Below are 72,089 nucleotides of genomic sequence, written 5' to 3'. Positions count from 1 at the left end.
GGGGTGAAGGTGGGGGGGCACACCGTTGGAACGGGTATCGGGGTATATATCGGGTATACGGGAATACACTGACAGTGTATTCCATTCAGGATCCTGGGAAAGCTGGGTTGCGGCGATTGAGCCCGTCAGTGCCACGTTACACTGACAAGCTTCTCCCTGGAATTTAGCTCTTACAAGAGCTGTTGTGGTTGTCTTCTCCTTCCTATCCTAGCCTGTCCCTGCCTACCCAGAATCTAAGCCCTAGCTAGCTGGACGGAAACCTCCGTCCTCGGTGAATTGCAAGCTCAGAATGACGCGAAGCTGGGCGTCGCTGTTCTTTTAAATTAGAGGTCACATGTTTTCGGCAGCCAATGGGTTTTGCCTACTTTTTTCAACGTCACCGGTGTCGTAGTTCCTGTCCCACCTACCCTGCGCTGTTATTGGAGCAAAAAAGGCGCCAGGGAAGGTGGGAGGGGAATCGAGTAATGGCGCACTTTACCACGCGGTGTTCGATTCGATTCGAACATGCCGAACAGCCTAATATCCGATCGAACATGAGTTCGATAGAACACTGTTCGCTCATCTCTAATTAAGAATAGAGATGAGCGAACACTGTTCGGATCAGCCGATCCGAACAGCACGCTCCCATAGAAATGAATGGAAGCACCTGTGACGCCGGACGCCGGCAAAGTCAGCGTCACAGGTGCTTCCATTCATTTCTATGGGAGCGTGCTGTTCGGATCGGATGATCCGAACAGTGTTCGCTCATCTCTAATTAAGAAGTTTTCCTGCCTAGCAGAAGCTAAACTCTCTCTCACCCTCAGCACAATGTCTCTCCCTATCTCACCAAACCGCATGTGACACGAATATGGCTGACACTATTCTTATAAATCCAAGGTCACCTGATTTCGCCAGCCAATGACTTTTTTCTATTTTTTTTCAATGCCTACGTTTTCCTCTTTCCTGTCCCACCCTCCCTGCACAGTTATTGCTGCAAAAAAAGCACCAGGGAAGGTGGGAGGGTGATGCAAATTTTTACTGCATTTACAGCGTGGTATTCTTTTGAAATCGAATATGCCGAATAGCCTGATATTCGATTGAAAACCTACTCGATCGAACGGTATTCGCTCATCTCTACTAAGATTATAAACTGTATGTATGTATGTATGGGTCAGTGAGGTCAGGGCCGCCATCAGGAATTTTGGGGCCCCATACAGCCTAAGTGTGTGAACCCCCCGCCTTTTTAAAACTACCTTATTTTGCGACATACCCATTATGTATTACATTTCCCTTTATTTAGCAGCATTACAAGGCTTAAACAGATTCTATTTGCAGGTAAAATCTGCTCCGTGTGACCGCGCCTATAGAGAGCCAACACCATCTATAAGAGCCCTCCTAATAAATCCTCAGGGCTTATTCACATTGCGTTTTTGGCCTCCCTTGCCGGGATACGTTGGTAACCAGTCAGAATCAGCTGTAAACTTATCCCTGCACGAAGAACTGGCCATTAAAAAAAAAGGGGGGCCTGCAGTTCTCTGTGCAGGGATAAGTGGGGAGCTGATTGTGACTGGTTACCAACGTATCCCGGCAAGGGAGGCCAAAAACGCAATGTGAACCCCCCTTTTAAAGTGAAAGTCCCACCCCCAAACAGGCTGCTATGCTAGTAGCATAGCCTACATCATTATTAATACAAAGCACACATACCTTTGGAGGCATTATGTGCTTTGTAGCTCTCCAGCTAAAAACTTATATATTATTGCCCCAGTTCCCTCTCCGCAGTGCCGCACACCCGATGCCCCAACAATCCCCCCCCCAGTCCACCTTCTAACATCTTTCCATTGCCCCCTGTACCCATACCTCCCAACTTTTGAAGAACCGAAAGGGGGACAAATTTAGCGGATATTTCAGCCCTGCCCACTTTTGTGTTGACTCCACCCATTTTCATTCATTTTTCATGTGCCCGCACACAGTATAATCCTCCAACAGTCACCCGTAAATTATATGTCCCCCCTCTATCTCTTTCCCAGCTTCATATACACCCTTCATCTGCCCCCAGTTTCATGTCTCCACATCTCTGCCCCCAGATTCATATCCCCTCCATCTCTGCCCCCAGATTCATGCCCCCCCATCTCTGCCCCCCGATTCATGTCTCCACATCTCTGCCCCTGGATTCATGTCCCCCCATCTCTGCCCCCAGATTCATGTCTCCCTTCCATCTCTGCCCCCAGATTCATGCCCCCCCATCTCTGCCCCCAGATTCATGTCCCTCCATCTCTGCCCCCGGATTCATGTCCCCTCCATCTCTGCCCCCAGTTTCATGTCCCCCTTCCATCTCTGCCCCCAGATTCATGTCCCCCCATCTCTGCCCCCAGATTCATGTCCCCCTTCCATCTCTGCCCCCAGATTCATGCCCCCCCCATCTCTGCCCCCAGATTCATGTCTCCACATCTCTGCCCCCGGATTCATGTCCCCCCATCTCTGCCCCCGGATTCATGTCCTCTCCATCTCTGCCCCCATAATTTATGTCCTCTCCATCTCTGCCCCTAGATTCATGTCCCTCCATCTCTGCCCCCAGTGTCATGCCGTCCTCTCCATCTCTGCCCCCAGATTCATGTCTCCACATCTCTGCCCCCAGATCCATGTCCTCTCCCTCTCTGCCCCCAGATTCATGTCTCCACATCTCTGCCCCTAGATTCATGTCCCTCCATCTCTGCCCCCAGTGTCATACCGTCCTCTCTTTCATCTGCCCCCAGTTTCACATTCCACCTCAGTGTACACATTAAACTTACCTTCTCCTTTTTCCCTTGCCGCTCTCTGCGCGCCTCTCTCTCTCACTGGCACACAGTTGTAGACACGATGTGACATCATCACATCGCGTCTACACAGCCAGTAGCGGTGGTGAAGCAAGGAGCTTAGTTGAAATAGGACATACAATGACTGCTGTGGGTGCCAGGGGGCCGGCACACGGTGGCGGGCCAAAACCGAGCCCCCCCCATTTTTCAATTTGGCCGGGCCCCTGACGCTAGTAGCAGTAATACTGGCCTATGAGTGAGGTAACTGTACATGCCACATATGGATGGTATCTGTGTGATGTCTCTGTCCTCCATCAACCCATATCTTTCGAAGTCTGCATATCTGACAGGAATAAGACCTGCCCTGAGTGTTGCCTCTGGGCTCACCGCCCCACTGCCAACTTGTAAAAAGTTATTGTGCAAAAAAAAAAATTGGAATCAATGAAATATTGTAGATGTCAGGATGCGGAGTCGCCGCGGTCTCCTTGCTGCGCGGCGTCTCCCTGGGAGACGTGTTAGGAGTTCTATTGGGTGTGCTTAGGTCATTAAGGGTTAATCTTTTCCTTGCCTTCAGTCTCCATGCCGTTAGCCATCAGGTGTGTTTTTCTGCTGCTATTTAATCCCCACCCAGGCATGGATCCTTGCCAGCCATTCACTTTGTGTTTCCTGGTTCCCCTGCTCAGTCTGATTCCCTGTCTGTTTCTTGGTTTGTATACCTTTTTATATCTCCTGGCTCGACCTCTTGCTCGTCTGACCTCGCCTTCTCTTCTGTGTCTTGCTGGGACTTGTGGTCCTCCCTGGTTCCATGCTGTTTAGCCTTTTGTTTTGTATTGCATTTACACTGTGCTTTCTGTTTAGGTGTGACCCCCGTGACTCTAGTCCCTAGGACTTTCAGGGCCTCCTCTCCCCTTATCCTAGCCGCCGGATAGAAGGTTAGGAGCCGTGGTAGGCGCACTTCAATTAGGAAGTGCATTGGTCTGCCTCATCTCAGATATTACAGCATTTCCCAGCTGTGTCACTTTGCCTGCCTGACCCTGACTCCAATCCTTACAGTAGACTAATGGAGAAAAAAAAAAAAAACATGAAACAATGCCAGAATTCCATCTAACAAATATACACCCCAAAATGCTACGACGGAAAAACCTCAACAACAAAAAACCTTTCTAAAAAAAATATAATAAAATAAAAAAATGCAGTTCAGAATGTAGAAATGAACAAAAAATTGAGGCTTTTTTAAAGCACAAGCTAGGCGGTATCCTTAAGGGGTTAATAGCACAGCAGTGAAAAAGTAAGCCATGATACCGGGTATCACAAATAGTGTAAGGTAATGCCGCCATCTAGTGCAGTAATGTGGTAGTACAGCGTAATGATAAGTATGAGGCTCCTTTCCCACGGAGTAACGCACCGCTCATTCTGACACATAAACACATGTCAGAGTGCGGCGCTTCAAAAAACAGATCCCATTGACTTCAATGGGTGTCGGCTTACGCGCGCTACACATTGAACTCAATGGGAGGCTTTTTTACCTATTGCTTTCAATGTGATAAGCTGGCACGCATTGAAGTCAATGGTATTTGTTTTGAAGCACCTCACTCTGACACGTGTAAATACATGATACAGTATTTACAGCCTTAGGCCATTTGCAGATTACAGTGGCCATGTTCAGTGTCGTATCTGTGTACTATGAAGCGACCTGAAGCGAGCGCTTCAGGCGGCGCTATGCCAGGACCCCAGGGAGGGCGGCATTTTTGATTATCTAAGCGAGTCCAGGACAAGCTGTCCTGGACTGGCTTAGCACCGAGCGGTGGTTTGGGGAGGCCACTGGAGCAGCGCCCCTCACGCTCAGGCAGAGAGCAGGTCTTCTCCGTGCCTGCTCTCTGCCTGCGAACGGCGATAAGCCCCGCCCCCTTCGCTTCGCCACACCCCCTGCCCTCCGCCACACCCAATGTCCAATTTTGCAGATCTTACTCCTCTCTTATTCATTTAATGAAAGGGGCTGCGGAACCATGGCCACTGCAAGGGCGGCACATGTGGGACATCCTCTTGTCCAGAGTTTGCTACACTGTTGTCTGCAACCACCCTAGGCGCGATGTGATGTGTTGTGTGCAACTTACTGCCGTCTTGAGGATTCCAATGAACTAAGGTTGGGGAAGTCCAGAATGACGGGGCAGTTCCACCTAATAGATTATATACAGTCCTATGAAAAAGTTTGGGCACCCCTATTAATCTTAATCATTTTTAGTTCTAAATATTTTGGTATTTGCAACAGCCATTTCAGTTTGATATATCTAATAACTGATGGACACAGTAATATTTCAGGATTGAAATGAGGTTTATTGTACTAACAGAAAATGCGCAATATTCATTAAACCAAAATTTGACCGGTGCAAAAGTATGGGCACCTCAACAGAAAAGGGACATTAATATTTAGTAGATCCTCCTTTTGCAAAGATAACAGCCTCTAGTCGCTTCCTGTAGCTTTTAATCAGTTCCTGGATCCTGGATAAAGGTATTTTGGACAAACAATTCAAGTTCAGTTAAGTTAGATGGTGGCCGAGCATGGACAGCCCGCTTCCAATCATCCCACAGATGTTCAATGATATTCAGGTCTGGGGACTGGGATGGCCATTCCAGAACATTGTAATTGTTCCTCTGCATGAATGCCTGAGGATTTGGAGCGGTGTTTTGGATCATTGTCTTGCTGAAATATCCATCCCCGGCGTAACTTCAACTTCGTCACTGATTCTTGAACACTATTCTCAAGAATCTGCTGATACTGAGTGGAATCCATGCGACCCTCAACTTTAACAAGATTCCCGATGCCGGCATTGGCCACACAGCCCCAAAGCATGATGGAACCTCCACCAAATTTTACAGTGGGTAGCATGTGTTTTTCTTGGAATGCTGTTTCTTTTTGGACGCCATGCATAACGCCTTTTTTTATAACCAAACAACTCAATTTTTGTTTCCAAAATGAAGCTGCCTTGTCCAAATGTGCTTTTTCATACCTCAGGCAACTCTATTTGTGGCGTACGTGCAGAAACGGCTTCTTTCTCATCACTCTCCCATACAGCTTCTATTTGTGCAAAGTGCGCTGTATAGTTGACCGATGCACAGTGACACCATCTGCAGCAAGATGATGCTGCAGCTCTTTGGAGGTGGTCTGTGGATTGTCCTTGACTGTTCTCACCATTCTTCTTCTCTGCCTTTCTGATATTTTTCTTGGCCTGCCACTTCTGGGCTTAACAAGAACTGTCCCTGTGGTCTTCCATTTCCTTACTATGTTCCTCACAGTGGAAACTGACAGGTTAAATCTCTGAGACAACTTCTTGTATCCTTCCCCTGAACAACTATGTTGAACAATCTTTGTTTTCAGATCATTTGAGAGTTGTTTTGAGTAGCCCATGATGCCACTCTTCAGAGGAGATTCAAATAGGAGATCAACTTGCAATTGGCCACCTTAAATACCTTTTCTTATGATTGGATACATCTGGCTATGAAGTTCAAAGCTCACTGAGGTTACAAAACCAATTTTGTGCTTCAGTAAGTCAGTAAAAAGTAGTTAGGGGAATTCAAATCAATAAAATGATAAGGGTGCCCATACTTTTGCACCGGTCAAATTTTGGTTTAATGCATATTGCACATTTTCTGTTAGTACAATAAACCTCATTTCAATCCTGAAATATTACTGTGTCCATCAGTTATTAGATATATCAAACTGAAATGGCTGTTGCAAACACCAAAATATTTAGAACAAAAAATGATTAAGATTAATAGGGGTGCCCAAACTTTTTCATAGGACTGTACATCCCAAAATGATACCATGGAAAAACCTCAACCACTATCCCAAGGGGGTCCACGGTTTAACCAGAGGAGTGATTACAGGGCAATATGGAAAAGGTTCTCACTCCCATACACCATGGTAGATGGTACACACTCCCTATCTGAAGAGCATAACCAAAACAGCGCCCCGGATAATAATGGGGATCCTTAAAACATAGATAGGTTAGGGTCACCTACATGAAATGGTGTTTTTCCTACAAAAGCGTAACCTGAAGCCCCTGGGTCTCGATGTGAACTCTGTACCAGGCCCCCTAACTATAATTTATAAGACTGGTCTCCTTATATTGGAATGGACACCTTATGGGGCCCTCTACGGTTCCAGGGCCTGAGTGCAACTGTACCATCTGCATACTCCACAAGCTACACCCCAGGTTTTCCCCTTGCGTATCTGCTGTTGAGATATCGGTGTTTTTGTCAATATACAAATGAGATCTTTGGAGCAATGAGGGCATGGCCGCTTACCTTTTTTGGAACACTCCATAATGCTGATTTGCTTATTGAAAAAAGGCAAAACCACAAGTGAAAACACTGTTTTATTCAGGTGATCCTAACCTATTTATCTGGGTTGATATAATGGGTTCTGGTGACAGACTCACTTTAAAGGGAGTCTATCATTAGAAAAATCACTTTTTGAAGTAACAGCACATTGGAATAGCCTTTAAAAAGGTTGTTCTACTCCTACCATTCTCATACCTACCTTCCATTCTCTTCTTCTCCCAGCCATTTTTGTAAAAATCTGTTTATTGCGATATACAGATTACTACTGAAATTACTAGCAGCTGCCTGAAAGAAGGAGCAAGAAGGTAAATGCTTCTTGTCTTACTATTGTACTCCACTTTATCTGAGTCCTGAGGAAACAGATAGACTTGTATCAATATGTGTCCATCTTTGTAGTGGCTTGTTTCTCTGGTGACCTTGGTAGGGTACTGCTGGTATATACAGTATTACTACAGCATCATCATCACATCATCATACAGTATTTCTACAGCATCTCTTTCATACCTCCCAACTTTCAAAGGCTAGAAATAGGGACAGTATATGCAGCATGGCAAATTTAGCTCCACCCAATTCTAGGTTGATTCCACTCTTTCTCATACATTTTTCCATGTGCCCCCACAAAGTATAATGTTCCTACAGTTACCCTAACATGATATGCCCTCACATCATAATGTCCCCCTCCAACTGCCCCACAGTATGAAGTTCCTCTCCTGGAGAAACTGGGGGAAACTAGAAGGTAACATTAAACTGGGGCAACTGGAGGGGGACATTAAACTGTGGGAGTAGTTGGATGGGAATATTAAACTGGGAGCTGCTGAAGTAAGGCATTAAATTGTGGCGGTAGCTGGAGGGGAACATTAAACCGGGGATAACTAGAGGCAGTCATGTCTCCCACCAGCTACAAGTACAGTATAATGTTCTCACTTGCCCCAAGTTTAATGCCCCCTTCCAACTTGCCCTCAGTATAATGTTCCCCTTCAGCTGTCCCCAGTTTAATGTCACCCTCCATCTCCCCCCAGTTTAATGTCCCCTTTATCTCCCCCCAGTTTAATGCCCTCTTCCATCTGTCCCCAGTTTAATGTCCCCCTTCATCTATCCCAAGTTTAATTTCCCATTTCATCTGCCTTCATTTTAATGTCCCCCTTCATCTGCCCTAGTTTAATATCCCCCTACATCTGCCCCCAGTTTAAAGTTCCCCTTCATCTACCACCAGTTTAATGTCCCCCCTCCATCTTTCCACAGTTTATTATTACCCCTCCATTTGCCCCAAAGGTTAACATAATAAAAACACTTATACTCACCTCTCCTTTCCTGCTGCTCTGTAAAAGTCTGTTCTATCAGAGTGTTCAGGGAGCTGCAGGAGCAATGTGACCAGAACCAGAGCAAACAAGGATGTGCTTCACACACAATGGTGAAGCAGGAGATACTGCTTCATCATTGTATTTAACTCATCTGCGTCTGTAGAGGACGCAGATGAGTTGATACTAGGACATACCTCCCGCCGACTGGGACAGTGGAACAGAACCCTGAATCTGGAACTACCCTGCTGAATTCGAGATGGTTGGGAGGTATGCTCTATATCATGTCTTTCGGGGTATATACAGTATTACTATAGCATCTTATCATGTCTGGCAGTGTATATATATATATATATATATATATATATATATATATATATATATACAGTCCTATGAAAAAGTTTGGGCACCCCTATTAATCTTAATCATTTTTTGTTCTAAATATTTTGGTGTTTGCAACAGCCATTTCAGTTTGATATATCTAATAACTGATGGACACAGTAATATTTCAGGATTGAAATGAGGTTTATTGTACTAACAGAAAATGTGCAATATGCATTAAACCAAAATTTGACCGGTGCAAAAGTATGGGCACCCTTATCATTTTATTGATTTGAATTCCCCTAACTACTTTTTACTGACTTACTGAAGCACAAAATTGGTTTTGTAACCTCAGTGAGCTTTGAACTTCATAGCCAGATGTATCCAATCATAAGAAAAGGTATTTAAGGTGGCCAATTGCAAGTTGATCTCCTATTTGAATCTCCTCTGAAGAGTGGCATCATGGGCTACTCAAAACAATTCTCAAATGATCTGAAAACAAAGATTGTTCAACATAGTTGTTCAGGGGAAGGATACAAAAAGTTGTCTCAGAGATTTAACCTGTCAGTTTCCACTGTGAGGAACATAGTAAGGAAATGGAAGACCACAGGGACAGTTCTTGTTAAGCCCAGAAGTGGCAGGCCAAGAAAAATATCAGAAAGGCAGAGAAGAAGAATGGTGAGAACAGTCAAGGACAATCCACAGACCACCTCCAAAGAGCTGCAGCATCATCTTGCTGCAGATGGTGTCACTGTGCATCGGTCAACTATACAGCGCACTTTGCACAAATAGAAGCTGTATGGGAGAGTGATGAGAAAGAAGCCGTTTCTGCACGTACGCCACAAATAGAGTTGCCTGAGGTATGAAAAAGCACATTTGGACAAGGCAGCTTCATTTTGGAAACAAAAATTGAGTTGTTTGGTTATAAAAAAAGGCGTTATGCATGGCGTCCAAAAAGAAACAGCATTCCAAGAAAAACACATGCTATCCACTGTAAAATTTGGTGGAGGTTCCATCATGCTTTGGGGCTGTGTGGCCAATGCTGGCATCGGGAATCTTGTTAAAGTTGAGAGTCGCATGGATTCCACTCAGTATCAGCAGATTCTTGAGAATAATGTTCAAGAATCAGTGACGAAGTTGAAGTTACGCCGGGGATGGATATTTCAGCAAGACAATGATCCAAAACACTGCTCCAAATCCTCAGGCATTCATGCAGAGGAACAATTACAATGTTCTGGAATGGCCATCCCAGTCCCCAGACCTGAATATCATTGAACATCTGTGGGATGATTTGAAGCGGGCTGTCCATGCTCGGCGACCATCTAACTTAACTGAACTTGAATTGTTTGTCCAAAATACCTTTATCCAGGATCCAGGAACTGATTAAAAGCTACAGGAAGCGACTAGAGGCTGTTATCTTTGCAAAAGGAGGATCTACTAAATATTAATGTCACTTTTCTGTTGAGGTGCCCATACTTTTGCACCGGTCAAATTTTGGTTTAATGCATATTGCGCATTTTCTGTTAGTACAATAAACCTCATTTCAATCCTGAAATATTACTGTGTCCATCAGTTATTAGATATATCAAACTGAAATGGCTGTTATAAACACCAAAATATTTAGAACTAAAAATGATTAAGATTAATAGGGGTGCCCAAACGTTTTCATAGGACTGTATATATAGTATTACTGCAGCATCTCATCATGTCTGTCTTCATATTGTCAGGGTCTGGGGTTGCTAGGTGGGGTGGCATAGACACACAAGTCCAGTTTCTTTTAGTCCAAAACAAAGGTAGAGTTTATTTTCACTCAAAAAGGTAGTGCAGCAACAAAAGGAAACAATACAAAAATAAATCCCTGCCTCCACGTCATCATCTGGGGTCATCTTTTGTAAATCTCTTGGCACAGCCCACTTCTCATCTCTGTGGTCCACAAGTCTTTGCAGGCCAGCGACACCAGTCTCTTTAAGGAGCGTAATCTGCTCCAACAGCAAACCGTTGTTCTCCTGTTGCTGCACATTGGACTGCACGAGATGCTTCAGTATCTCCTCCATAGTCTGGGTTTGTATAGCGGCAGCAGCCTTTACCCAGGACATAAAAAAAAAAATTTCTCCACCAAGGAGTGGACGTGTCATTGCCCCTAGCAACCGCTGTATGCCCGCATCCGCCACCAATTGTCAGAGTCTGGGGTTGATAGGTGGGGCGGCATAGACACACAAGTCCAGTTTCTTTTAGTCCAAAACAAAAGGTAGAGTTTATTCTCACTCAAAAAGGTAGTGCAGCAACAATAGGAAACAATACAAAAATAAATCCCTGCCCGGCTAGGCTCTAATTAAACATAGAATAGGTTACCTCACCTAGAATAACAGAAACCCAAAAACCAGTTGAATCACTCAGGACACAGCTCCAAAAATATGACCTCTCAGTTGGCCAAGCTCTGCCACAGTGTTTCTGCTGGAGCTGACTTCTTAAGCCTCCTTGATGATCAGACTCTCAACAGCTGAGTAAAATCCCCAAAGTGTGGACTGGAGGGGGGTGGAATGACAGGTCCCACTACCAACCTACCTGCCATCCTAAAAATCCAGCCCAGTACTGAGAATTTACCAAAATGCTCAGCAGACGAAAGTTGTCACCTGAGAACAAACATTCCTGGAGTTTTCTCATCTCACCCACCTTAGTAGTCTGGGCAAGATGTACACCCCCTCCATTACCTGACCAGCCATCGGCTTACAAAATATAATGCTTGCCAATTTTTCTGAAATGTACAAAAGACTCCCACAAAATGGGATGAACTCCTGGCTTCCTAGTCCAGTGGGCAAATCTCCTGGATCCAGCTATCACATCTGCTGAGCTCTTGATCATATTATGTGTGATGTGGACACTGTATAAATGTATCCAGAACATTTCATGCCCATGTGATAAAAAGGGGGCATAACACACATCAAAAGGGACGTGTCTTATGGAAAGGAGTGTGGCCGTATGACTAGTTTCTTATCCGGCTCTGCGTCCAAGGACTCCCAGCAACAGTGTGGTGTATATACTGTATTACTACAGCAGCAACTCATCATCAAGTTTGTGTCCGTGTAGAAGCAGTTCTCACAATCTTCTCCGTCTCCTATCTCTGTTTGATTTTTTCCCAGTTAAAGTTGTTCCAATAAATAAAATCAGTGTGACCTTTGTCCTGCTCCAAATTCAACCTGAGTGGGGCTACGCCGAATGTAAGACCCGCGTGTCAGGCCCCTGTGTATCTTTGATTAGGATGACCTATCCTAATGTTGTATCATATATTATTTACCTTGTTCATTGTGTACCTAGTTCATGAATGCTTTACACAAGACTGACTGGACCATGGGCTATACTCATGATGGCGAACCTATGGCACGCGTGCCAGAGAGGACACACAGAACCCCCTTTGCTGGCACGCGTGTGGTCATCCGGATCGCTCACTAACGGGGAATCCAGCACAGAATTCCCTGTTAGTGAGTGATTGCTGCTTTCAACCTGTTTTGCAAATGCAAATCCAGCTGAAAGCTGTCAGTGCAAGCCATGTGGTCTGAGTGGCCTACACCACTGCAGAGTGTGACCTCTGCCCCAGCGCAGGCGTGATGCCCGGGGCCACTGTGGGACATAATGCTATGTGCATGGGCCATTATGGGGTATAATATTTTGTGCAGGGACCACTATGAGGCATAATACTGTGTGCAGGGGCCATTATGGGGGATAATACTGTGTGCAGGGGCCACTGTGGGGCATAATACTATGTGCAGGGGCCATTATGGGGTATAATATTTTGTGCAGGGACCACTATGGGGCATAATACTGTGTGCAAAGACCATGGATAGATAGAGTATAATACCATGTGCAGGGGCCATTATGGGGTATAATATTTTGTACAGCGGCCACTATGGGGCATAATAGTGTGTGCAGGGGGAACTATGGGGCATAATACTGTGTGCAGGGGCCACTATGGGGTATAATACTGTGTGCAGGGGGAACTATGGGGCATAATACTGTGTGCAGGGGGAACTATGGGGCATAATACTGTGTGCAGGGGCCACTATGGGGTATAATACTGTGTGCAGGGGCCACTATGGGGCATAATACTGTGTGCAGGGGCCACTATGGGACATAATACTGTGTGCAGGGCCACTATGGAGTATAATACTGTGTGCAGGGGGAACTATGGGGTATAATACTGTGTGCAGGGGCCACTATGGGGCATAATACTGTGTGCAGGGGCCACTATGGGACATAATACTGTGTGCAGGGGGAACTATGGGGGATAATACCATGTGCAGGGGCCACTATGGGGCATAATACTGTGTGCAGGGGCCACTATGGGACATAATACTGTGTGCAGGGGGAACTATGGGGCATAATACTGTGTGCAGGGGCCACTATGGGGCATAACACTGTGTTTAGGAATGGGGGAAGTGTTGTTGCCCTGAGGATATGTACAGTAGTGCTTAGTGCCCATCGGTTGAGATATCCTCGGTAAATGATGCAGACAGGGATCTCTTGTTAGTTGCATCTTAAAAGGTGTTATCCAGTTTCTAGTATTGATGGCCTAGCTTGAGGACAGGCCATCCATATTAGATGTGTGGTGGTCTGGGATCTCTGTACTGAGATCTGGAGTTAGGCTATCAGAGTACAGCTGATCTGCAAGAGTCCCAGGTGTTGGTGTCTAAGGATAGGCCATCATTACTGGAAATGGATATCACCTTTAAGAAGATCTTCTCGCCCCCTTGTGTTATGTATACGTTCCTTATTGTGCACAAGGGTTTCTCACTAAATCATCAAACTTGTCTGATCATGTTGATGTGTTGAGGCAAAATTACACATGGCGTCCTTTATTTCATCCGCACAGGCTATATCATTCAGCCTGTAAATGTGAGTTTGATCCTTAGATAATAACTAGGGAGACGTATGTTATATGGGCGCTCAGTATTAGCTCCCCATATTCCAGACATGTGCATGAGGCTGGTCACACCAGGGAAATCTCCAATAGACTCTGGATTGAGTCCACAGCCATGAAGAAGGTGTCCATAATAGCCCCAGACTATGTCTGTGACTGCTATGGAAGAGACAAATCTTTAAACAGATACAAACTCCTTGCAGATGTTGTCCTGGGATCGAACCTAAGAACCTAATGCTGCGAGGACGACCAGAAGAGGTGGATGAAGGTGAGTGTAAGGGCTATTTGGGAACAGGTCCTGACCTGGCAGGGTCCTTTCAATTTGGCTTTTTTTTCAATTGCTTTTAATGGCTTTATTGTGTTGTTTTTGCAATGTGATATCAGATTCAAGTTAAAAATGGCTACATTTGTATGAAATAGATAGATATGATATAGATAGATAGATAGATAGATAGATAGATAGGAGATAGCTAGATAGATAGATAGATAAGGAATAGATAACTCAATGGATGGATAGATAGAGTAGACGATGAATAGATAGAGTAGATAGATAAATATATGGAATAGGTAGATGGATAGATACTGTAGATATGAGATGGATGGATAGATAGAAAGATATGAGATAGACAGAGATAGATATGGACTAGATAGATATATAGAGAGTGAGATAGGTAGGTAGGTAGATATTGTAGATAGATAAATATATAGAATAGATAGATAGATTGAATGGATAGATAGATAGATAGATAGATAGATAGATAGATAGATAGATAGATAGATAATTATATGGAATAGATACAGTATATGAATGGACAGAGAGAATAGATAGATAGATAGATAGATAGATAGATAGATAGATAGATAGATAGATAGATAAAAGGGAAAATAAAAAACAACAAAAGTTTGACCATTGTTTTTATTAGAAATGACCAACATGGATGAAACTAAGCAATTTAAGGCTTGTATAAAAAGAAAACTCAAATGAATGAATATTGTGACCTCGGATGCAATCCCAATGCCATGGGACAAGTATAAGTTATTCACATCTACAGGCTTTATACATTTGTTCCAAAATCAAAAACATGTAGAGAAAATAATTGTTAAGGCTCCAGCATCTGTAGGACATGGGACAAGGACACAAAGCGAATCTCAGTGCACATTTCCCAACACGATGAACATGTTTTTCAGTTAAATATTACATGAATTAAAAAAAAAAAATGCAATGAAAATCAACTTTGCAGAGTATAAAAGTATAGAGCAAGGTAGAGAAGCTATAGACAGAGAGAGCGAGGAGTAAGAAACCTGCAATAATATCACAACCAGATCCAGCTGATTATTATACGGTACTGAAGGCTTAAGAGAAGCACTAAGGGGCTGCGGGAAGAAGGCAGATGGCTATGGGATCTATGGCAATACTGGAGGCTGAGACACTGAGCAAGGAGACTTGTACATGTAGGGATTGTCTAATGTGCCGCTCAGCTTTGGTTACATAAAGTGCTCATTTCGGATATGCACAATAGACATTCATTTGTACAGGATATATACAATTTCTGTTCTATTCACAATACACATTTTGCATTAAAGCTCCGAGATGCCGATTCTTAACATTCAGCCCTTGCTAAAAATAACAATTTCACTACTTACTATTATCTATTTTCTAGGTATATACATTATAAGGCTCTTCCAGTAAAATGTACAATGAAGATCCAATTTAGACCCACTTACATTTAAGGTGCAAAAAAGTGGGGCAGAGCACCCATTTATTAGAGAGGGTTGTGCACTATGGAAATATTTTTTATTTTCGAAGTCCCATTGCTAAATGGTGATCAACTGTAATCTGGGCAGGAACTTAGCAAGCAACAAGTGGTCAATATGCTTTCGGTGCCACCACAGGGGGATCAGGGCATTACACTGTTTCCAGTGAAATCAATTGGCTGGAAGGATCCAGCCTTTATAGCTGACTTCCACTTTGGCTAATGCTGATGTGGCCTTCCTTACCTTACCTCTTGGTTGACGTGTCTAGATAGGTGTCACAAGATGATCAGCTTTTCAAAACAACATACTCTGCTACAAGATATCTGTCCTTTATGTACGGTACCTATGCACAGCCACCCAGTGGATGAGTTGTGAGTTACAACCTTTTAAGGGGTTTGTATAATGTTATGTTAAGGTAAGGGTGGAGACATCTATACACAACAGTCCAAAGTAGAAGACCTCTACAATATTCCCAACTAGGGTATGTGAAAATAGGTTTTCTAAGTTAGACAACCCATTTTATTTCTTCATATCCTACATTCCTGTGTGTCTGTGGGTAAGGACAATCGTTAAAAAATGAAGGCTCTACTCAGATGACCGTGATGCAAAATGGAGGTCTAAATTGTCCATTTTCTTGCATCCATTTTAATGGAACCTTCATAGACTTGAGTCTATTGAGGGATCCCTGAAAATGGGTAAAAATAGAACACGTCCTATTTTTTTGACAGTCCATTAAAATGGTCAATCAAACTGATGTTAATGCATCGGTGTGACAGAAAAGAAAGCCATTCGTGTCAAGAAAGCTTAAATTTTTTATAAGAGCACTTTTCAGGAAGGTGACGTGTCAATGTTGACTTGGGGTATGTTAGCGTAGGTTTAAGATGTGGAGAATAGACCCAAGGAAGACTTAGCCTAAAGCTGGTCATACCCATAAGATAAGTGTTTTTATTTCAATGGGGAGAGTAACTTTAATCCCAGAATAATAAAGGATCAGACATGCTGAAGTCCAACATGCCCAATCCCTCTTTTTTCCACCATCAGGAGATTCTAAAGGTCCCTCCATACACAGAGGATCAGGAGATGATCCTGTTGAAATGAGTAGGCTTAGACACCCATTATCCTATGTATGACCAGCTCTAGATACATAAAACTAGACCCAACTACAGCACAGACTAGTGGTGTGCTCAGAAAGCAGATCAACGTCAAAAGCCCATACATCCAATAAAACTATACAATTTTCAGATTTCATTAACTACAATGCCTCCTCCGAGGTTTCCATATGTAATGATAAATTCCTAGCTTAATAAGCAGCAACACCCCTGCAAAAAATGTAATTTTAGTTATAATGAACTTTCCACTAATTTTCATTTTTTTCCACAAGTCATATAAAAGGCCTTCCGAGTGAACGTCCTTCCTGTGACTGCATTCACGGAAAGGAGCTCCTGTACTGTGCAGCTTTAGAATGACAATAAATCTACTTGCATATGTAAAAGAACAAGTTCTTAAGTTTAAATTATCTTATTTTGTATAAAATTTTCAAGTTTTATAATTATACAAGCAGTGCATTCCATCACCCTCATGGCAACATCCGATGTGAAGCGGTCATTTGGGATTTGTGGGAAAGGAAGCATATCAGGATAGCGAGTCTTTAGGCTGTCCACCCCATAAGCCTCCAAGGTCTGGACATCTTTAGTGAGTCCTTCTAGCTGTTGACCATATTCTTCAATTTTTTGGGCAAGGGCCGTCGGTTTGACATCTTTGTCAGATTTCCCTCTGACCGCGTAATCTGCAGCAATCAATGCTAATTTGGTAGACAGATAGCATTTAAAACACACCCATTCATTTGCATTCTTATGGAGGTCATTTCTTGCAGCTGAAAAGTTAGCCCTAGCTTGCCTAAGCCACCTCCGAGCTTCCACTGGGTTACCAACGGACTTGAATGTTGGCGGTACGAAGAAGCGTTTTGAGTCATAGGATCCTGTGGTGGCGGCAAACTTCTCTCGGTACTGTTGTCTCTCAGATTTATGATTTGTGGCCTCTTGGTTCCAAGAAGAATAAAATCTTTGAAAGGAAGACTTTTCAGATTGATACCTAGAAGATGAGGTGGTGTAGGTTCTTCTCGCTGTTCTTTCAACATTGATGTCTACAATTGCTTGTTTCTCAAGTCGGTTGATTTCATTTTGAAGATGTTTAAAAACCTCAGTTGCTATATCAAGATTTTCAGCATTTTTATCTGGGTGCCACTTCAAGTAAAGTCTTCTTATTATCTTCTTCCTTTCCGACTCGGGCAACTTCCAGGCTTGCTCTACCACAGCAGAAACTTCCTTTAGTATCTCTGGTAAAGAATTTAGTTTGATCTTTTTGGGAGATTGATGCTTAGAGGAGCTTGTTTTGTTACTTTCTCTGTTAGTATATGAAGGTGCTGTCCTTGGACCAGGAGGAGGAAATTCTGTTGGACTTGTTGGTGTTGACGGGGCACTGTCTTTGTTCGGAACACCATCCTCGGGTCTAGAAAACTTGTACAGATCAAGTGAGCTAACTATTTTATATTCACTATAACCAATGTCTATCTGGTAAAACCTTCCAAGAGAACCTGAGTTGTCATCTTCTTTTTCTACTTCTTGCACAATGATTGCATAGGTGTACGTTGGTTGGTATGAGCCGAATGAGTCTCCACCTTCAGCATCCACCAAATAGCCAACATATTCACCTGGGTAAAAAACATTGGTGGGATCCATGAGCAGTGTATAGTGGATTTCAGCAGGTATTGGTGTACCGGGCATAGGAAGTTCAAGTTTGGATTGCTCAGTTGAGGAGTCATATTTCACACCTAGACTATCAAGTTTCTCATTGATCCTGTAGATGTCATTGCAACCCAACATAGCTATCAAATATGATGTGTCGGATATGAGATTGTCTGTTGCAGACTTCAAGGTCATTGCTAAAGCTAAGAGGAAATTGATATCTTTGCTATCGGAGTGCTGTATGTAAAGTAATATCACAGCGTGTCCATATCGTTTCAAAAATGCAAGAGTTTCACTCTTGCTATGAGGGATTGGGTTGAATCCCTTGACTCGTAAAGTTGTCTGCAACTTTTCAAAGCAGGACACCTTTAAGCCTTCTCGTAAGGCTTTGCAAAGTTTTATGGCTTTCTCCTCATTTGCTAAAAATGCATTGTCATTTTCATGTTTCATGATTCTTATAAGTCCAGTGATGAACTGTTCAGAAGACAGTAATAGCTGAAGTCTGCCTTGCAAAGAGCATAGCGTACCGAATTGGCATGACTTGGGTGTTTCTTCATCCAACTGTTCCTCAAGTATACTACTAAGGAGTCGTGGTCTTAACTTTTGAGGAAGAAGCATTATGATTCTTGTGTGAAAGCCATGGTCTTTTCCCATGTAGCACTGGCTAAGATCAACCAGCATCTGAACACCAATGTTTCCCTGTATTCTGCTTTTATAATGGGGTGCATCATCGAACACTAAAATACTAGACTTGACTAATCTTCCGTCTTGACTTGGAAGGTAAAGTGCATGGTCACGAATATTTTCTAAGTCATTCCGAACTTTAGCTGAATCATTCTGGAGACTTTTAAGTAGGCCAGAAACCACTCTCTTCACGGTACGCATTTCGTTAGGGTCTAGTTGTTTTCCTTCAGAGGTCTTGAAAATACGACTAAGAACCTCAACATACTGCTTAGTCGAAACTATGTCTTCCGTGCCTAAGTTCTTAAAAAGCTGATGAAAAGTTCCCAACTCCAGAGGCAACTTGTAGAGATAGGGCTTAAAGTCAGACTCAAATTCCAGATTTATTACAACCTCTTCTGGCTTTAAAAGCTTCCATCCATCTTCAACCATGACAAACGCAACTCCTCTCAGCTGGAACTTGAATTCTTTTTTCTCTGTGTTGAGAAATTCATAGATGCTTCTCAAAACCTTTGCTCTTGTCTTCACGATTTCATCATCTACTGTAGTAATATTGCATATGTTTCGACAATTGTTTATCACTTTGTCAAGTGAAGGATCCAAATTGACATTAAGCATTGTTAGAACTTGCTCAAGCTGCTCTTGTGGATCAAGAGTACTTCCTTCTTGTTCTTTAATAGTTAATGGCGTTGCCTTTTCAGGAAGAATTGGGCAAGATGTCCATAGTAGCTGCATTACGTCTGTCTGCTTGAACTTTGGATTGACTTGAGCTCCATTAAATCTTATCAGAGGGAGCGTACCATTCACTTCTTGGTGCTGAGGATGGAAGCGTACAAGTTCTGCTGGTGCTCTTTCAGGACATAAAAAGGGTACCATAGACAATTCCTTTAAGAAGTTTCCAGAAAGCAAATCTGTTCTTTCTTGGAAAACATGATAAAGAATGACATCAACAGTGTTTTGAAGAACTTCCTTTGTCCAACCTTCTGTATTGGCTCGCATACTGATCTCCTTTGAGAACTGCAACAACTGTTGTTGGGAAATAACATGCTTTAGGCCTATATTTCGAAGAAACTTGATCCATGAGAGAAAGAAAGCAGATTGGTTTTTTGGCTTTGTAATCTGCTCCAATTTTTTAAAGAACTCCAGGGGTATGAACAGTTTTTCAGACAGCATGACTTCGAAAACTCTCACAGTCCGGTCATAGAAGATCTTCGCAGATTTAAGTCGACCACTGGAATCGTGAATAAAGGCCAGGTCTTCTAGTTTTGCAAAAAGTTGATCCTTTACAGTTGAATTTTCTTCAAGGCTGCATAAGCAATTTTTTAGGTAGATCAAGTGCTCCAGTTTAGCCATATAGGAGAGGTTTTCGAATTTTGGCAACACATGTTTCAAATAAATCTCTAGATCGTCAACAGGAACACATCCCAATGCATTGTACAATTCTTTCAAATGTACCTTTTCTTCAAGAAAAGCGAAGGTTGACGAGTTTGACCACTTTTCCACTTCTGCTGCGGGTATGCTCTTTGTAAGGACATAACAAGTTCCATATTTAGAAAGCGTAATGTACCGACCACTGACAGACTTGTAACATGGAAGCAATTTCAAAATGCTAACTGCGTCTTCTGACGTGAGGTGGGTTAAATTACAGTTGAAATACATCAAGAGCGCATCAAAGTCATTTTCAGCTATCTTTTCGGTCCTGAAGGTTGATGTCTGAATCATGTGATGTATAGCCCTCAGAATGCTCATTGGGTTGTCAATGTTTGCTGTATGTCCAGCCAACAAGGGGAGCAAAATATTGTCTTTGGAGCAAATTTTGTTCAGTGCCAGTTGGATGCAACCAGTCTTCATCAATGTATGAAACACTTTATCACTCTGTGCGTTTGGAAAGATCGCGATATGCATGAGGCTTAATGGCAGTAACACATCGCCATCTGGAATGATCAACTGGCCAGGTGACACAGTGAACTTTATTCCTGGTAACAGGGCCCAATCTTTCAAGGTCTCGACAACTGTATCGAATGTAGTGGCATCGGTTTGGTCATCTTTAACATTAACTGTCTCGCTGATAAAATGCCATGCATTTTTGAGCCATGATTCACTTGCAAAATTATCTTTCCACGGGACAAAAACTTTTGTTTTATACTCTCTTGGAAGAACAGATGACAGCAAGTCAGCAAAACTGTTGATGTCAAAAAGTTTCGCAACTTTGCTTGCCAGTAAGATATTGGTATACCTCATATACATTGTGTTCATGAACAGATCTTTTCGAGATGGGATTAGTTCGTGGTAAGTCGTTAGGAATTTTGGTTGTTTTGCATCAAAAATTTGCAACACGTTATCCAAAGTGATTAAAAGTGGCAAACCTTCAATTTGTATCTCGTTTTCTTCGGCATCTTTTAAGCAATAATCCACGAGAAGCTTTAAACTGTGAAATAGCTTCAGGTTTGTCTGCTGCAGACGGCACGGTAGTTTTCCAATATGACAGTTTGTGTCAGGAGAAGAGAAGGTCATCAAAAAATGTCGGACATCTGCAGGAGATGCATAAGTAACCGGGATGCCGGCATCAACTAGGCAGTGGAAAAGATTTGCAGTCTCATCACAGTAGTAAACCAAGTTAAACCCAATTTCCAAGAGGAGATGCTTCAGTCTGTAGACATTTTCAGCTACTGTCTTGCGCGTTGTTATGTTGTACTCCATATTTTTCATGTGATGTAGTTCATCTTGTAATAAATTGTCAAAATATGGCTTCCCAGAATTCACAGCTGACATGTTTACCCATGTTACAATGACAGCTGACTGCATGTCAGAGCTGTCAACATTCGGAGCTCGCACTACAGGCAAGAGACGCTTTGAATCTTCATAAATGGAGACATAGACAGCTTTCACTAGGCAATACCAGTCTGGCTGTAAGTCCAGTCTGTTAACTGGAAAAAAAGACAAAAACTTCTTCAAAATGTCCTTGACAGCATGGATTGCCATGTTGTGTAATACAGAGATCGTGGGGTCAGTTCCAGGAAAGTTTCGTTTCTTTAGTTGCACCAATAGTTCCACGTAAGCTGGAGCCACTAAGGCAGTCATCAAGCTGTTATTCCAGTCACTTCTCACTCCAACTCCATCATCATCTCGCCACAAATTTCTCCTTGCCGAATCCAATGCAAAATGTCCATTTACATGAAAAGGAAGTCCTGTTTCGAGAGAAAGGGGCAAAAAGCAAAAAGCTCGGTATGGTTTCTTATAATTGTGACTGACACAGGCGGCAACACCACCTCGTGGAAACAATGTTATATCACGATTCTTATGAGCCGATATCACACTCTTTAAGACTTTGCCCATATTGGAGAAGCCGGAACGATTACAAATCAGCCATGTCGTAAGGTTTCCTTCAGTGTCCTCAATGTCCATTGTGTAAGTGATCTGTTGGACTGGTATATCTTTCAATTGTTTTCTCCTTGTAACGCTGTCAATTACAGATGAATGAAATTGTTTGCGTTTTAGCCGGTCACCATCTGTGATTTTGCCTCGAACGGAGTATAACACTTTTAGAGCACCTGTTGACTTCTCAATTTCACAGATAGAAATCTTTTCCATATGATTCAAAAACATGAGGAGTTCTGCGCCATCCGTACGCAACTTGTCCAGAAGGTTCTGCACCATCCTGTCAGAGCAAGGGACTGGTGAGATCTCAGAGTTTTTGGCCATTTCAGAATTTCGGAGTGGAAAGCGAAACATTGTTGAATTGGACAGATTAAAGTGGTTTCCTAAGTATAGATTTAGAACATCCGAAAACTGAGTTCTGAAATCCGTATCCAAATCTCGGAACATGCGTCCAGGACTGAGTGACGTTGCCCCTGGAGCATACTGTGCATGAGGGTCGAAGATGCATATGATGTCATTGGATGAGATAAAAGATGGACAATCCGTAATGTGATAAACTGAGTTGAAGCCTATTCCGTACTGGCCAGTTTTACAAGGGTTGCCTTCCTTTGTTCCTCTTCCCAAGTTCTGAATACCTCTTATATCATCATCTGTGAATGGCTGGTTGTTGTACACACACAGTGCAGGACCTTGGAGAGGTGTCCACTTCTCGTCAAATATTCTGTCCGATGGATGGTGTCTTGGATCAAAAACAAAACATATTTCTGTAGCTTTTGCATCATCTGCATTTTGCAGTAGCTCCTTTAACATCTCTTTTTCTGAAGGATATGCATTAAGGATACTTTTGATTCTGCTAGTAAGCTTTTCCTTCTGTCCAAACTCAGTTCCGAGTGAAGTAAAGCGGATGTTAGACGCATACCTTTCTAGAGCTTTGTGTCTTTTTGGAATTGACCCAAGCTTTACAGCAACCTCTCTTGGAATGTCCGAGTGGCAGTACTTTACAGTGGTGTCTTTCACTTTGATCCATGGGCAGTCATTGTAACATAATGATTTAGCTGGAAGTAGAAAGAGGTTGACATCTGGTAGAAGAATATGTCCATAATTTGTCTCGCAAAATTCTTGACTTTTTTCTCGGATAAGTCCCCATATTCCTTCACTAACAATGCGTCTACAACGTTGGAAATCATTCTCTGATATCTTTTTGCTCATATTTGCTTTTTTTATCATTTCAAGTACTGCGGCAAAATCTTCTACTGTGAAGGAATTTTTCACACCAACGCTTTCGAACAATTCCCGAAAATTATTTTTGTATTTGCTAGGCATCTGATAGAGGTAAGGAGCGGCTTCAAAGTTTAGATGAAAGGAGACTTTATCTGAAGTAACATAAATGCCCTCAATGAATATACAAGGAAAAGATTTCATTTCTTTTACGACCATAGTCTTTGTAGCCTCGGTCAACAGGATGGCTTCATTGAGAAATTTATAGCAGGCATTTGTAATATTGTCTTGGTACAAGGTGCTTCCGTCAGTATATTTTGCAATTTCCTTTAACTGGTCAAGTACCAATTCGGGCGAAGGTTTCTTGAGTAAACCTAAGTATTCTTTGACTGCCAAGGAAATGGGTCCACATCCCTTAAAAGAAGACGAATTTTCATTAAGAATTGGTTTTAAGAGACAAACTGTGTCTTGGTGCTCAACTGTGTAAAGGTCAGTGGCGGCAAACATTTCCTCGGGTTTAAAGTCACTTCCTTTCCAATGAAGAGAGAATCCAGCAGGTTTGGAAAGAAAGGGCAGAAATGGAGAAGTTTGGCATACCTTACAAAATTCCTTAGACCTGGGGTCTCTGAATTTCAGTTTCTCATCAATCAAACTTAAAATGATATTGCTCCTCAAGCAAGCCGCAGCATGGTCAGCTTTATTTATCAACGCAATAGATTCAATTCGTTCAATTAAGTCCTCCCATAAAATGTCATCTTTCACCATGCCAAGTTGGACCAGCTTTACCAACACTACCGGATTCAAGTAATTCTGGGAGGTACCATAAGGAAATCTTCCATCATTGTTGTCATACAATTTTGCTACTCTACCTTCAGGGTGGATTAAACGTGAAGGAACAACCAGTGGATGGTCTTCGCTGGAACACGGGATACATGGTGTAACTTGAAGAATTTCACTAAATGCCTGTATTCTTTCATTCAAAACAAAAAGCATCAATGGATCTCGTAATTCAGGCTCGATTTCTGCTATGTGAGGGAAAAATACTTCTGAAAAAAATTGACGTTCTGAAAATGTGTTCTCAATCAGCACGTCGGTACATCCAGCTTCTTCAAACCCTAGTTTGACCCATGAGGGCAGCTCGACAGCACAAAGATTTTTTGATCCAGTTTTCTTTAGATACTTCATGAAAATCTGAAAAGCAGCTGGTCCAATGTCTGGTCTCTTAAGTAAAGAGTCATCCAGAAATCTCACATTTTTCATAGAAACCCAAGATGTTCCATCAGAAAATACTTTCATGCGGTCTTTACCTTTTCCTTTGGCAATGTCTTCATATAGTCCTTGGCAAATAACAGAAAAGTCATCGTGGACAGAGTCAGGGTCCGGCCATATAGAATAGTAGTTGTACTTTATTAGTTCTCCGCTAGTAGACATGTCCCTTAAGACGCATAGAGCTTCTAGATAAGAACGTACAATAACGTGTCTCATGAATACATTATTCCAGCTTCCCTTTGTATCTGTTTTCCAAATTTCTTTCCTATTTGAAGTCACGGCAAAGCAGCCATTTATATGCAGTGGAAGTCCAGTTTTTATGCGCAGAGGTAGATAGCAAAAAACTTCTCCGATATTGCCAGAAAATGGTTTGACTGTCCATTTTCCATCCTGATTTTCAGAAAGCATCACTGCCACACCACCACACGGCACAAGCCCAAGTCTCTTGCCGCTTTCACTCAAGGCAAATTTCAAAGCTTCACTTATGTCCATGCAAGAACATAAAAGCCATACTGTCGAGTCCACAGTTTTTTGTGGCAGTTCCTCTGTCATTCTCTTTGTCTGTCCAGACTTGGCCATCTCAAATATGTTAGCTGGTTCATCTTCAGCACCTCGGAATAATGGAGAATGAAGATCAACTATTCTCCTGAACACATGGTGGAACTCTTGAACCACGATCTGCAAGATACAAGACGATTTTGGCATTTCGGTTGGATATTTCCTGGTAGAACTACAGTTATTCATCACTTTGGCAGCCTCTTTAAGTAGCCTTGTTGGGTTAGATAAAACTTTTGAGGAGCACATAGATTTTTTAATAGTTACTGTGTCCTGAGCTAAGTCTGGCTCTGATTCTTCTGGCTTTAGGTATTTCAGGACCATGGAGTTTACATTCTGGGTAAAAAGTATTAGTCTGTAGCCACACAAGCTAAATTCATCCACCAGTGTGTAAATGTCTGCAGTATTGTAACAGCAGGTGCTAATTTCACTCATTTTGGCTTCTTGTTGTGTTCTAAAGGATAGTCGGAAAAGTGTACCTTTGTAAGAGTATGGAGCTTCTACCGCAAGCGGTAGTTGACAATTGAACACACCTATAAATGGCTTGAATTGATTGGGAAATTTGCGAAGTCTTTTCTGCTGTTTGCTCCAGTTAATTTTGATGCCCGGGTTCGATTTGTCTCTGATATGTTTGCTAATGTGATTAATATTTGGATCAAACATGATCATAAATTCTCTACTCATAATAATGGGAATGTCTGTGACATGGTAGACAGAGTTGAACCCTAGGCCAAATTTTCCAACTTTGTCAACCTCACTTCTTTTTAAGGATTCTCCAAGTCTTGTAATATTTAAAAAATCTTTATCGGTAAATTCAGAATTATTGTAAGACCACAGAGCAGGTCCATGACATGCTGACATTCCTGGGTCTAGAAGGTTTTCCCTTATATCCATATTCCGTCTCATATCAATCATGAAATTGCATTCGGTAGCTGACGCATCATCAGCATTTTGAAGAAGTTCCTTGAAGATATCAGACACAGAGGGGTATTCTTCCAAAATGTTTTTGATTCTTACAGTAAGTGGTTCTCTTTGGCCCGATTGTTCAAACCCCATATTTTCGGGGTTGATAAGCCGTGTACTCAAACATGGTACATTCAGCCATTCCGCTGTCTTCATCGGTATATCTTCATGTACTAATATTATCGGTTCCACAGAGTCTTCAAGAAGATCATTGAGGTCATCAACTTTGATATCACAGTAGCAACATTCATGAATGGGTCTCATCACAAGTTTTGAAGGGTCTTTGTTGTAATGCACAGGCAATGGTGTATCTAGACTCACTGTTATCTGATGACTATACATCCATCTTACAATATTCAACATTATGTTAATGTTCTGCTTGTTCTCCTCTTTATCCATGCGCTGTTTGCTACGATTATATATGATTTTAACAACATCGAAGATATGGCCAGGTGTGAGCTGCTCAATTGAACCACAAAACTTGAACAACTTGTGAAATTTCACCATAGTGTTTGGTATGTTGTGCAAAAAGGGCTGAAGGTCAAGATTGAAGGGTGACATTATAATTGCTTGCTTTGGGGAGCAAAATGTTTTCCCTGTCCAGACCCATGGAAAGGACAGCGCTTGATAGAGTTCTTTGCCTTTATCGAGACATTCCTGCATGAAACCATAAATCTCCAGAAGAATGTGTTGGAACTGATAATAGTCCTCATCAGTCACAGCTTTGGAGTTATACCAGTCGGCTACAACTTTTAGATGTTTCAGCACGGCTTCAATGCTGGGTTCTTTAGAAATGCCAAGGACTTTTTCGATATTGTCATGCATGTTTTCCACCAAAGGAACAGAAGAACCCACCAGGACAGCATAAGACACGTTGCACATTTCTCCAGGAGAATACAATTTGAACTGGTCTCCAATCCAAACCAAAGAATTGGGATAATTTGGTGGGCGTTCTTTGATAGCAGGTATCCATTTGATCTTTTTTAGAAGAGCTTTTCCTTCTGGTGACTGTACAAGTTTATAATTTCTTTTTAAAACCGTGAGTAAAGTTTTTGCCTTTTTCACGACAATCTCATTATTTTTTCCCGATCCGTTGTACGAAGCCTCAATTTTCTTGGCTATCTGAACAATGTCTTTCTCTAAAATATGACAATCGTTTTTAAGACCGATCTGTCTAAGAGAGTGTAAGACGTCTGAAGACGTAAATATAGCAGGTGGGAAAAATTGCTGTTCTTCAGCACAAAATAGGTTCTGGAGGACATCTATTTCTGGATCAAAAAGTTCATTGGCTGAAGCAAGTCGGTCTTTGAAAACAGGGATGAACTTAAGACTTGACAACCAGCTAATTGTCGCATGGTTTTCGTTCTTTAAGAAAGTCAAATTTTCAAGAACCCAGATCATGACATTTGTCCTTTCTTCAGGTGAGTAGAACCCTTTCTCTACGTCTTGCAATATAATCTTCAAGCAGTCCGTGCTTTTCAGCTGTTCTACCTTTAGCATCTTGGTCAGTCGGATGGTTTCCTCATCACTACTGTCAATTACCGGAAAGGAAAGACGAGTATTGGGTGGAAGCTTGGCATTGTGGTGAAGTACTTTGCACCCTCTTAAGTAGACATAGGAATTCTTTTTGTCCGAAGTCTCTTCGATCCTTTTAAAAACCATCAGCTCTTGTATGATTTTCCTTTCTTTCTCATTTATGTCTGTTAAACTAGCAAGGAACCTCCGAAGAGCATCTTTGTGAATTGGGGTCAGTGAAGCAATCTGGCTGGACAGCTTTTGAAGAGACATCCTGTCCATTATTTGTAGAAGAGCACTGGGTGTAGGGGGATAGACATATTTTTTAAGAAGGGGATGTTGAATGGCTGGATCTAAACATGTGAGGACAATACCCCCAAGATTTTTTATTAATTCAGGCAAATGTTCTGGTAGTTGAGTGTCAGACGCATCGTCGTAAATAACAGGAGAAGGCGTCCTCAGACGGATGAGGTCCAGGGTGGCTCCTTGTTCTTGTTCTTCTCCTTCTTTTTCTTCTTCCAACAGTTTGGTAGGAATAAGTGGCATATCATCAAGGCATGTTAAATCTTCAGAAAAATGTATGTACAGCAGTTTCCACACCATCTTAAGCCATGAAATAGAAGGATGTTTTTTATCTTTTCCTGGAAGCCATTTTACAACCAAGTCTCTTAAAGGCCATGTTATGTTCATGATTTCTTTAGTAAGACGTATAAAGCGTTCAGGATTCAAGAGCTGGAGCTGGGTACAGGGTCTACCTGTTGGGAGAAAATTGAAAAAGTTAGACCTCTATGACATGAACTCTTACAGGGGTTGTCCAGGATTAGAAAAAAAGATGGTCCACTTTTTTTTCCACAAACAGTGCCACTTTGGACAACTGATGTATCTTGTATTTTGGTTCATTCTCATCCAATATACTGCATGGGCCGATGTGGCATAGTTGCTTGGGGGAAAAGTAAATCCTGTTTTCTAATTGTGGACAACTTCTTTAATTTTTTGTAATATGAAAATGCATTAATAGGTCATTTTACAAGCATTACAAAAACGTATTGCATAAATCATTTAAGGGGGTTTCCAGCACTAGGATCTTGATTATCTAGCCTTAGGATAGGATCATACATTTCAGGTTGGCAGGAGTCCAACACCTACACCCATCAGCAAATTGAGGAGGCCACTGCATTTAGATGAAGCTGTGGCCTTCTCAATGCTTACCAAGCACAGCGCCATACATTGTATAGTGGCTGTGCATGGTTGTACAGCTCAGTGCCTTACATTGCAATGGGACTGAGCTGCAAACAGGCCATGTTACCAATAACCTGAATACTGCAACTGCTTCAAACCAATGGCTGGTTTGATGGTCATCCACCAATCTCATATTGATGGCCTATCTTAAGATTAGGTCATTAATATCCTGGTCCTAACAAAACCCCTTTAACACCTCACTCTTTTTCTTACCGATAACAACAAACTGACTAATATACATTCCTATTAAAGATGTTAATTCATGCATTGGTTATAAATTTCATCATATCAAGAATCTCTTCCCAATATGTCAAATGTCCACAAATAGGTTATAGAGAAGATGTACAGTATATAAAGTATAATAAAGAACCATACATACAGTATACACAGAGTAGTTGTTCAGCCTTTACGGTTTTATCTTGAGAAAATCCTAATGGATAACTAAAATAAATGTAGTAGAATTTCTGACCAAATCCAAGAACCCTTAAGACAAAAACCTAGTAGCAAGATAAAAAATAAGTCTCTACCTAAAAGGCCTGTCCTTATAGCAAGAAGTGCCAATAAGGTGAAAATGTTGCCCAAAATTATCAGTCTATTACCTTTCGCAACCTAAACCGTGGAACACATAACTACAGTACATTTTCTACCATATAGTCTCGGGGTGGCTGGAAGTCATCAAAAACAAGGAGCTCATACGCACTCAATAGCTGTCATGTGAGTGTTCGGCAGACAGCTACTCCTCCTGACCTCGCCATATACTTGAATGCTTGGTCCGACTTACTGTGCGTGTGTTCTGGGAAAAGTTGAGTAACTCACTGCCAAACATCTCTGGTGGCAGCTTATCTGCGTTGAGAACAATAGATCGGGCATAACGAAAGTCAACATGTTCAACTCTATCTTCCCACAACATAGGCTGAATGAGTCCATGTTAGATGGTCAGTGGGTTTGGCTGACCTTAGTCTAATGAGAAGGGCCACACTAACAGCTGCCATAAGGGGGAACTTGCAGAATATTTATATTGCCGTCATTGTCTAGTGATGCCAGATTCCAAGGTGTTTTGTACACTATAGGCCCTTAACACCACAGGACATCATATAATGTTGAATGTTACACTATGCCCCTCTCTGACATTACTTCATGCTCAGCAGGGAGTGGTTGACGCCATAGACTTTCTGCGCTTCCTTCCCCCAAGGTAATACTAAGAACTTGTCTCAGTTCCAAATAATTTCCTTCTCTCTGGTCCAAATACAGGTGAAAGCAGCTACAATGGACCAGAAAGATTTCAGTATTACCAGTATATGCAGTAAATCCAGGGGGCGGGCAAACAGGAAGTCTATGAGGTGACACTTCAGCCAATAGCTGCAGAGCAGGAAGTGATCTTAGAGAATGAGGCATTGTATTAGGAACCTTCTTTGTCATTAATTCACAATTAACATTAAGTCCAAGCACTAAACACACAAAGTGCATGCTCAAGATATCAGACAACACAACTCCATGCTGAAGAATGCTCAGTAATGATTTCCACACCTAAAACACTGCATGCATATATTACTGGACACAGAAAAACCTGTCCCATAAAAGAGAGAAACACTAGCAATGCAGTTTAGTTGAATAGATTCCCTACATTAGATGTATGGTATGTTCCTAACATTTATCCATTGCTGATATATGCTATAAAAAAAATGCCCATTCAGTAACTGAGTGTCAGCTTAGCCAGGGGGTTTCTGCTGCTTCACACAGGACCTGATGTCCATGTCCATGATCTGAGACGACTCCAATCATGGACAATAAACCTCTCAGATGCTAAGGTCAAATGTGAACATGGAATCTTAAAGGTTATTTTGCAGTAGTCAGTGATTTTGTGGAACCAAATAGCCCTCATGCAGCAAGATCATGGAAGCCTTCAGTGGCTTTGGCAGCCAGGAACATCCTGGTTCTTCTGCTCTCCTGGAGTTCCGCTTATGGAGCTGATTGACCACAGTGGTCGTGTGATCGCTGAGGCCAATCAGCGGCCTCAGGAAAAAGACCTGTGATGTCACAGGTAGTGACATTCAGGTCCTTCGCTCATTGGCCTCAGCGGTCATGTGACCGATGGGGCCAATCAATGGCTTCAGCAAAACTCCAGACGAAACCCATGAGAGGAGAAGACTGGGGCCGCATGGGAGGACAACGCAGCATTGGAGATAGGCGAGTATGCATTTTTTTTTATTTTATTCACTACCCCCAGCTGATCTAAACATTAAAAGGGTTGCCCATTTTTGCCTGGACAACACCTTTAATAGTAATACAGCAATTTTACCATATACTCCCATACTACAGTACTGCAGTCTGTGATAAAAGCAATCTAATGGTTCATATCCAAATGTCCTAGGAGGCTAACAATACAAGCAAAAAAGTAAAAAAAAAATTCAAATCATCCCTTTTACCCATTTTCACCCCAAAAAATATTGAGTATTTCAGCATCGAAAAATCAAAAATCCCCTAATAAAATATAAAAGTATTCACATTGTATGATGAATGCCATAATGCAAAGCAAATCAACGTTTTGTTTGCTACTCTGTCTCCAAAAATGTGAAAATTGATCAAAACATCATCCATTCCCAAAAAATGGTAACAATAAAAACTAAAACTATGCACTATGGATGAATAAATAAAAATAAATAAAGTTTAGTTACCCTTTATGGAAAATTCCTATACTATGGAGAAGACTAAAAGTTAGTACCAGGATTATTCAGTAATTGTAAAATATATTTTTAGACAATCAAAGACTTTTGTTAGTTTACAGAAAAATCATTTTGTAGGATGCACCAAAAAAACATTCCATAGACTAGTAATCCTACAAGCAGACGGTACTGTACCTGCATATCCCCAGAGAAGCTGCTGCGCTACAATGTAACAGATTATATTTTATATTATATTATGTCATTATTGGCCAATCTTATTTCACCTAATATGGAATTTGTTGTATATTCAACATTCTACAGTTTTACTTGAAGACGTAACTTACATATACTTTATCCTTTCTTGAATTGCCTTAAAGGAATTGTCCACTTTCAGACTAATATTGGCAGACAAATCTTATTGTTTGTATAATGTTACGTCATACAATTGTCCAACATACTTTCTGTATCAGTTCTAGATCTTCTGCTTGCTGACATATATTCTGCTTACTCCAAGTGGATAAAAATCCATCCATGGTCATGTGATGCACAGTCCATGGTCATGTGATATACAGTCCATGGTCATGTGATATACAGTCCATGGTCATGTGATATACAGTCCATGGTCATGTGATATACAGTCCATGGTCATGTGATGCACAGTCCATGGTCATGTGATATACAGTCTATGGTGATGTGATATACAGTCCATGGTCATGTGATATACAGTCCATGGTCATGTGATGCACAGTCCATAGTCATGTGATATACAGTCCATAGTCATGTGATATACAGTCCATAGTCATGTGATATACAGTCCATGGTCATGTGATATACAGTCCATGGTCATGTGATGGACACACAGGTGCACAGCTCATTACCAGGCAGATATTTGATTACTGTGCTGTGACTAACGAGCTGTGCACCTGTGTGTCCATCACATGACTATGGACTGTGTATCACATGACTACGGACTGTACATGATATGACCGGTGACGGACTTTTATCCACTGGAAGTAACATAATGACTGACAGCGAGCAGAGATCTAGAGAACCGTGAGGAATTGATACAGAAAATATATCGTAAAATTGTACAACTCTTTATTATATAAATAAAAAGTGTCTCTTAATATTGGTCTGAAAATGGACAACGCCTTTAAGTTATCCAATTTGTCTTGAAACCAATTCAATATAATTGACTGTCATGTTAAAAGTATCTGTTATTTAACATGGAGCCTATGCGAGATGAATGGACGATGCATAGCAGCCAGTAAAAAGTAGACACAAATATACCTTCTCTAGGAACCTATGGCTGGATGTCGATGGATGGATTTTGTTTCAAAATATTTATACCCAGAAAACCCCTTTAAGGAAGGAGACATCAGTAATACTGAGTAACTAACTGAGAAAAGTGCTCACATGTTATATGCGTTGAAGGCTCCATGTTCAGCAAAATGGAAGACATCATGATGGAAAATCAAGTGACCCCATTATAGTGAATAAAATCCAGACCTGGATATTTTGTAACTGGCTTGCTGCATCACAAATGCTGGTTGGAAAGTCCCGATACAGATTTTGTATCATGGCCGACAAGATTTAATAATATTTTAAAAAACTAAATTAAAAAACCAAGTGTGGGCATCTCATATCCTTACCTCTACTTACTGCAGCTTCCTTCAAGGCTGTTAAAATTTTAGGCTTTAAATCTTTAGAAAGAAGTCGTCCTTCCAGACCTGGAAACAGAGATCTGGAAGACATCGAAGTTTATTTCAGTCATTTATCTCACTAAAAAAAATATAATCTTCATGAGACTGTTGTAGCGAATCATTGGTCTTGGAACTGACGGTTGAACGTGCAGCGCAAGACCACAGAGGCCAGGGATTGGTTGCAGTAGTCACATAGTCCAATGAGAATTGCCGTTGTGTCAGACAGTGCTGTTCTCTGTGTAGTGGCCAGACCAGGTACTGCAGATCAGTGCCCATTCACTTGAATAGGAGGTAAGCTGCAGTAACTCAGTTCCACCACTACAAAGAGAACAGAGCTGTTTGCTTCCTGCTTCTGCTAATCTATGAGGTTGTCACCTCCACATATCTGATATTAATGACTTATCTTCAGGATAGGTCATCAATATTTATAGCCTGGAAAACCCTTTTAAGTCCTGGAAATGCCCTTAAAGGGATCCAAAAAATAAAGAGTGCCAGGGAGAGAGCTTGAATTCCCCAAAGCTGCCTGCTGTGTCTTCTATTTATCCATATCTCAATGGTTTGTCATCAGACGCACATGACCGCAGCAGGGTTTTTCCACAGGTGGTGACGTCATTGCTGAGACGTCATCATCGTGAGGATTTAAAGGGAACACTATGGAATTCAGGCTGTAAGTATGTATTATACACATTGCTACTTGCTTGGTTTATGATGGTTGTACTAAAATTAACACGGTTTAGTCCATTGTTTTGTACAAATAATGGATATTAATGGATCTCAAGGTACATCATCCTATTAATATTATAAAGGTGAATGTTTGTGAGTTTGTGGGTTTGTGTGTTTGGATGTTCGTTCCTCAATCACAGCCAAACGGGGGGGAGGAGGTGTCCCCAGGTCGGTGTCCATAGGTCCCCAGCTTCAGTCCCACCCCCTACATCGGTCCCCGTGTAGTAGCTCTCACCTTTGTCTCTCTCCTCTGCTCCTGTGTCTCCTCCGCTCCACACACTTCTCCTGCTGCCTGTCTGTGTCCTGTATGAAGCACAGCGAGGTACGGCGTCTGGTTGTTATGACGCCAGGCCTGCTCTACTACATAAACGCCACAGGGACCAGCAGGAGCAGTGTGTGCAGGCAGCCAGCAGAGGGAGCAGAGGAGAGAGACAAAGGTGAGAGATACTACACGGAGGACGATGTAGGGGGTGGGGGCAGGGATGGGGGAACATGAGACTGGGGGACAGAGATTGGGGGGGCAAGACACTGGGGGCACATGAAGTGAACTGGTGGCAGAGAAGGGGGGACATGAAGCTGGGGGCAGAGATGGGGGGGACAAGATACTGAGGGCAAAGATGGGGGGGACAAGACCCTGGGGGCAAAGATGTGGGAAACAAGATACTGGGGGCAGAGATGGGGGGGGACAACGTACTGGGTGCAGAGATCAGGGGACAAGATACTGGGGGCAGAGATGGGGGGGACAAGATACTGGGGGCAGAGATGGGGGGGACAAGATACTGGGGTCAGAGATGGGGGGGGACAGCATACTGGGGGAAGAGATGGGGGGGCAACATACTGGGGGCAGAAATGGGGGGGACAACATACTGTGGGCCGAGATGGAGGGGACAAGATACTGTGGACAGAGATGGGGGGGACGACAAGATACTGAGGGCAGGCCCGCTCTGGCCACAAGTAGAGGGGCGTTGGGGCCCACGGGCCGCGCTGCAGGTGGTTTGCGCAGGCATCAGGGGGCCACCGACGAAGTCGCGGGTTATAGCTAGTTGACTATAATGGGGTCCGTTGAGTATCCATTATGTTCTCCATCAAAATTCGTGGACAAAAAAAGACCATGTAAGACTTTTTCATCCACTCAATGATGGAGAACATAATGGATAGCCAATGGACCCCATTATAGTCAATGATGTACCTTGTGATCCATTAATGTCCATTATTAGAACAGAAGAATGGACTCCACAATGTTGATGTTCTCTCAGTCAGTGGTAATAATATCCACACAACAGAGTAGACTAAGAGGAACAGATCCACCATTGCCAACAATCCCTATTCACATCTTACATTCACTCAAAGCTTATAAAGTCAGATAACATGACATATTACGTTCCATATACCGCTATGTGCTCATACCTAGGGTACTCCTCTGAGGTTATGTAAATAACATCCTTATCTGATACAGATGAAGAAAAAGAAATAAAGCTCCCATTCTGCAACGGAAGTATTTCAAGCCCAATAAGATCACTGTAATTCTCATCGCTAAGTATGAACTCAAGGATGTGAAGCTTCTCATGAGTAGGTCCTTTGTGTCCACACTTCCTCAACACCTGACGGACCAGTGCTGGGGTGACCTTCTTCACCGGCTTTGAATTGTTTATGGGAATCTGGAATGCAGCAGCAACGTTAGCCGGTACCTTGGCGATCTCAGTCCCTGAGTTCTGGAGGTAGTTCAGGACTGTTTTTGTGTACTCCAGATGTTCATCTAGTTCTGTGAAGTTTATATCTGATTCCTTTAACCAGCATTTCTTGGCAGAGTATATGACGGGATTCTCAAACAGCTCCTTGAAAAGAGGTTCTATGATAGGTTTCCAGTGTGTCTTTACTTGGTCCAGTTCTGGCCACATTCGGTAAATGCTATCAGCAGAAAGAGGGAAATCGGGATTCTCTTCTGTCTCCATTCTCTTGATAGCTTCCAAAATGAGAGTTGCATATGTTTTCGGGACAACGTTTTTGACCAGAAGTTCATTCCAAAGAGCTGCCGGATCTCGCCACTGGTCCAGTTCTCGCCATTTGATGCTCCTTCGGTTGTCTGTCAAGCCAAAAAAGCCACTGATATGAACAGGCAGACCGGTTTTGCTCTCATCTCCTGGTGGCAACGGAAGAAAACAAAACGCCCTTCCAACAAATTGCGACTCTGCTCCCTTTTCTTCACCATTATGCCACAATGGCATAGCAATTCCAATACTTGGAACAAATTTCAGCTCGTCGGCATGAGAGTCTAAGTCGGTGCAGATACCTCGGCCTCCAACACTATTGCACACCAGCCATGAGGAGGTTTGGGTTTCTTTGACACTTTCATCTTCTGTTATGATGTTCACATGATAGGCGACACATGTTATACTATTGCTTGGGACCCCTTTACAGTAATTATCAATGGCTGTTCCAAGAATTTTGATAGAATTGGGTCTATCGTGCTTTAGTAACTTGTTCTCACTAGCTGTGACACGGAAAACCAACTTTTCAGATCCATCTGCTTCTCGAACATGCAAAGACACTTTCTGTACGTTCTTCAAGAACAGGAGCACGGTGTCCGCATCTGCTCTGAAGGACTCGTACAGTTCTAGAACTTTTTCTTTATTATAAAGATTATGACTTAGCAATGATGGCTGGACTCGAAGGGGAAATCTAAAGAAGGTTCCTGGGTAATAACCTTCCACAAAGGTTTCTTTTGTGCTACCAAAAATGTCAATATATGGGGCAAATTGGTCCACCAGTTCACTTATTTCTTTGTTGTCTTCTTTAATGTTCCAACACTGGCCTGATTCGTGACGCCCAAAGAGTTTTTGGTGGGGATCCAGCATCCCTATCTGATCACCACTGAAAATACTGGGGACATCTAACAAGGAAAATAGAAAGAGAAACTTTATTGAGCATTATTGGAGCCACACATTGGTATATCACATAAAAAGAAAAACTAGCATATTTACAAATATTGTCCATTTGTCATTTAAAGGGATGGTGCCAAAAACAAGATTTGTAACCTATAGTATCTATAGGATGGGAGACAAGGGTTTAATTGTTGGGTGTCTGATCAACAGTTTAGTTGGGGATCCAACTGGTGTTCCATTCATCTCTATGGGTCTACAAAAAAGATGGCAAGTTCAGCACTATCTCTAACATTTCTAAAGTCACATGGCAGTGCATATTAGCAACCGTCCATCTATTTGAACGAAAGGATCCCATTCTCATGATCAATCCGTGTCCCAGCAGTTGGATCCCACTGATCAGACACTTATTTTCTATACTGTAGATAGGTTATAAGTCTTCTTCATGATACAACACCTCACATCTGCGTTCGGGCCATTCCGTTCCCCTATCCGCATGAAATATGTGCAAGCAGCACTTTTCTCTCTGCATTTTTTGTGCAAAACCGAGCTGAAACCACATGGACCCCATTATAGTCTATGGGGTCCGCCAATTTCCTAAGATAACTGCTTTTCATGTGGATAGGTTTCCGTTCGAGGGGTCCCCAAACAGACTGCCCAAATGGAAAACCAAACGCATCAGAAAAACTACCAATAGATAACACACCATAACACTGTGAGAAACACGGAGAACCAAATGAGAAACTAAGCTCTGCTACAACTATAGAGAGGCCATGTGCACAATGAGACACTATTTTACATTGAAGAGGTTGCCCCTTTTTATCAGTGACCAGCTGTAACTTGTAGAAGTGTAGAAAGTGTTAGATATTCACGCAGCGCCGCCACAGGGGAAATGAAGCATTACAGAGTTCCCATTGTCCATGTAATGCTCACGCATTTTGAGTCCTCCAAAGTGAGACACTCTCTTTAGAGATGCTCATTGACCTGACCAATATATGAGAGATTTTTTTCTATTAATTCAGTATTTCGTAAAAGGATGTTTTATTTGATATTCATTGTTTCGATTTACATTGTACATAGTAAAAACATAAAATGAGCACAGTCTGAGCCTGCCATAGCTAATCACCTGTTATATGGTAAACAGAGTTAAATCCAATCCCAAACCTCCCAACCTTCAGCGGGTCGTCTTTTTTTCTGCTTCTGGCAATTTCTTGGATTCCATGCCAGTCTTCAGGAGTGAAAACTGCATTATTATAGACGTAAAGGGCAGGACCTAAGAATATACAAAGAAAAGGGTAAAGTAACTAATTAGCATCATATTAAGCAGATTCACATGGTGTTCCCTATAGAGATCCACTGATCATAAAGTCATGACATATCCTAGCAATAAGCCATTACTTACCTTACAGAGGTGATCCCATCTGGAAAATATAAGGATACAGGATATACAATAGTATATAGAATCCTACGTCTAGGGTCTGCATTTATCTGAAGAATGGGGGTCCAAGTGGTCTTAACCCTCATCAACCCTCTATGGCCTATTCTATGTTAGCAAGTGGAATTTTTCTTTAACTGCAGGATGGGTAAATTGATCCCAGTGCTGGAAATATGGCAAATGCCAATCTAAACATTTCCTGAATGTGAAAAACACTAGATAGATAGATAGATAGATAGATAGATAGATAGATAGATAGATAGATAGATAGATATTATTAAAGCATAACTAAACTTTTGGACAACTTTCGATTTTCTGGCAGTATTTGTGTCACTAATACATTCTGTAATATACCTTATAAACACATTTTGGCTCCTTTGTGTGAAATCCCTTTATTCTTTCCCTTGTTCTCTGCTTTTCATTGTGTACGGGCTTGTGTAATGCAGAGAAATAAGGTTGGGGAAGGGTTACTTCATACAGTTCTATCTCAGACATTATAAAACATAGAAGCTTGCTTCTGGTGTTGTATGAAAGAAGAGATTCTCGTATTTCAATGGACAGTTACTAGCTGCAGCCACATACAGTATATATATCCAAAGCCTGACTGCGTTTCCAACTGATTATAATGCAGGTGGAACTGCAAATGTCACACGAAGGATGAGACTGTTCAACTTCATATGACACCAGGAGCATGTTACTATGTTTAATAACACCCAAGATATAACAGGGACAGCTCTCAATAGAAAAAAAAAAGAGAAATGCAGAATTTCACTGAAAGGAGACAAAATGTTTAAATAAAGTATCTCAGAAAAATTATTACTACTAACAGAAAATCAATTTTTTATTATTTTTTTTTAAAGATTCAAATATTTACATTTTATTTTATTTTAAATATGATTTTTATTGAAAAGAAGAAAGCTTGTACAATAGAATAAAAAAAGCAACTACAAACAAAAGAAGAATCGGCATAAGTCCAAATAATACTTCAGGAATCGTAAGCTGGGACGTCGGGCTGCAATCAAAAAACAAGAATGACACAAACAGGACCAGACATACAAAGACCAAAGGACCAGATATACAAACGCTACAAAGACACCAATTCTACGAGAAGACAAGAAAGGGATGAAAGGGGGAAAACAACCAAAAGGGAGCAGGAAAGAAACAAGAAAAAGAGAAATAGAGGAGACGGGATAGGAACAACAAGGAACGAGAAAAAAAAACAACCAAACAATAACATAAACAACAAAACCACATACCTGAATATGGTACCAAGGAAACACAAAATACATCCAAAAACAAAATAGAATAAAATAAAAGAAGATAAAGCCACCTGGGGTAACAACATAGTAGGTAAATAGAAATCAAGGGGTCCCCATGGGGGTGGCCTGAGGCCGAGGAGAAAGAACACCCTTATTAGACTCCACATACGAAATCCAGAGAGACCACTGGGATCGAAACTTGGCGTAAGTATGGTTTTTGCTAGACAACAAACGTTCCAAGGTACATGCCAAGTTCACATGGTGAAATAGTTCAGCTAAGGTCAAACAGGGAGCGGACTTCCACTGACGAGCGATCATGGCCCGAGCTGCGAGCACAATCTGCCCCAGCACGACCTGCAAATCCGAGGGAAAGCTACCGATATCTAAGAAACAAAGGGCGAGACCAGGAGAAGGACTGATATCTAAACCAGCAATGGCGGACATAAAATGAAATACCGCTATCCAGAAGGTTTGTACCGGTGGACAGTCCCACCACAAGTGCAAGAATGAACCCACTTGGCCACAGCCTCTCCAGCAGAGTCTGGAACAAGAAGGATCAATATGCGCCATTTGGACCGGAGTCCTATACCACCTCAGCATGATTTTCAAAGCCGTTTCCCAATGTGCTGCCCCCTTAGATACACGTTTAACAAACCCAGCTGCCGTATACCAATCCGACAGAGAGATGGTTCTGGCAAGATCCGCTTCCCAACGGAGCAGGTGAAGAGGTTTGACCCGCTCCCGGGGGACAGAGAAAAAACCATAAAACACAGACAACCCACCTCTAACAGGCGAGGACCTGTTCCACAGTTTTAAGGCTAGCCTGGGAAAGGTCAATCTAGAGGGTTCGTAGGATTGAAAAAAATGACGTAGCTGCAAATATTTAAAGAAATCCGTCTTAGGGAGCTGGAACTCTTCCTGCAACATGGAGAACGACTTAAGCCCGTCCTCAGTATACAGATGAGCAACTTTATAGAGACCCCTAGAGACCCATCCACGGAGTCGCAGCTGGGGGAGAAAAGAGGTTAAATATAGTACGGGTAGCTTAGATAAAGGGACCAGATCTTCTCTGGAGGTATATGACAAAAAATAACGCCAAGCAGACACTGTGGCCCTAATACTCAGTAAGGGAGGGGAAGTAATGGGCGGACTTGAATCCTTAGGGCGTAAAATACTCACAAGCGGGGCATCCAGAAGGTATTCCTCAATTTCGGCCCAGCACCATTTAGAAGTCTGATCCCACCCGACCTTAAGTTGATCTAGGACAGATGCCATATAGTATTTTTTAACATCCGGGACACCCGCACCCCCATGGGACCAAGAACGCGTCATCACCTTAAGTCGGACTCTGGATCTCTTACCCTCCCAAATATACAAATATTTACATTTTTCAGACGGACATTCCAATTTTGTCAGCTACAATTGAGCTAATCCTTTACATAAGTTCATACAGTCATTCACTTACCTTGATATTGGGCCATGTCCGGTGACCACAGGGATTCAGTACCATAATGTGTTTCATCATAGAGGAATTTGACTTCGCTGGCTCCGGCATCTTCTGCATTTTGTATCAGCTCCTAGATTGTACAATTGTTAAATTAGTTTGGTAGTATTGTGTGTGTACAATGTATGGAAAACAAAGAGATATCAATAAGAAGTCTGTAAAACTAGATTGTGGTGGCAATGGAGGGAAGATGGACACTTACTGCTGCATTCCCTTGCAAATTATTGCTGACCACTACAGATCAGCGGAACCTTCTATGGATCCATGAACACAACTTAGTATTAGAATCAATGCTTTCCTATGGACTCATGTCGTTTCTATTCTAACTGATCAGTATATCGGTTCTGTTTTTCTTTTAGCAGTCTTCTGACTGACCCAAGCCACCCATTGAAGTCTATGGAGCGGGTGCAAAACAAATGCAATACAGACATAAAAAATGGACACAAGGATTGGAAAACGAATCAGATCCAAAACTGAATTGGCTGTGTACATGAGCCCTTAGTGCAAAGTCATCGGAAACTGATGGTTTAGCAGGAATGGCCGACTCCCTTATGTGAATCTTCTTCAGCAGTTGATGCTGAAGTTCAACATGCCTGAAAATGTTTCTTATGGAAGATAAGTGGCTTAATCCACTCTCCCCATTGAAGCTGAATCGAGCTTGCATTTGTATGCAAGTCAGGAGGAATTTCTGTCTGCTGAATGCTTTTTTCAGGTGTAAGGGGCCACCCTAACAATAGGGGATTAGTCATTTAGATGGCACCACCAGCCCATGCACTCCTGCGTTATGGAGGTCGTAGAATGCACCTTCCCTCCTCCATTGGATCCGCAAGGATCTAGGGAATAGAGGATTTTACTGCATCTCTTTGGGATGCGCATGAGGCTTTCATCGAACGATGGACGCCTTGGATCCTCTTTCAAGGTACCCAGGGATCTGGTGAGTTGAATTTCAGTTGACAAGTCCCGCTTCCCTGGAATGGAGGCTGGGGCTCCTGGTTTCTGGTCTAGGAACAGACACTTGTATGCCAGCATAGCGGGCACAGGGCAGCAAAGTTGATTTCTTAATTTCAATGTAAATTTGGCTTTGCAAAATCTGACGGGAGATTCAGAAATATTTTATATCTGGTCCTATTAATAATCTCAGTTACTTTTGTTAGTATAGATTTACTTAAGACAGTATTAGAACAGAATGTGTTACCCTTGGTTCACATCTGCGTTGGTAATCCGTTCGGGGGAGTCCGCATAGGGACACCCTCAAAAGGACTACCGAACGCATTTGCAAGTGCTGTGCAGTGAAAGCACACGGACCCCATAGACTATAATGGGGTCCGTGTACTTGCCGTGAGATCTCCGCACAGAACATGCGGACAGAAAAGTAGATTGTCCTGTCCGCATGTGCTGTGCAGAGATCTGGCGGCACTCACACGGACTCCATTATAGTCTATGGGATCCGTGTGCAAATGCAAATGCGTTTGGTAGTCCATTCGGGGGAATCCCTATGCAGATTACCAACGCAGATGTGAACGAGGCCTTAAAGTATGTTGAATAAAATACAGAGTAATAAACTGCACTAAGCAAAAGAAGCTGTGGTTTCCCACAATCTATTACGGTACATTACTATGGGATGTTGTATGTATAGCATACAGTATATTAATATTTACGTACCTTTAAGATTTGCCCTCCTTCTGGGTATCTCCTTAATATATCCTTGAGAAAGTCAACAAGAGGTGGGGTAGTCTGTCCAAATCGACCTATTAAACAGCGACATATATATAACTTAGGAGGTGCTCGGATCACACCAGGAGTTACTATGACTTTATTATTAGCTTGACAAGGGCAACTGTTAGGCTAGGGCTACACAGCGACTTTGGCCATAACTCCCGTCATACGACCAAGTATTGCAAGGCTACGTTACGACTCTTACACTCATGTTAGTGAATGGAACTGCACTGCGTCCCTGAAGGACCTACAATGTAAAAACGTTGAACATTGCTCGACTTTTTTGCAATAATTGCATCTACCTTAGGGTCACAATTCGACTCCATTCACTAAGATGAGTGAAAGAGCCACAAGGCGACCTCATGATCTTATAGTTAGGAGTCTGTAGCGAACTAGCCAACTGGCTTCAAAGATTAGTCCAGTCCTGCTTTACTTCTTATTAGAGTTCTTCTTTAATAGAATGAAAACTAAACAAATAATAATAATAATACATTTTATTTCTATAGCGCCAACATATTCCGCAGCGCTGTACAATTTGTAGGGTTCAAATACAGACAGAAAGATACATTACAAAGAAAGTCATTTCACACACTGGGACTGAGGGCCCTGCTCGCAAGAGCTTACAATCTATGAGGTAGAGGGGGTGACACAAGAGGTAGCAGGGGCGGCATTGCTTATGCAGAGGTCAGACACTTTTGTAATAGAGGTGACTGTCATTACACAAATATAAAGCTTTATGAGCCGTCAACAGTCGTGTCCTTTAACATGTGGATGGAGCTTGGACAGATAAAGTTATCCTGAGATGACATCATATCATGTGGGGTAATGTGGAGCGGGAACAGAGGAGGGTTAAGGGTTTACGTTAGACATTGTGATAGGCCTGTCTGATAAGATGTGTCTTTAGTTTGCGTTTGAAACTGTAGAAATTGGGAGTTAATCTGATTGTCCGGGGTAGAGCATTCCAGAGAAGTGGTGCAGCTCGGGAGAAGTCTTGTATACGAGCGTGGGAGGTTCTGATAATAGAGGATGTAAGTGCTAGGTCATTGAGTGAGCGGAGAACACGGGTTGGGCGGTAGACAGAGATGAGGGAGGAAATGTAGGGAGGTGCGGCATTATGGAGAGCCTTGTGGATGAGAGTAATAACTTTATATTTTATTCTATAATGAATAGGCAGCCAATGTAGTGACTGGCACAGACCCGAGGCATCGCTGTAGCGTCTAGACTGATAGATGAGCCTATTCTTCAGAATAGATTGTAGAGGGGAGAGTTTAGTGAGGGGAAGACCGATTAGTAAGGAGTTACAGTGGTCAAGGCGAGAATGAATCAGAGAGACAATAAGTGTCTTTAGTGTATCTCTGGTAAGGAAAGGGTGTATTCTGGAGATGTTTTTGAGGTGGAGGTGACATGAACGTGCGAGTGATTCAATATGAGGGGTGAAGGAAAGGTCTGCGTCAAACATGACCCCGAGGCAGCGGGCATGCTGCCTAGGAGTTATAGTAAGGCCTGAGACTACAATGGATATATCAGGGACAGATCTGTTAGATGCTGGAAACAGTAGTAGTTCAGTCTTGGAGAGATTTAGTTTCAGATAGAGGGAGGACATGATATTAGAGACAGCAGAGAGATAGTGCTGGTGTTCTGTATGAGTGCAGGGGTGATGTCATGGGAAGATGTGTATAATTGGGTGTCATCAGCATAAAAATGTCACTTACCTCCGCCTTTTAGTCCCTTTGACTGGAGATTTATAAAGATATTTTTATTCTCAGAGGTCAGGTCTTCAATCTTGGTCCGATCACGTAACTATGTAAAAAAACATGAATATGGGTCACAAGTAGAATAAAACAAACTACTAATATCCCTTACGCTGGGTTCACACCAGCGTCCGGTCTCCGTTCCCAGGTTTCCGTCTTCTGCTATACAGAAAAATTGCCAAACAAGTGGCCTTAGCTGTTTGTGTTCACCCCTAGTTTACCCCTACATGTCCCTAGAACAATCATTACGATATATAATATGGGCGCAGCACTATATTACATCAGATATATTCTCCATTATACCTCCATGATAAAATCTACCATAACATTAAGATTGATTTCAGTGCAAATAAAAAATAAAATAATAATATTCAGCTTATATTGAATTTCACCAGAATAAGCTGCTACGTAAATATCAGATAACAGAGATCTAGAATTCTCACCCGTCATCAGATCACAATCCCAGAGCGAGAAGAAAAGTACAGGGGGAGGGAAAATACAGAGGAAAATACTAAGGCCTGGTTCACCTCTGCGTTCGGTATTCCGATCGGGGAGTTCACATGGGGAAATGGAGTACCAAATGCATTGACAAGTGGTGAGCACTGACGGCCTATGGGCCCATAGACTATAATGGGGTCCGTTTTTTTTCCAACGCGGTCTACGCACGAGTCATGAAAGGAAAGTAGTTCATGAAGTACTTTTCTCTCCGCATGACTTGTGCGCAGTGCCGGATTTACCAATAGGCTAGCGGAGCGAGCGGAGAAAGCAGCAGCGAGGGAGCGTGGCCAAGGTGAGTGCTACTACACTGGGGCCGATGTAGGAGGGGGACATGAAGCTGGGGGCAGAGATGGGGGGACATGAAGCTGGGGGCAGAGATGAGGTGGGGCAAGAAACTGGAGGCAGAGATGGAGGGACAAGTAACTGGGGCCACAGATAGGGGGACACGAAGCTGGGGGCAGAGATGAGGTGGGGCAAGAAACTGGAGGCAGAGATGGAGGGACAAGAAACTAGAGCCATAGATGGGGGGACATGAAGCTGGGGGCAGAGATCGGGGGACAAGAAACTGGGGGCACAGATAGAGGGACATGAAACTGGGGGCACAAGAAACTGGGGGCAGCGATGGCGCGACAAGAAACTGGGGGCAGAGATGGGGGGACAAGAAACTGGGGCCAGAGATGGGGGGGACAAGAAAATGTGGGGACACGCAATTGGGGGCAGAGATGGGGGAACAAGAAACTGGGGGCAGAGATGGGGGGACACGAAAGTAGAGGGAAAAGATGTGGGGACAAGGAACTGGAGGCAGAGATGGGGGGACAACACATATAAACGGTTCAACGGCACCGCCAACCCGCAGACGAAGTTGTGGGTAACTGCTAGTATAATACGGAGCAACACAATATTGAATGGTATGTGGGGGAGGGGGACTATTACCTATAGGGGGTGCTATTATATTACTACTGCAGTAATAGTGCTCCCCCCAGGTAACAGCTTTACCTAAGTGGCGGTGGGGCCTATTACTTGTGGGGGTCACTATTACAGAAATAGTGGCTTAATAGAGCCCCCCACAAGTAATACCTCCCCCCCTACACACACACATAAGTAAGGGCTCGTTCACATCTGCGCCCAGGACTCAGTTATGCAGGTTTCCGTTTCCTGCATAAAACAGAGCAGGAGACGGAAACCTGCAGGACTCTTTCATACACATTCATTTGAATGGGTGAGAAAGCTGTCCGGCTGTGAGCGGCGGTGAGCGTTTTATGCTCTCCGCCGCGAAACCGGGTTTTTTAATCCGGACAGAGTCGGACATGCAGTACTCTGTGTCCGGATTAAAAAATCCGGTTTCGCGGCGGAGAGCATAAAACGCTCACCGCCGCTCACGGCCGGACCCGGTCTGTGCTTTCCGTCTTCTGGCATACAGAAGACGGAAAGCACAGAACGGAGACCAGAACGCAGGTGTGAACCTAGCGTAATAGTGCCCCCTTACAGGTAACATCATTATTTATGTGGGGGAGGGAACTATTACCCGTGAGGGGTGCTATTAAGCACTATTATAGTAATAGTGCACTCCTACAGCTAATAGCATTACTTGTGTGAGGATGCTATTACCCATGGAGGGAGTAATCCTTGCAACCCACATCTTGCCCCCAATACCGCCCCAAGCAGCAGCACCCCCACACCTGGCCACGGAAAAATTGTCTTGACTGAAACAGGTCCATGGGGAGAAAAAGTTTGGGGACTGCTGCTGTACAGAGATTGTCCCCATCCATAGCAGCCCCTATTCCCAATGGGTCTCATGATCTAAATCCTCTATTCTTCAGACACACATATTCACCCTAGAGCAAAGTGATAGAAAGCTAAATAATCTATCTGTATGTTTTATTGCCTGTAGGTAGAAATTAGAAAACCCTATGTAAGTTCAGGGAGAAGATACAAGCTGATCTGAAGCAAAGGCCCGAAATAGCAAAATGCACCCCAAAAAATCTGCAACACGTTTTTTTCTGAAGTGTTTTTCATTGAGTTTTTGGTGCGTTTTTCTCTGCACTTTTTCTTCCCCTATGAAAAATACAGGAAAAATGTTTGCAATAACGCAGGTAGAATTAACATGCTGCGATATCCAAAAATGTGTGTTTTTAGATACCCAGCTTTTCTGCAGCATCTTTTTTTTTTTTTTTTTTAATGTAGATTGTGAGCCCCACATGGAGCTCACAATGTACATTTTTCCCTATCAGTATGTCTTTTTTGGAATATGAGATGGAAATCCATGCAAACATGGGGAGAACATACAAACTCCTTACAGATGGTTTTATGCCCTTGGTGGGATTTGAACACCAGGACTCCAGCGCTGCAAGGCTGCAGTGCTAACCACTGAGCCACCGTGTGGCCCCCTCTGCAGCATCTTTTTTTTCTGCAATGTGTGGATGGGATAAACCAGAATCTCTTTCACTATACCGATGCGGTAAAACGCTGCACTTTTCTGAAAAAGGACGCGCAGGTTGAAAAATGGAGTGTCATGTTTTTGGTGCATTTTTTTTGTGAAAAGGCCCGGACGTCATGAAAACATCACTTAAGGGCAAGAACAATAGCGTGAATATTTTTGTAAATTCCCCCCAATATGTCCCTTTAAAAGAGTATAAAAAATAGTATTGAAGTAGCGATAAGAGAAGACATCATAGCTGAGTTCATCTAGGCTTATCTAATAAGCTCCTTTTAGATCCAGCTCCGGGTCTCCTCGCTGTGACCTCCACAACTCTGGACACCTGTTTCCCATCACGGAGGAGCCTCGCAGCGGCTGTTCTAGTTGAATCAAGATGTGGCGTCCAGCCAAACTGTGTAATGCCATATTCCTGTTCAAGGGCCTCCTTGGAAATCAGACAATCGTCACCCCGGATATCGAGCTGCTAAAATACTTATTATGTAGAAGAGCATCAGAGATCATACCAGCCTATGCTAAGTAACAAATTATATTAACATTAAGGCCCCACGTTGCGGAAACGCAGATTTTTTTGTTGCAGATTTGTTGAGTTTTTTTGAGCCAAAGCCAGGAGTGAAATGAGCAGAAAGGAGAAGTATAAGAACCTCCTATATATTCCTCATTCCTTTTGTAGCCATTCTTGGCTATGGCTCAAAAAACCTCAGCAAAATCCGCAACGTGGGGACTCAGCCTTAAGATGTATCATTACTAGAGATGAGCAAACACTATTTGAAACAGCTGTTTCGAATAGCACGCTCTCATAGAAATGAATGGACATAGCCGGCACGCGGGGGGGTTAAGCGGACGGCTGCCGCTTCCATTCATTTCTATGAGAGCGTGCTATTCGAAACGGCTGTTTCAAATAGTGTTCGCTCATCTCTAATCGTTACTAATAAAATAAATGTATCATTATAAACATTTCTGGGTCTGACTATCCATAAAAAAAACTTACAGTTTTCACAAGATCCTGTAGCTTACTTGTCAAGCTTTGCTGTACAGCATGGGATAGAATGAGCAGGGTCATAACAGGAATTTTAGGACCCTCTGTTTTCTGCAGCTAGGGGGCTTAAGTTTCTTATTAAGACTGATGCCCCATGTTGCATAAAAGCTAATTTTTTTGTATCAGATTTCGCTTTAGTTTTGAGCCAAAGCCAGGAGTGGATTGAGCAGAAGGGAGGCGTATAAGAACTCCTTATATATTTTTCATTCCTTTAGTAGCCACTCCTGGGTTTGGCTCAAGAAATGCAGCAAAATCTGCAACAAACATAGCATCTTTTCTGCAATGTGGGGACTCAGCCTCGAGGAACTTTCAAGGGCCAATGTTAAACCCAGGAGGTGACAAAGTGATATTCACCAACCCCCTGTTCTCTTTCAGGCATCAAGTCCCCTATTCCATCGACACTGGTTGCACATGAAGTGCAGAGGTTCAGGTGACCTCTGGCCTTAGAATTTACTCTAAGGGGACTGATGACATATCAGCGGTGACGTCACCAGCACCATTCAGGTGACCACTGAGGCCGGTGACTGACTACAGCAGTCATCTGAGCCTCTGCACTCCCAGCCTGACACCATTTGGAACAGGGAACACAACGCCCACATGTAAGTGAATAACACTTTATTGTTCATTTTACCCCACCCTGGCCCCTCCAGTGATCCTGGAAAAAGCCAATAAAAAATCGTGACATCCTAGAAAAACACTTGACAAGCTGCAATTCATAAGGCAATCACTGGGTGGTGACATAGAGACACATATAGAATAAACATCTCGTGACAGAATATCTTAAAATCTCCTTTTTTCTTTTCTTTTAATAACTTGGTCGTCTCACACCATAGATTGTGAAATGTGACGGGCCAAGGAGAAAGGTAAAGGACAAGTCTGCCAGTACATTAAACATCTGCTAGATAATCCGAACATAAGACAAGAATAGTCTCTCGTTAACCTAAAAGTCATTTTAACATCCCTTTCTTGGTGATAGTTCCCCTTTAGATGGCTGAATCTGGCTGTATGTAAATGAAGCTAATCTATTGTGCAATACATTGCTGGGAAACTTGTTAATATAGTCTCCAATTGTCATGATTTTCAAGATATCTGAGGTTGAAAACATGCAGTACAATATACAGCCATACAGATGAGAGCTCAATAGTATCAGGTCTGTGAAATACTAACAGTTGTTTTTGCCAATATGCAAATTAGATCTTTCAAGCAATGAGGGCGTGGTTGCTTACCTCTTTGCAGCAATGGCAACACCCTTGTTGTTTCATAGAGCTAATTTGTATATTTACAAAAAACAGAGAAATCTTACCAACACAGGTCCCGATTCACAAGGGAAAAACACTGTTTAAAGGGATTCTACCATTAAAATGCTTTTTTTTCTCGATAATAGAGTAAGCGCCCATTTTCTTGTGGCTGTGGGCATGCGCAGTCTGCTCTGCCCGAGGCCTAGAAGATTGAAACCCAGTTCCGGAAGAAGACGCACAGAGAGGCCGTTCCTGAAGAAGATGGAGGCGGTGCTGGAGAGTTCTCACGCAGCATTGAGGACACCCTCAGTGCTGTTTCAGCGCTGGGGCCCACCCCCAGTGCTGCGAGAGAACTCATTTGCATACCGAAGAAAACCGAGATTTCAACCGAATGGCGGCGTGGAGAAGACATCTAAAGGTAGGAGAAGAATAGCCTTTCTTAAGGCTATTCCTACGTATTATTGAGAAAAAAAGCATTTTAAGGCTGCATGCACATGGAGTTACGAGCGCTCCCATTGAAGTGAATGGGAAGTGTTTGGGAGCCGTCCGCAGCGTGTGTATGGCTGTGAATGAGTATTTTTACAAGCCCGGTGTAACTCCGTGTGCATGCAGCCTAATGGTAGAATCCCTTTAATTCAGGTGACCCTAACTTATCTGGGCTTATATGCTGGGTTCTAATGACAGACTTCCTTTACAATATTATTCAAGGGGGCTTATCACCTACCACAACTCCTAGCTGCCACCCTAGTTCTGTAGGTGCTGTGACATTCTTACTTATACCTTTACTGTGTTGCACAGTCCCGTGGATGCCAAGAAAAAGACATTTTCTTCATTATGCAAATTAAATACACGGAGGACAGGGGGCAATCCCAAAGATCCCCCAGCACAGCTTTCTCTCTTGAAAACATGCCCTGTACGGCTTTGTTCCATCCCCGGCCCGTGGGAGATGATAGCTCCGCTGCTGTGATGTCATCATCTGATCCGTGAAGTCTCGCACATGCGCGGTATGCACTTGTAGTATTCAGAGCATAAAAGGATGAAGCTCGTATGTGACTATGCGTGTGCGAGACTTTGTGGTACATATTACATATGCACTTTACACATAACAGATGACAACGTTGCAGCAGCGTGACTATTGTTTCCCACTAGTAATGTCTGTTTTACCGCTCCGGCTCTCCATTTTCAAATCTTTTTTTGGGTCCCCCGGCAGACCGGAACAACACAGAGCCCAGCACAGCCTAAGCACTTCAACCTCTTGTGTCCTGCCTTCCACCTCGTAGATTGTAAGCTCTCATGAGCAGGGCCAGCCCCATTATGTGAATTGATCTACTTTTGTCTGTACATGAGCCCTATAACATGCTGCGGAATACGTTGGTGCCCTAGAAATAAGAATGTATTTGCTTATATTATAAATATCCTCAATTAAACCTGCTATTGTTCATAGAGATAGAGCAGACACGTGGTAGAGACACATGCCCGGCATCCTAAGTCATATGGCACACACGCCGAAAAAGAAAGTGATATCTGTGAACAATTCCCCAATTCATGAGATTAAAATATCCCGCCACCTCCGGGGGAACATCTCTGGGGCATGTCAGTAATATTTATAAGTACGGAGATTAATAATGTTAAAAATAACTAATATACATCAATTATTAGAATATTTCATTCACATTTTATAGAACATCCATAGTGTGTCATCTACATTAACCTTCTCATGAACGGATGGGCCGGTAGTCAGGACCTTGTCCCATATCACCGCTTATGTATACCCATTACCATATGGCGGTACACATGTTCTATAGAGATGAGCGAACACTATTCAGAACAGCCGTTCTGAATAGCACGCTCCCATAGAAATGAATGGAAGCAGCCGGCACGCAGACTTTGCGCTTTGGTCGCTTAACCCCCTGCGTGCCAGCTACATCCATTCATTTCTATGGGAGCGTGCTATTCGAAATGGCTGCTTCGAACAGTGTTCGCTCATCTCTAATGTCCTATAATATTGGGCATCCTCTTGGACACAGTTATACCCTATGTATGAGGATTTATGGACCCAATAATGTGCACACACATGACTCTCAACATACAGGTTACAATGGGCCCCCTTACCCTGAGGGTCCCAGTACTGTCTATCATCCCCATACCCTACTATTCTCCTTCCTATATCTCCCTCTTCACAACTGACCTCTTTGTTATGTAGTAGAAGACGCTGTTCTGAGACAGGAAAATCTGTCTCTTGGTGGATCAGCTGTTTAATGTCCTCGATAACAGCTGTGGTGGGCACCTCGTATGTCCGACAGCCAATGTACTCGTGTAGGACAGTCACCCGGGACAACCTGGTAAGAGAAAAGAAAATTGAGTTTAGAAAATAACCTGGACTGAAAAATACATGGGATAAAGAATTACAAAACAATAAAAAGGGGCTTTCAAAAAAAAATGCATGCTACAGATATATTGATCTAGTTCAGGGGTCGGCACTCCAGCTGTTCTGAAATTACAACTCCCAGCAGACAGAAATGCTTAGAACTTCAAGGACTTGCAAGGACCTGCTCTGCTGTCCTTGGAAGTGAATGGGTCATGCTGGGAGTTGTAGTTTCATAGCAGACGGAGTGCCGAAGATGTAGCAGAGTTGACCTGAATTTCTGCAATTGGTTGAGATATCTTATCACAGAAGAGAACAATGACAATGATTTTTCAATGACTTTTCATTGCTTTTTGTTATGAGATATCTCGCTGCAGCAGTTTAGCCAATTGCAGAAATTCCAGTTAACTCTGCTACATCTGTATTGTCTACAAGTAATAGTATCGATGTGTTTGCAGACAATATCCTATAGACATCTAAATACTCTCCTAGAACATGATCTGACCTAACAATGTGGCTGTAAATGTACTGACTAGTGCCCTCTGTTTACATGTGATAACTAGTGAGCCATGTGGCCCCCTGATATCATCTCACGCACGCTGGCTGTCTATCCTAAGCACAGATGGACATGTTACCGATCCCCATCTGTTACCGGTCTGTGCTTCGTGACCAAAAACACCCTCTAAAAAGCAACATCCAGAAAGCAAAAGGCTCAGGTCAGGTCAACGTCAATGTGCCGGCTGTCAGCACCAATATAAATATCACATTATAGATATAGTAAATTAAGTCAAGCACATTGTACGGGGTTATACACGATGAAAAGCTGCCCATATGTGTAGTACGACGGACAGAGAATATCGTATGGCTCAGCAAAAGCTATAGAAGCGTAAATGAAGGGTTTGAACGAAAGAACTTATCTCCTCTCCCAGGCACGGAACTGGATCGCCTCCGCTCACCTTGACCTGATTTTGTCATTTTTTTCATTGAGAAAAACTACTGGTAGCTAATAGAGATGAGCGAACAGTGTTCTATCGAACACATGTTCGATCGGATATCAGGGTGTTCGCCATGTTCGAATCGAATCGAACACCACGTGGTAAAGTGCGCCAAAATTCGATTCCCCTCCCACCTTCCCTGGCGCCTTTTTTGCACCAATAACAGCGCAGGGGAGGTGGGACAGGAACTACGACACCGGGGGCATTGAAAAAAATTGGAAAAAGTCATTGGCTGCCGAAATCAGGTGACCTCCATTTTAGACGAATAGTGGATTTCAAATCCGGGTCATATGAGAATGTGAACTTTGTGACTATGAGACAGGGATAGCTGTACAGGCAGGGATAGCTAGGGATAACCTTTATTTAGGGGGGAATGTTATTAAAAATAACTTTTTGGGGCTCTATCGGGTGTGTAATTGTGATTTTTGTGAGATAAACTTTTTCCCATAGGGATGCATTGGCCAGCGCTGATTGGCCGAATTCCGTACTCTGGCCAATCAGTGCTGGCCAATGCATTCTATTAGCTTGATGAAGCAGAGTGTGCACAAGGGTTCAAGCGCACCCTCGGCTCTGATGTAGCAGAGCCGAGGCTGCACAAGGGTTCAAGCGCACCCTCGGCTCTGATGTAGGAGAGCCGAGGGTGCACTTGAACCCTTGTGCACCCTCAGCTCTGCTACATCAGAGCCGAGGGTGCGCTTGAACCCTTGTGCACACTCTGCTTCATCAAGCTAATAGAATGCATTGGCCAGCGCTGATTGGCCAATGTATTCTATTAGCCTGATGAAGTAGAGCTGAATGTGTGTGCTAAGCACACACATTCAGCTCTACTTCATCGGGCTAATAGAATGCATTGGCCAGCGCTGATTGGCCAGAGTACGGAACTCGACCAATCAGCGCTGGCTCTGCTGGAGGAGGCGGAGTCTAAGATCGCTCCACACCAGTCTCCATTCAGGTCCGACCTTAGACTCCGCCTCCTCCGGCAGAGCCAGCGCTGATTGGCCGAATTCCGTACTCTGGCCAATCAGCACTGGCTAATGCATTGTATTGGCTTGATGAAGCAGTGCTGAATGTGTGTGCTTAGCACACACATTCAGCTCTACTTCATCGGGCTAATAGAATGCATTGGCCAGCGCTGATTGGCCGAATTCCGTACTCTGGCCAATCAGCACTGGCTAATGCATTGTATTGGCTTGATGAAGCAGTGCTGAATGTGTGTGCTTAGCACACACATTCAGCTCTACTTCATCGGGCTAATAGAATGCATTGGCCAGCGCTGATTGGCCGAATTCCGTACTCTGGCCAATCAGCACTGGCTAATGCATTGTATTGGCTTGATGAAGCAGTGCTGAATGTGTGTGCTTAGCACACACATTCAGCTCTACTTCATCGGGCTAATAGAATGCATTGGCCAATCAGCGCTGGCCAATGCATTCTATTAGCGTGAACTGAGTTTGCACAGGGGTTCTAGTGCACCCTCGGCTCTGCTACATCAGATTGCTACATCTGATGTAGCAGTGCCGAGTGTGCATCAGATGTGTAGTTGAGCAAAACTGACTCAGCACTGCTAAGTCTGCATTCGCATAGGAATGCATTGGCCAGCCTTCGGCCAATCAGCGCTGGCTCTGCCGGAGGAGGCGGAGTCTAAGGTCGGACCTGAATGGAGACTGGTGTGGAGCGACCTTAGACTCCGCCTCCTCCAGCAGAGCCAGCGCTGATTGGCCGAATTCCGTACTCTGGCCAATCAGCACTGGCTAATGCATTGTATTGGCTTGATGAAGCAGTGCTGAATGTGTGTGCTTAGCACACACATTCAGCTCTACTTCATCGGGCTAATAGAATGCATTGGCCAGCGCTGATTGGCCGAATTCCGTACTCTGGCCAATCAGCACTGGCTAATGCATTGTATTGGCTTGATGAAGCAGTGCTGAATGTGTGTGCTTAGCACACACATTCAGCTCTACTTCATCGGGCTAATAGAATGCATTGGCCAATCAGCGCTGGCCAATGCATTCTATTAGCGTGAACTGAGTTTGCACAGGGGTTCTAGTGCACCCTCGGCTCTGCTACATCAGATTGCTACATCTGATGTAGCAGTGCCGAGTGTGCATCAGATGTGTAGTTGAGCAAAACTGACTCAGCACTGCTAAGTCTGCATTCGCATAGGAATGCATTGGCCAGCCTTCGGCCAATCAGCGCTGGCTCTGCCGGAGGAGGCGGAGTCTAAGGTCGGACCTGAATGGAGACTGGTGTGGAGCTATCTTAGACTCCGCCTCCTCCAGCAGAGCCAGCGCTGATTGGTCGAGTTCCGTACTCTGGCCAATCAGCACTGGCCAATGCATTTCTATGGGGAAAAGTTAGCTTGCGAAAATCGCAAACTGACAGGGATTTCCATGAAATAAAGTGACTTTTATGCCCCCAGACATGCTTCCCCTGCTGTCCCAGTGTCATTCCAGGGTGTTGGTATCATTTCCTGGGGTGTCATAGTGGACTTGGTGACCCTCCAGACACGAATTTGGGTTTCCCCCTTAACGAGTTTATGTTCCCCATAGACTATAATGGGGTTCGAAACCCATTCGAACACTCGAACAGTGAGCGGCTGTTCGAATCGAATTTCGAACCTCGAACATTTTAGTGTTCGCTCATCTCTAGTAGCTAAGGCTCCATGTAGCGGGCCGCAGAAAAAAAGCATTATATACACCCTAAATGGTGGAAAATCTACGACTCATCTCGAAAAGAATAAGCCCTCACACCGCTAGGCCGCAGAAAAATAAAAAAGTTGTGAATTTTGGAAGGCAGAGAAGGAAAATTGTCACTTTGTTAACTTCCAGGAGGAATAACAGAGGAACAGCACAACGCGGAGTTAAAAGCAAATATGCTGAAGAATTGGTACTTCATGTGAATACCGGTATTTCTACAGCAGACTTATCAGAAGGGGCAACGGGTCCACTTTAAGAAGGTCATAGTAGCGGAGAGAGCTACAAGTGGTGACTCTCGACTTGGAGCGTTCACACTATAACACCTCCCGGCACCTCACAGTTATAGATCTGTCTCACTTTGCAGCAGGACACTTAAGAGCTTATTCAGTATAATGAAATGCTTTCAGTCCACATGTCTTCATTTTATAAGAATTTCCCCCGCAGGGTTGGTCGGATGCCAGGAATAAAGGTATTTTCCATTGCCCACTGACACAGTTGTGCATATAATATGTTGTGGTTTAAGGAGAGTAGTGAGTCAATGCGATCCATATGAGTCAGTGTGTGCACGAAGAGATCTCACTTTCATGAGCTAGTCATGGGTGGATATGTATACGGTATAATGTACGCTTCTCTGCTCTGGAACGTCCTGCGTAGTATCTGCCTGGAAGGAGAATGTTGTCGGTAGTCATTCAGCATTCCCTGAGTATCTGTATGCTTGATAGAAACCCAGACTATAAACTAGAGAAGTAACTTCACATTGCTATGAGGAGTATACGGTCTATATACTGCCACTACTGGGGCATGCTGAGAGATATAGTTCTGCGACAGTCAGACACAGTCACTATATACATTCTTGATATTTCAATATATAGACTATATACCGTAAACACTCTCATCTAACATAGTGACATGAGCTCATGAGTCTCCTCTTACTCTACCCAATATACTGGTCAGGTTAAAAACTTCTTTTTTTTATGTAGCTTGTGATCAGTATGTTTTTGTAGACGCAAACACGGGGAGAACATACAAATTCCTTGCGGGATTCGAACACAGGACTCCAGCGTTGCAAGGCTGCAGTGGTAACCACTGAGCCACTGTGTTGCCCCGGGTTAAAAACTTCTAATATTGTACTAAAAAGGATTCTTCTGCGCACTTTCTGCTTCTATTATACCTATAGGGAGACCACCGGCATTTCCATAGGTATAATTGAAATGCTGTGATTTCCAAAACCGCCATGGTTTTGAAAATCGCAGTGTGGCTGCAGCGTGTACAGTATTTTCCTGCACGGTGGATCTGGGATTCACTAGAATCACATCTTCTATATAATGGGAAGAATATGCAAATCTGTCTTCCATGATGAAAATAGGAAGACAGTGCCTCAGTCATGCAGTCCACTAGGGGGCGCTCCCTTTAACATCATGCCCAACCTTCCCAGAGGCCTTTGCTGCAATGATGTGGGATTTTACCAAGTACTGTACTTGAAACCAAGAGACTAGTGTAAGAGTACCAAGAGACTGTACTTGGTAAAATCCCACATCATTGCAGCAAAGGCCTCTGGGAACGTCGGGCATGATGTTAAAGGGAGCGCCCCCTAGTGGGCTGCATTACTGAGGCACTGTCTTCCAATTTACATCATGGAAGACACATTTGCATATTCTTCCCATAATCCCTCACAGTGGCGCGTCTATGGCTTAATGAGACTCCACACACCTACATGGTGGTCTCTTCCTAAGGAGTGACAATATCCCCTTAACCCTGTCTAGAAGCCTCTCACCTCTGCCAATTCAGTCTTCTCTATGCTGGGCTGAAGAGATCCAAATAGGTCGAAACAGCTGTCCTCGGCTGAGAGACTATACTTGGTAAAATCCCACATCATTGCAGCAAAGAACCTGGTAAGGTCGGGCATGATGTTAAAGGGAGCGCCCCCTAGTGGACTGCATGACTGAGGCACTGTCTTCCTATTTACATCATGGAAGACAGATTTGCATATTCTTCCCATGATCACATACGTGTTAGTGAGTGTGAGCTCTAAGTGCCCTTGTAATACCTTACAGTGATCAGAAGCCAAGGCCTTATTATTTGGCACCCATGATGACTTCAATCTCCCAGAATGGGAGCAGCTCTTATAGGGCCCCTTGGACCTTTCTCTCTGACTTCCATAGGTGCTAACCGGGTATATGGACAGGGCTTGACTCGATGACACATCCCCTTTGATAAAGTCTACATCATAAATAGGATTTCTACTATAGTAAGGCTTTATTTAAGCAATAGGCCGTGTACAAAGCCTGTACCATTACGAACGTCCTGTATGTGCTGTATATATGTTTTCCTGCCATATATATGTCAGTATAAAAGCTTGTCAGATATTATCATTATAAATCGAAAGGTAAATTATACAATTTCACAAAAAAATCCACAAGTAAGCATTCTGTTACACTGTGTCATTGTAAGAGTCGGCCCCAGGCGGGCCCTGCCTATAGTTCACAAGGGTAAATCCTCTCCATGGTGCTATGGAATAAGCCCCAACATGTGCACTAGCCCCGGGCTAAGCAGGAAGGTAATCAGGAGCAGCGCACGTATCCTCTAACAGGGAGAGGTTGTAACCGCAGCTCAGTATACAGCGAGTACAGCCAATATTTCACATCTACCCATGCCAGCTGATGTGTACTACTGAGGTGACGCTGAGTGCCAACTTCTGCCAAGTCAAGAATCAGCCAGAAGCGTAACCCGAGGCTCCGATGCCCCAATAACAGGCACTCTACCTATTGGGTGTCTTCTCATGAGGTAGAGGAGCATTTGGCCCTAGGAATGATTGCTACCTCTATACCCAATGTAGTTATCCCCACGGTGCCAACACAGGGTAACACCTAATACAGCTGCACAATACAAAACCTGACCCCTACAACACACTCATAGGTAGAGGGAGTAATGTAATGTGGCCTCGCAGCTGCTTGCAGGACTTTTCTCTCCACATAATTCGTGCGGAAACCGAGTGGAAACCACATGGACCCAATTATAGTCTATGGGGTCTGTGGGTTTGCTGCAGATAGGTGTCATGCAGATAGGTTTCCGTCCCCAAGTGGACTCCCTGAATGGAAACTTGAACACAGATGTGAATAGGGCCTGAGCCCTACTGTACCTAAAAATGCCAAACAGTATCTTTATGGAACCAAATGTGTATGGGGGTGTGCAGACTCTCCACCATATGATGCCAAGGATTACATGGGAAATAAAGATCGGGCATGATGAATTATAGCAGGAGAAAAGAAGAGACCACCAGAGGCGTCTGACAACAGTTTATTCCCGTCTCCCTATTGAGAAGACGTATACATATGGCGGGGTCCGGAGGAATAACGTCCATATTTGCAGATGTGTGATGCATCTTATCAATACGGACCTGACCCCACCTATGCTTGTGGTTCTCGTGCTGTTCGTGGTTTATTCAATGAAAAACAGAAACAACTTTTTTCATTCCTGGTTCCATGAAAAACGGTTGACTTTTTTTTTTACTCCCGTCTAGTCCTTTATGACTGACTATATCATCTCCCAGTTAATAGCACTAGCTCCATGTCAAAGCCATTAGAGTCATCTTACATGGACAGTCATTTTCAGGAATCTATATAATGGGATTTGCTACTATTTACATTCTATAGACCAGTATGGAGACTTTAGCTGAGAAATCAATAACCAGTCTTTACCAAGAGGACGGTCATCCATCTGTAGTTAAGTATCGGACATGTCAGGAGAGGAGGACAGTACATAAATCAGGCTGACGGACCTTATACAAAATGTATAGCACGTGAACAAAAAAACGGGGCTGGTACATGGTGACGGGATTTCTTTTTGAATATTTTTATTGTCATATTAATAATAAATTTTCAACGCCAAATAGATTAAAAAAATATGTCTCACATAAATAAGATAGAGGAGAACATCAATATTCAACATGTGTTACCCCTTAAAGCCATGTTTCTAGAGGATATGCTATAAATGCCAGATGCGGGGCCATAGGTGGCTCTCAGCGGATCCTATAAGACTGGAGAGGGAAAGGTTTCAGAAACAGTAGTGCAACGTATTGACTTAAGCAGGTATGTAGCTCATAGCGGGCTGCAGGAACCCCAAAAAATAAAATTAGGGAGAGGAGGACACATTTTACAGTTTGATGGACATCTGCAGGATCATCCATCAGGATACCCTGTTTCCCCGGAAATAAGTCATCCCCCAAAAGTAAGACATAGCAGAGGTTTTGTTGAATTAATATAATTCATATTCATATATTAATATAATTCATATAAGGCACCCAATAATACCAATAATACGGTAATAATCTTTCTGCGCAAAGATTGTATGAAGAAAAACATTGCAGCCAGCTGAACACTGTGTGCAATGTTCTGTGTGCACAGATATGCCGGCTGCTGACGCCGCTGCAATATGTTGTTTTTTTTTTGTTTTGTTTTTTCTATGTAGATTGTGAGCCCCACATAGAGCTCATAATGTACATTTTTCCCTATCAGTATGTCTTTTTTTGGAATATGGGATGGAAATCCATGCAAACATGGGGAGAACATACAAACTCCTTGCAGATGGTTTTTTGCCCTTTGTGGGATTTGAGCACCAGGACTCCAGCGCTGCAAGGCTGCAGTGCTAACCACTGAGCCACCGTGTGGCCCCCCAACCGCTGCAATACGTTGTATCTACTGTTAGAGCACCGCACACAGCGTTCAGCCGGCTGCAATGTTTTTCTTTATACAATCTTTGCACAATCTTAGCACATAAGACATCCCCTGAAAATAAGACATAGCATGTCTTTAGGACCAAAATTTAATATAAGACACTGTCTTATTTTCGGGGAAACAGGGTAGGTCATGTATTTCCTCCATTTACATCAGGAAAAGCTCTGGATGAATATATCCGGGAGAGGGATGTGACATAGCCAACTGTACAGGCATACCGGGATATGTCACTCATAGGGTCCAATTGTAAAAAGTTGAATTTTTTTTTATTTCAGTCTATAGAATAGTGTGGTCTACTGCTCCATTACATGTCTTTCTTCTTTTTTATTCTGACAGAAGGCAGAAGCGAGTGGAAACTATGGATATGCTTAGGGCAGGTTCACATCTGCGCCCGGTCTCCTGTTTAGCCAATCCTGCCGGTTTCCATCTTCTGCCGAGAGAAATTGGACAGGAGACGAAAACCTGGCAGTCAGTTTTCAAAGTGACCGCCCATGTGCATCTTCTGCCTGTCCGCGGGGAAACTGGTTTTTTTAGTTGGACATGCAGGACTTTGCGTCCGGTAAAAAAAAAATTGGTTTCCCCACGGACAGACAGAAGATGCACATGGGCGGTCACCTTTGCAAACCCATTTAAGTGAATGAAAACTGGTTTTCATTTCCTGTCCAGTTTTGCGGGGCAGAAAATGGAAACCGGCTGGATTGGCTAAAATGGAGACCGGGCGAAGGTGTGAACCCGCCCTGTGTACCCACAGATTTATTCCCAGGCTATATACTGAGCATACACCACTGATAGGAAGTCAAAAGGGTCTTAACAAGACACAGGATACTGGTGGAGACCAGTATGGCTACAGCATCAGACTTGATTATGGAGGCAGCCATCTTGCTTGAGCTTCTCTTCTGCTTTGTTATCAGCATTTAGCCATATGCTTTACATCAAGGCCAACTCATTGACATCTAGAGCAGGCCGTCGGCTTGATTGAACGGCATGGTAGGTGTACGGGGATGTCATCAATGAATGAAGTATGGCCAATAAACTGAACAGGAATAGGAGCTGTCCTAAGTTTTGCAGTCTGGACTGTCAGCACAACACCAATGCATGTAATTTATGGCTATGGGCATGGACCAACAGAAATGTATAGGTCAGTGTGCTATCCAGGAAAAACCAGATAGAACACAGTGGTGTGCAAGGGGCCCTAAAGGGAGATTTCTAGACAGGCTCCCTGAAGAGAGGTGAGATAAATAAACTGTGACATCATCTATTGACAGGAGCAGATACAATCATAGGTCAGTAGTGTTCTCTACAGAGCTGTTATCTCCTATTGTGATCCAGTCTGTGATGTAAACAAGTTAACTGCTGCAAAATAAACCCCCTACAGAATTGGCAAGTGTCAGGTTATTATTAGACATAATGGCCAGAGTGACTATTGCAGTATTACAATTGCAGATATAGATAGTGACATGGAAAAAAAACACATTAAAAGCTGGCTTTAACAATAGGCCATGTTGTCTTTCTTTACATTACTATTGTCTGTAGCAATGAGCCCATGGGAAGAATATGCAAATCTGTCTTCCATGATGTAATTAGGAAGTCAGCTGCTGCCTCAGTGTTGCAAACCAATAGAGGGTGCTCACTGGAATGTGCAAGCCTGTCTTCCCTGATGTAATTAACTATATCAGGGAAGACAGGCTTGCACATTCCAGTGAGCGCCCTCTATACATCAGGGAAGACAGGCTTGCACATTCCAGTGAGCGCCCTCTATTGGTTTGCAACACTGAGGCAGCAGCTGACTTCCTAATTACATCATGGAAGACAGATTTGCATATTCTTCCCCTGGTCCCTTGCGAACTGGAGTGCTAAAGGCTTAATAAGTCTCCACACACCTATATGGTGATCTCTCCCCAAGGAGTGACAATATTCCCTTAACAATGAGCCCAGTAAGACAGGTAAGTAATAGAAAGTGATCTCGCCCCCTTTAAAAACTTTATAGAATTTCATATTAAATTCGGAAAAGTCCGGAGACTGAATACTATATAAAAGGTAATTGAATTGTTGGCCTTGACTGCGCAAAATTCATTTGGCAGCTTCATGAAGGAGGCAGCGTGATTCCTATCTATAGTAATAAAAAGGTTTCTTCTGCCTTGAGTCACGCTAGATAAAGGACTTCAGCGATGCACGCTGCTCCGTCCTCCATGGAAAGAGCGAGATCAGAGGAAACACACTGCTATCTACATGCTGGTGTAATGATAAACTGGTCATGGGGGGTGATTTATACGCCTCTACCCCATGCAATCCCTCCACAGATACTAACAGATGAAAATAGAAGTCTGGAAGTATTAAAGGGGTTAGCCAAGAATTTGGGATAAGCCATAAATCTCTGATCGGTGGGGGGCTACAGCCAGGCCATGCATGATAAGCATATAGAGAAAAACATGGCTCCAATCCCTGTAGTGACCGGGCGCCTGTACTCTGCAGCCCGTTGGGGTGGTGGCGCCACTACTCTCAGCTCTCTATGTAGTCATCGCAGTGACAGTGCCGGACCCTAAATAGGGCATGGAGTCATCTGCTTCCAGCTGTGTATAGTAGAGACGTTGGAAGAGGCAATGAACAACTGGTGGCACCCCACTGATCAGATGTATCTGGTCTATCTTCCAAAAACAGCGCCATATTTGACCCCAGGTCAGGTAATATTTAAGCATATGGCCGTATTCACTAAAATGGAGCAGAGCTGCAATACCAGACCCACCCATGGAGAGGCGTGGTGCTGTCTCTGGAAGAATACATCCATCAATTTCTAAACCAGGACCACCCATTGAAAAATCCAATCGCAGGCACAGTACAAGTCTGGAGCTCCTCCACTGTGAGTTGTACAAGTATAATGGTCAGTGAACAAATACCTTATGGGGTAGAGGCGCATAAATCACCCCACATGACAAACAAAATCCAGTCCTGCAGTTAGATAGGTTAGGGTCACCAGTGCTCAGTATATCAATCCAGTCCTGCAGATAGATAGGTTAGGGTCACCAGGACCCAGTATATCAATCCAGTCCTGCAGATAGATAGGTTAGGGTCACCATTGCTCAGTATATCAATCCAGTCCTGCAGATAGATAGGTTGAGGTCACCAGAACCAGCATATCAATCGAGTCCTGCAGATAGATAGATTAGGGTCACCAGTGCTCAATATATCAATCCAGCTCCACAAATAGATAGGTTAAAGTCACCAGGAACCAAAATATCAACCCAGTCCTGCAGATAGATAGGTTAGGGTCACCAGTGCCCAGTATATCAAACCAGCCCCACAGATAGATAGGTTAAAGTCACCAGGAAACAAAATTTCAACCCAGTCCTGCAGATAGATAGGTTAGGGTCACCAGAACCAGTATATCAATCCAGCCCCACAGATAGATAGGTTAGGGTCACCAGAACCAGTATATCAATCCAGCCCCACAGATAGATAGGTCAGGGTCACCAGAACCAGCATCTCAATCCAGCCCCACAGATAGATAGGTTAGGGTCACCTGAATAAAATGTTGTTTTCTCTTTGTGAATCTCTGCCTCCACTGCTGACATTATTGCCATTTTTGTCAATATGCAAATTAGCCCCTTGGACCAATGAGCGCCTTGCTGCTTACCTTGTTGCTACGAGCTCATTTGCAAATTTCCAAAAAAAGGTCATACCTCAGCAGCAGATGCAACAATTTGCAAGGGGAAAACACTATTTGATTTAGGTAACCCTAAGCTATCTATCTGCGGGGCTAGGTTTACATGCTGGGTTTCAGTGACAGACTCCCTTTTACTAAATTTGGTCACTCTGGGGCGTCATGTACTGATTTCACCTCCTAACAATCCCTAGTCTCCTTCTTCAGGGCATTCAAGTCTCCTGATAATAACCCCAATATTCACAGGTAATTTCAATCACTTCTCTCCTGTCCCCTCATTTTCTATGTTTCATCTCTTCCATAGCTTTTTTGCTGACTCTTCCATTTTAGCCAGGGCTCCTCATGGCACCTTTAACATATTTGGGTTTTATAATATGCTATAAATAGCTGATATTTACAATATCCTTGTCCTACTATTGATTATTTATTCCAGCCCCATATAGGGATCACAATGTACATTTTTTTCCCTATCAGTATGTCTTTGTAGAATGGGAGGAAATCCACACAAACACGGGGAGAACATACAAACTGCTTGCAGATGTTGTTCCTGGCAGGATTCGAACCCAGGACTCCAGCGATGCAAGGCTGCAGTGCTAACCACTGAGCCACTGTGTTGCTCCCATGTATTAATTCAATTTGTGGTTGGAAAACCTCGCTAATACATCTCAATGATCATCCAAAAACTTGCATTTCACATCACTTTTGTATCCCTCCTATTATTCCCAAACTAAACTTTTACCGATCATAGAGATGTTTGTTAAACCAAGTTAATATTACAATACATGATATCAGGATATAGATCTTCTAGGTTACTATACTGCACATACAGGCAGAGCTGAGCAGGGCGAGTCTTCCTCTGCAGATGGCACCAAAAAAAAAAAAAAAGAGGCAGGAAAACGTAAAGCTGCAGCTCGCTGCCTGTACGGGACTGCGGACGAGAAGTAATGACTCAGCACCTAGATTTAGATTCAGGTCATGTAAACTGTAAAGAGACAATGTAACACTCTAGTACGACACAGCGGAACCTATAGGTTGGGGGGAGGTGGGTGGTGTTTTTATACTTAAGGACAGTATGTATTGATTTTTTCAGGTTTTTTTTTTATATTAACCCTTTCATGGATTTGAAGGAGGTTGGGGCGTGACTCTAAACTAAATATTACCTTTTGGACTGCTGCAAATTAAAGAGAATTACCGTAGTTACTATTTGGTGTATGCAAATGTTCTATCACCATTCTCTTATTAGGCTTTGTTCGCATGTGCATCATGGTTTCTATTATAACCAGAAACAATAATGAACTGCCAGATCTATTGCACAATGGACACCGGGCTGTAGAGTTGATAGGCCACATCACTCTCCTCTATTTTTCCAAAGCCAAACTCAGACCCCATATAGGGATCACAATGTACATTTTTTTTTCTATCAGTATGTCTTTGTAGAATGGGAGGAAATCCACACAAACATACATACACACAAACTCCTTGCAGATGTTGATCCTGGCAGGACTCGAGCCCAGAACTCCTTTCCTCCAGGCTGCAGTGCTAAGCAGTGAGCCACCATGTTGCCCCCAAACCTATTAAAAACTTTGACTCTACCCAAAACTGGGCCTGACTCTGACGCCAACTCCATCCATGGATATTATGGATATTAATAATCCATCCTTAAAATACGTCATCAATATTACATTGGGGGGTGGGACCATCTGGGTCCCTCACCAAACAACTGATCCGTGGCGATCGAAATCAACATAGTGTATGGAACCAGAAGAAGACAGCTATATACACTGTGTAGAATGTATACGGATCAGTATGGAAACTATTGGAGTGTGCCATGTTTTTTTTTACTACAGCTTCTCTCAATCTGCAGAAGAAAACACACAAGGAGGTAAATGATGACCCCTTTCTGTATAATATAGGTAAGTACACCATGGAGCCATACGATACATGCAGCCCCAGCTGAGAATCACTGCTTTAGATCAACAAGGTTTGACAAACTAAATTTTCTTACTTTTTTTCCTCTAGATGGCAGTAAAGGGATTAAAATTCAGGTGAAATATTTTATACCAATATTCATTTCACCAATTCCTTGCTGATCCCAATCCAATGCTCCCGTCCCCACTTGACTTTCTGGTTCCATCTTGAATCTTAACCAATGACTAGATGCAGAAGTTAAGTGTAAAAATCCAGCTCCACTCCAAGGGGTCTTTTCACTTAAAACTTAACATTTATTTAGCACTGAATAAAATTCCACATGAGTAGCAAACATGATCAAAATTTCTCCACTTCTATGTAGGGAACGCAGCTGACGTGTTTCGAGGAGGGTTCCTCTTAGCTGTAGCATGCCAAAAAAAAAGTCGCCTTGTGCAACAAGGTACTGTTCCACCCCTGATATGATTATGAACTGTTCATGACAGGAATTTGCATATATTCTTGAATATATATAATTGAGCTGTAGCCTGTCAAGTGCAGATCATAATTAAAGGTGTGAAGCGATGTCTACCAATGGAAGAGATACCAGAGGAAGAGATGTTAGTGCCTTCAAGAAGGGGCAAGTCATTGGATTGCATCAGGCCAACAAATCGACCAAGGAGATAGCCAAAGTAACTGGTATCAGACAGAGAACTGTTCAGCGTATCATACGAGCATGGCGAGATGGTGGAGAACCCCCGTCCAACCGTGGAAAGTGTGGGCGTAAGACTATACTCGAAACTCGAGGTCGTAGGTCCCTAAAGCAACTGGGGAAGAATAACCGCCGGAAAACCACCTTTGAGCTCACACAGATGTTCAACTCGACTGAGCGACACATTTCGGAGCGAACAATGCGACGAGAACTCAAAGGAATGGGTCTCAACAGTTGTGTCGCCACACGAAAGCCATTGGTGACAGAGACCAACAGACGTCGGCACCTGTCATTTGCAAGAGACCACAAGGATTGGACCCTAGAGCAGTGGAGAAAGGTCATGTGGTCAGATGAATCACGTTTCACATTGTTCCAGAGTGATGGTCGTGTCCGGGTGCGACGAGAAGCACACGAAACACTGGAATGTTCTGGAAAGGAACCAGCGCTGTCACTCACCACCCCCAACAAATCTGCGTAACCTGGGCTCCCTGATACTTGAGAATTGGATCAAAATCCCTGAGTCTACACTACAGAACATTATAGACTCCATGCTGAGACGGATGCGTGCTGTTATTCGTGTTCATGGTGGCCCAACTAAATATTAACACTCGCGAATTTTTTTTTGGCCAGGCAGTGTAAAGATTTGTCAAATAACATCAAACACTCTAATAAATGAGTTGCAGTGTAAGACTGTCTAGTCTACATTTGCACTCTTCTCACTTTTAGACGGAATCGATAAATCTGCGCCCCATTGTTTTTCCAACCACACCACACTGTACTACAAAATTAAAGGGATTGTCCTTATTGGATATCCTTAGGATCCAGAGACCTAATACAAAAATTCAACATTGTATCTAATACTCAACTAATGATTTTTCATAACCTGTATTTTAAGAAAAAAAGTTGATAAAGCTCAAAAAGATTCTTGACATAAGTCAGGTGCGGTTAAGGCCGTGCGGATACAGGGTTCACACCAAGTTGAAAAGATCTTGAGTGTAGGACTGGGCATTCTGCCTAAAAATAAAATCTGGACTTTTATCAAGCTTATTTTAATCTCAATTTTTTTTTTTTTTTTTTTTTTTTTTTGCTTTTACTTTTGCAACCTAAAAAAGCTCAGAGAGCTGGCACAGGGAACGGACATATCCTTCCTCAATCTATCACCCAACTATTGACCACACCAAAGAAACTGCTGATCAGAGTTTACAGCGGGAAGAGAAAGCTTGCATGAAATATTTCAGACTCACAGTCAGGACTAACAGAGATTTCACAAATCTGGTTAAAGCCCAAATTGCAAATTGCCAAATTAATGGATTTAATTCAATCAATTGCTCAGATTTATCCGAGTGTTTTGGGATGCGTTGGTGTATACATGACTTAAATAGAAATCTTAATATCTGGTCAAAAATCAGCAGTTTATTACATGTGTTGTTTCTGTACAGTGTAATATGAAGGCGTGATGATCTTGTAGCTAAATGGGATAATACTATACTATACTTCACTTTTCAGGAATGTGCTGCATACAGTAAGGACAAGTGAACAAAACGAAGTGCGGGTCATAATAAATTCTCTCTGAAATAATCTAAGATAGGAGATATGGCTCTCTGCACAACAAGGGGCTTCCTATTCGATAATAATGTTTAAAGGGGTTTTTCGGGATTCTAGGTCCTTAGGCACGATCATCGATATCAGATCAGTGGGAGACCAACATCCAGGACCCCCATGAACAGCCTCCGCACCAACATAAATACAACATACGGAGCAAGGTCCAGGCATGTCTCTATACTGTGTAGCGTTGGGTCACTGCAGCTCGAGATCCATATACATTACCCTGGTTTGGCCATTGTAGAGTGTACAGAGCTGTGTACTGGATTGGTGTAGGTGCCGATGCCGGATCCACAACATTCTCATAGGATAAGGATAGTTGAACAGAATAAAAAAATCTTGAAAAACCTATTTAAGGCTAAGGCACCACGTTGCGGAAATGCAACTTTTTTTGCCGCGTTTTTTGAGTCAAACCCAATGGTAGCCAGAAAAGGAATGGGAAATGTATAGGAAGTTCTTACACTTCTCCTTCTGCTCAATCCATTGCTGACTTTGGCTCAAAAAATCGCAGCAAAATCTGCAATGAAAAAAAGCTGCATTTATGCAACATGGAAACTCCGTCTAGTTTACATGATGAACCCGCTTAGTTAGTCTTTATTCTTTGCATGCTACACAATAACTTATAGGCAGGCTGAAACTTACATTATAGGAAATTACAAGAAGGTAAAGACTTACTTTGCAGCCATGGCTTCTGTCATATTTATCTTCTGCAGCTCTTCTGTGTTCTGTAATTTTCTAGGTTCGGCCAAGTCTTTGCGCTACCTGACAGCAGACATTTTGCCTTGGGTTACTCCGTCACTCCTCTGATTCCATCTGTTGTCAGTAAAGACTTGTCTGTCTATGGAAATGGAATCTTCACCAATTCAGTAACTTCACACCATTAGCCAACACTTCATCAGAGACTTCTCGTTTCCTTCTCCCAACATAGACACCTTGCTTTACTCTCTGAACAGGACACTGTTCTGGGTGATGACTATCTGGCTCTCTTTCAGCACTTGAAGCCAATTCACACAGGGGATTTCCTCTCCTTGTCTTTCATTAGCAGCCTATCTTGATCAGAAGTGCAGCATCATATCTGGGACAAATGGAGAAGAAGGTCAATTGACAAAATGCACACAACACTATATCTCATACAAAAAAAACCATAAACTACTGCATCCCCCTTCAATGTATTTGGTAGTACTTACACCCTGTTCACATCACACTTTTGGAACGCTGCACAGAAATTGATTTTGCTTTTGATTCTTGAAACCTAACCTATCTATCTGCGGGGCTGGGTTGATCTGTTGGGTATTGATGACCCTAACCTATCTATCTGCGGGGCTGGGTTAATATGCTGCATTATGGTGACAGACTCCCTTTAAAGAGAACTTGCTGTACATATTCTCCTATCTGCTCGCAGCATGTTATAGAAGAGGAAGAGTTGAACAGACTGATATATAGTTGTAGGTGAAAGGTTTAGTGCAACTTGTCATTTATTAACTGAAGCCCCTATATTCACTAGACCTAGGAGTCCAGTGGGTGGTCCTAGTCAGAGATTGACATCTTTTTCTGCATGCACCCTTGTATAGGGAAGGTCAAGTAGGACCTCACACTGGACTCATAAGCATAGTGTAGTGGGAGAGTATTTTTCCTACAGCAAAATACCGTACAGTTTCTGGCACAAAGAGAAAACTTCACAGAAGTTAAAGGGATCCTATCACTCAGACATGATTTTTTCTAAGTACCACGTCGGAATAGCTTTAAGAAAGGCTATTCGTCTCCTACCTTTCATCGTCTTCTCCGCGCCGCTGTTCGCCTACAATCACGGTTCTTGACGGTATGCTAATGACCTCTCTCGCAGCACTGGGGGCGGGCCCCAGCGCTCAGACAGCACTAGGGGTGTCCCCAATGCTGCGAGAGAACTCTCTCCAGGGCCACCTCTTCTTCAGCAGCGTCATCTTCAGCCTCTTCTTCCGGCGGTGGCTTGTAACTTCTAAGGCCTCGGGCCTTGGGCAGAGCAGACTGCGCATGTCCACAGGCCACGAGAAAATGGCCTCTTTCAATACTGTGCAAGCACCGTCTGAGCACTGGGGCCCGCCCCCAGTGCTGCGAGAGAGCTCATTAGCATACCGACAAGAAGCGGGATTGTAAGGAAACGGCGGCGCGGAGAAGACGACGAAAGGTAGGAGACAAATAGCCTTTCTTAAGGCTATTCCAATGTGGTACTTGTGATTTCAGCTCTGAAGCTTTAAAAATTTTGAATGCAGTTAGGTACTGGAAGTTGGAATCAGATAAGTAACAAAATTAGTATATTGGACGCTGAAAGTGATAGCCCTGATTACTCAGGAATGGTTGGGGCTAGAGAAAAAATTCCAACTGTGCTGGAATCAGTGCAGCAGACCCTATACAGTGGAACGGAGCCTATTAAGTGAAACAGAGGTTATCTATGTAAATTGTCAAGAATTCAAAATTGGTTGTGATCAATTTCACCAGGAACTGAGGATGCTTTATTACTACTACCCCTCTCCATATGGAGAGAATATGGATATGTTGGAGGAAATACATTTCCTGTGAAGTGGCCACAGCAGCGGAAATATCCGTCTGACCTTAGTTTCCCCCAGAAATAACAGCTGATCACTAGAGATGTACAAAGCTGGACCAATGCGGATCAATAACCTAAGAAGATCCCAGTGTTGGGACTGTATTATGGATACTAACATGTGGCTGTATAATAGCCCCTAACATCAACCTCAAGACGAAAAATGTCATACTGTTGCATCTTTTGCATGTGTTAATAGAACATTCTGCACTCTTCCTAGTGGTAATAGAAAAAGCCATCAGTTCTATGTTACTAGACTTCTTCTCCATGTATGGAAAACTGACAATCTGCTTCATTGTACCCAGTTCATCTGGAATATGGATTAAGCAGCAGTCATGCAGTAATAGGTAAGGAATGTCAGGGTACGGCGTGCAGCATACACAAGTATCTGACATACAATATATGGAGCAGATGCAAATAGCTGATCCTTCACTTGGTAGTATTCCTCTTCTACAGAAGATGGACAAAACTACATATGGTACAGAACCGCCATCAGCTCATCTTTCTGCCGGATATACTTAGGCTGCTCCAAGGTCACAACAATCTTCTCAAGACATGTCACTGCCTCAGATAGTAACGTACATGGACAGGGCTTCATGAATATCTTATTGGGGCCCCTCAATGTAATACTTCATATGTTATATCCACTCTACTAAATTTTCTTGTCCCGACATATTACAGGATGGTCCACAGGGAAGAGGTGGTGGTCACGTTCCTCACCTCCTTGTAACACAGCAGAAATGTGGAGAATGACCTATATAAATGGATTCTACCTAAGTTTTGGCTAGGGAAGGCCAATGGTCCACTGGCATATACTGTATCACATAATATGCAGTAGATGACTGCATTGTATTATTGCGTGAATACAGCCAAACTATCTCAGGAACATACCAGATGGTTTCAGTCAATGAAGTTTGTATATGGATTATCATCCGGCTTTCCAAAGACCCTGACTGCCATATAAACAGTTGTTTACACTGCATTTCTGTTACTATTCTATTAGTGCCAGTGTCAGTCTTTACTGTCATACTCTCTAT

The 72,089-nt window shown here is 43.0% G+C and overlaps 1 protein-coding gene across 1 annotated transcript; it reads right to left on the bottom strand.

Moving 5' to 3' along the window:
* Positions 1-14,564: 14,564 nt before the first annotated feature.
* Positions 14,565-69,549, bottom strand: SACS (sacsin molecular chaperone). The gene is made up of 9 exons (XM_075266030.1): positions 69,147-69,549; positions 51,994-52,144; positions 44,558-44,645; positions 42,792-42,877; positions 41,091-41,202; positions 38,058-38,204; positions 35,460-36,942; positions 33,279-33,370; positions 14,565-28,479 (listed from the first exon to the last, which is right to left on the bottom strand). The coding sequence occupies exons 1-9, from the start codon at positions 69,167-69,169 to the stop codon at positions 16,910-16,912; spliced, it is 13,752 nt and encodes a 4,583-aa protein (XP_075122131.1). The 5' UTR covers positions 69,170-69,549; the 3' UTR covers positions 14,565-16,909.
* Positions 69,550-72,089: the final 2,540 nt, after the last annotated feature.

Source organism: Leptodactylus fuscus, chromosome 2 (assembly GCF_031893055.1).
Source record: "Leptodactylus fuscus isolate aLepFus1 chromosome 2, aLepFus1.hap2, whole genome shotgun sequence".
Lineage (NCBI taxonomy): Eukaryota > Metazoa > Chordata > Amphibia > Anura > Leptodactylidae > Leptodactylus > Leptodactylus fuscus.
The sequence above is the reverse complement of the archived record's forward strand: the minus strand, read 5'-3'. Positions and strand labels throughout refer to the sequence as shown.

Bases quoted from the DNA above. Each gene is read 5' to 3' on its own strand.
- SACS (XM_075266030.1), bottom strand. From the start codon at position 69,169: ATGACAGAAGCCATGGCTGCAAA. The intron at 52,145-69,146 runs GTAAGTCTTTAC...TTCTCTTACCAG, and splicing joins ACAGAAGCCATGGCTGCAAA to GTTGTCCCGGGTGACTGTCC. The intron at 41,203-42,791 runs GTACGTAAATAT...TGTACAATCTAG, and splicing joins AAGGAGGGCAAATCTTAAAG to GAGCTGATACAAAATGCAGA.